This window comes from Pteronotus mesoamericanus, unplaced genomic scaffold (genome assembly GCF_021234165.1).
Source record: "Pteronotus mesoamericanus isolate MK-2021 breed Mesoamerican mustached bat unplaced genomic scaffold, CSHL_Meso_final scaffold_21, whole genome shotgun sequence".
NCBI lineage: Eukaryota > Metazoa > Chordata > Mammalia > Chiroptera > Mormoopidae > Pteronotus > Pteronotus mesoamericanus.
In genome coordinates, this window is record NW_026555310.1 from 14,351,908 (window position 1) to 14,412,053 (window position 60,146).

Here is a 60,146-nt window from a genome sequence, read left to right on the forward strand (position 1 = left end):
ACTTTAGAATGGGTTTTTAGAGCTGACTCCCTGCCAGCCAGCTGCCAAGAACCCTGTCCCTAGTGAGTGGAGCACTGATAGCGCCTGGCAAAATGCAATGGCGATGTGATTGCAAATTTGAATCCACTTATCGTAAAGCTATGTCCCACCTGCTTACCTGTAATTTAAAATATACCATAGGGCTTTCTGATATAGTATAGTGAATTTTTCTCTCGCTATAGCTTGGACAAGACTGCCATCTCCTGGAAAAGCTAATGAACACTGGGGACTGAGGCGCTTTGTTCCGCATGGGGAATCAGTGTAAGGAATTCTTTCCGTCTCAGCGCCGACTCCGTATCTCTCCACGAAATTCAACCAATCCCTAACCCCTCACGGGCTCTGCACACAAGTTTTCGTATGGAAACAAAACTTGAGCATCACAAGTTAGTAACGTGAAAATTTCAACAAAAGCTAACATTTGTAGCGCGCTATGTGCTAAGTATTTTAATTCTTAATCCTCACAACAGCCCTATCAGGTAGGACCTATTTTAACAGACATCTACATACAAATAAAGAATTAAGTTTTAGAGAGTTTAAAGTGACTGCCGAGGAAGGGAAATCACTCCTTGGGTAGCAGAGCTCCAATTACTGCTTAGAACGCCAGTTCCGTAACTAAGGAACCGCCTACCCTACCCGAGCATGCGCACAAAAACACTGTGGCTACTGCATGAATTTGTTGGAGGCGGACGTTGAGCGGCTTGGCGAGAATCCCAGCATTCCTTTCGTGACACCACTAAGATGGCGGCGCCCATGTTGAGGTGCATGTCCCGTGGCCGGCGGTTTTGTACCCCCAGCCCGTTGGAAGTCTTGCCCCTGGGACTACGTGAGGCCCACTCAGGCGGCAAGGGGTTGCTGGCGGTCCAGAAAGCTCGGGGTTTGTTCAAGGAGTTCTTCCCCGAGAAAGGTACCAAGATAGAACTCCCAGAACTCTTCGACCGTGGCAGGGCGGGCAACTTTCCCCAGACCATCTACTGCGGTTTCGACCCCACGGCGGAGTCGCTTCATGTGGGGCACCTGCTGGCGCTGCTGGGCCTGTTTCACTTCCAGCGAGCCGGCCACAACGTGATCGCGCTAGTGGGAGGTGCCACGGCTCGCCTGGGAGACCCCAGCGGCCGCACCAAGGAGCGTGAGGCGCTGGACGCAGACCGCGTGAGAAGAAACGCGCGCGCCCTACGCCAAGGAATCGAGATTCTGGCAGCTAATCACCAGCAACTGTTCACTAATGGGCATACTTGGGGCAGTTTCACGGTGCTGGACAATTCGTCCTGGTACAAGGAGCAGCACCTGGTGGACTTCCTAGCGGCAGTAGGCGGCCACTTCCGCATGGGCACGCTGCTGAGCCGGCTGAGCGTCCAGACACGGCTTAAAAGCCCTGAAGGCATGAGTTTGTGCGAGTTTTTATACCAGGTGCTCCAGGCCTATGATTTCTACTACCTGTTCCAGCGGTATGGATGCCGTGTCCAACTGGGTGGATCTGATCAGCTGGGCAATATCATGTCGGGATACGAGTTCATTAACAAGTAAGCGTCTTTAGACCAAGGAGCAATCCTATGACCAAGTAATTTACACACGAAATAGCTGGTGATGCCCTATTTGAACTGTGCAATGACGTCCTTCTTAAAACTCTTCTTGGTTTTATCCCCATTAACTGTCTGTAATGGTGTTAATACTATCAGTGGTTAATGAGAACTAAAGGGCCGAATTAAAGTATTAGGTATCAGATGTATCCTAGAGCTCTGCAGGAAATTGACCACTAGTCAGGATTTGGATTGTGTGTTTTAATTACCCTAAGTAGCTCTTTTTGTTTCTGGTTTGAGAAACTGTTTTTCTTTGTTTATACCTGAGTGCATATAGGTCTTGAAAGGCCTCTGCTTTAGCTCTGCATCTCACATGAAGCTAGTGTTCTTGGTTGGCATCTCAAAACATTTTTTCAACTCCAAATATTTGGCAAATCACGTAGATTTTAATGGCATTTTCTTGAAGGGGATGAACCACAAGGCTAGCCGGTGTGTGTGTGTGTGTGTGTGTGTGTGTGTGTGTGTGTGTGTGTTTTAATTCCTTTAAGTTACCTCCTTTAGTTGTCTTTACCTGACTCTTCATTTACCCAGGTCTCTCTCTTCCTCCCACCCAGCCTTTAAACATTTAAAGGCCGTAGTTAAACAGCACCTCCCCTTGGCTTGGCCGGAATCACTTGTTTAATTGCAGTTCAGAATGACAAATGCCAAAATAGAGTGAATGCAGTGAAAGCAGCAAGAGAAGCAAGAATCCGGATTTAGGAAGTCACAGAAGTCAATTAGAGCAAGAAACCGCACTGAAATTTGAAGAGTGATTAGAAGCTACCACTAACTGTGCCTGAAGCGTATAATGAAGTTTTTCTTTATTCATAGGTTGACTGGAGAAGACGTATTTGGAATCACTCTTCCTCTAATTACAAGTACAACTGGAGCAAAACTGGGAAAGTCTGCTGGCAATGCTGTTTGGCTAAACAGAGATAAGACATCTCCATTTGAACTGTATCAGTTCTTTGTGAGGCAGCCAGATGATTCAGTAGAAAGGTGAGTTCTTAATAGTGTGCTGGGAAAAATTAAGTTCATAAACTCATATAATTTTAACATTGAATTTCTGTTTATCTGTGTATACTTCATAGTTTTTTGAGTTTTTTTTTTAACTTAGATTCTATTTAGGACATCAACCTAAATCTATTACAAAAGATAAAGCAATAAAGCTTTTAGAAAATAAATAAAAAAAATCTTCATGACTGGGATAGAGAAAGATTCTTGAATATGGCACACAGAAAAAGAGTGATAAATCAGACTAAATTAAAATTAAGATCTGCTGTTCATCAAAAGTTGAGATGAAGTTCATCTTTAAAGATGAGAGAATATATTTTCAGTACATGTAACATTGATAAAGAGTTTATATTCAAATTAATATAAAGAATTTCTATAAGCCAATGAGAAAAAGACTGACAACCCAGTAGAAAAATGAGAAGAGACTTGAACAGGCATTTCACAGAGATTCTATCTGAAAGGCCAAAAACATGTGAAGAGGTTACTCAGCCTTAATACTAAAAAGAAACACGTAAGAAAGGTACAATAAAATGCCATTTGTTTAGAATGGCTAAACATAGAATTGGCAATACCAGGTGTTGTTGAACGTAAACTTATTGTGGCATGGGTCTCCATCACTTGATAGTGATACTATGGTCTAGAAATGAGTGAGTTCATCTGGGCCCACACTGCTTGTGGTGAGCTCTACAGACGTTTCCTCCAGCCAGAGCGAATGTTGTAGCTGGACTGGCTTCTGTGGTTCTTATTATGATTGCAGATGCACCTTAGTAACAACCATCAGATAACTTCGAAAAGCAGACTTTATTGTTCACAGGTCCTGGATGGCCACACAGCAAGGTAGAGAGAGAGAGAGAGAGAGGGAGGGAATGTGGACCTGGAGCTCTGCCTTTGGAGGAGGATGGGATGCCTGCGGTTTTGTGGGTTCGCTCTTCATAGGCAAATTTAAAACAAAGTTTAAATTTAAGGAGCGGGAAGGATGAAGTGGGGTCACTCAAGTGGTCAGTTATCTAGGTTCCCCGGGGCATTCCAAAAGGGGGACTTCATGAGTGGGTACGGCCTGCTTCTTTATCTAGTTTTTTGCTACTCGTCGTGTCTTACCTATCGCAGGGCAGCATGTTTATTCGGGATGGATGTCTCCCACACGGACACCTTGGCCATCAGAAGCTGAATGGCAGACACTTACCCTGCAATCCAGCCTGTGATGCCAGGGCATCAGAATAATGGTGAGAACATTAGCAGGCTTGATGGCGGATTTGTTAAAAGTCAGGGTTAGACTCTCTTGTTTGATCTGTCTAATCAAGGGAATAAACTATCCAATTACGGATATAGTAACAAATCTGTGGTCTGAAATCTAGTCTGTAGTCGTTGTCCCCAGCCTGAAGGGTCCAGCCATGACGATAGGTCAGTGATCTCTAGGAATCTGCTCACATATTTGGGTAATTCATTGTGGAAGATTTTAACATCTTGGGCCATCTGATGTAAGTCTGTTTGAACTTATACTGAGTTGTTGATGTACATGCAGCAACTAGTCCCCTGGAGGGCACAAAACAACCCGTTAAGGAGCAGATGGGGTGGGAAATGTATGAGGCAGCTAACTGAGGGGAAGCCCAGGACAGAGGCATTGCTGTTACGCGGAGATGGCTGAAACTGAATACAGGCAGGCCTCCTTTTATTGCACTTCACTTTATTGTGCTTAATAGATACTGTGTTTTTACAAATTGAAAGCAAGACTCTCTACCAGCAGAAAGATCATGACTCACTTTATTGCAGTGGGCTGGAAGCAAACCCACAATATCTCCAAGGTATGCCTGTGTGTCAGTAGGGTAAGCATTTAAGGTAGGGTTCAAGCAATTTCTGATTCCCAAGGTGTGGGTAGCCCTCCGACTCCCTCGATATAATTGGTGACGGTATTGGCGAAGTGCTTTGCCGGCATTGTGGAAAGTATAGGGGGAAGTGTGGTGGAAGGCGTCATGATAGTGTCAGGGGTGGTGTTGGTGGGGGCAAGTGGTGGTCAGCAGAAGTTGTGGTTGGGCAGCTTTGTGTAAGGTGCAAACGTGGAAGGCCATAGGGAACAGGTGAGGACAAGCAGTCTCAGTGGATGGTATCTCTAGGCCGGGGAGCTGTCTGGTTCTGAATGCACATTTCGGCCTGCCCCAGTGGGGAGATCTGATGCAGTGGTGCCCTGCACTAGGCAGAAGACATTTTGGGAACCACTGCCTGAAAGTGATTCAAGGAGTGTTTCTCTGAAGAGGCTGTTGTGATGCCCAGTGAGGCCAGCCGCCTGGAGGCAGCAGCCTAGATGGCGTTCCAAAGGACGCTGCCTTGGTAGTCCACTGTTGCGTCTCGGGAGAGGTAAACTGGGTACCCTTGTCAGAGTCAGTAATGCCTGACAGTCTAAAGGGAACAAAAATAAATTTAATAAAGAAAAAGATTACGGACACACTTGAAAGATATTGTGGATTCCATTCCAGACCACGACAGTAAAGCAAGTTGTAGTCTTTTTTCTGGTGTTGGGTCTTGCCTTCGATTTCCAACAAAACACATCTGTGAAGCTCAATAAAACAAGGTATGCTTGTACCTGTTTTTAAGATGATTCCTCCAAGGGGAGTGCTGTGTACGAATTTAAAGAATGCGGACGCATGATGGAAGCCCCAGCAGGAGGGGCCTGTGGGCGATGAAATCAGTCTGCTAGCAGGAACGTGGCCGGCCTCCCCGGGGAATGTGTCCCCATCTGGATAGCCTCCTTGTTTGATTTCGGAACAGAGAATGAATGCAGTGATCTATCTCAACTTTGGCTGCCAGCAAGGAGAAAGGGAGTCCCCTCATTTGAGCCCAGGTTGTTACGGCATGAATTCCTCAGTGACCTGAGATTGTGGGCCCCATATCTCAGGCTGGTGGAAAGGGTCACTGCCGTGAGGAGTCTACTATGCACAGTGCGGAGGGCTCAGTGAGGGAGTCTGTGGTATTGTTGAAAATGTCTTCTGGCATAGAACAGCTAGTGTGTGCAAAGACGTGAACAATGATAGGAACTGGGGGCTCCTTCCATAGCTGGGCACTCCAGATGGGCTTGTCTTTATATGAGAAAACTGTCCCTTAGCCATTGGCCAGAGCAGACTGCCAGGGGGTGGGCAATAGCCCCGGAGTCTGAAAATGTGGCTCTGCAAAAGGCCCCTTTTTATGGCTCCCTTAAGGGGCTAGGTGAGATATGCAAATTCACTGGTTGGGCTGAGCCAGATGTCCCTAGTCTTCAGGTAGAGGGTGCCTGGGGCCAGGTCCAGTGCCACAGCCCTGCAGTGAGCTGCATTGTGAGGCTGCCACTGGTGGAGAATACTGACCCCCTGTCCATCTCAGACCGTTGAAACCAAGGGGCTTCCCAAGGAAGCGTCAACACTAACTCGGCAAGACTCCTGGGCAAGGAGCTGAGCATGCGGGAAGTCGCATCCTCTGTAATTTGGAAAGGCCTTGACATCAGATTTACTGCTCCGTAAGGTACCATTTCCATTTTACCAAGGAGACATCATGACTTTGCCAGGCTACGGCTGGGAGTCATATGTAACCCAGAGCATTATAGGAACTTATGCGTGGAGTAGCACTGGCCAGTCAGGGCCTGCCTCAGTTTCTAAAAGAGCCCAGGAAGAGGCGAAAAGGGAGCGCTCAGTAGCTGCTGTTGGGGGTAGGTCCTAAATCCAAAACCCCATAAGTCTGGCAGACTCACATTTGGCCCAGAGACCCTGGGAGACGCAGTCAGGTATGGTCAAGGGCTGACTTGGAAGGTGGAGCCAGGTGGGTTAAACGTAAGGCTTGTTGGACTGCCTGCTGAGCACCTTCCAAGACACGCTGTTGGGCCTCACCCCAATGGGAGGTAGCGGCCTTGCATTTGATTCCATGGGATTGTGTATGTGAGTCAAACAATTAGTGAGAGAGAAAGATGTGCTGCCTTCCGAACATGAAAACGCCTAGTATGTGTCGTACCTGTCTGAGTCTAGTGAGTGGTTTATAGTGAGTAGCTGACGTTTGACTGTTGGGTTCCTCTGCCCTTAGAGGATCAGGAACTTGACGAGGCTTGGCCTTGCATCTTCTGAGGAGCAGTTGCCCAGCCACTTCGCTGTAGGTGGTGTGTGAGGGCAGTAAATCTGCATATACCAATTCCCTAGAGGTTATGCTTCTCTCAGCATAATGTCATCAGTAGGAAGCCAAGAATTCCAGTTTCCCACTGTAAGGTATTTATATTGGGCCATAGTGGTTATGTGTATTTGCAGGGTTGTTTAAATATCCCACTGGGAACCGTGTGAGTAGATATTAAGCCCCTTCAAAAGTTAAAAAAGAGGGGAGGGCAAGTTAGGCCTGGGATTCCTATACGATGGGAACAGAACATATTAACTAGGTCAGTGACTACGAAGGACACTCCTTGAGCCTGTTGAATGTCTTCAATCAGTTCTGTAATGTGGTCAGGGATTTCATAACTCCCAGTGTAAGTTAGTCTGTGTGTTTCCATAAGGGGCAAAATTAGGTTTGGGGTCTGCTGGGGAGGAAGTAGGGAACTCTTTTCAAGGAGGGAAATGTGCTCAAGGGAGAGCCCTAGGGTTAACAGAGGTGTAAGGGCATAAATTTGAAGTATGTGGCCATCAGAGTGGGAATCTGTCTAGCAACCATGTCATCGCCCTCCAGTGCCTTTCAAATGGTTTTGAAGTCCCCCAAAAATGGAGCACTGTTCCATAAGTAGGGGGAGTGCCTTGCAGAAAGAATTCTCTGGACTCAATCAAATGGGCCTTCTTCAGGGATAGAAATGAGGGGAGGGTCATTTGGGTCACTAGGGTCACAGACCATTGGATCGTGCCCGTTTTGCTTAGTAGCAGACAGGCCTCATCTCATGTTCCCCACTCACTGTGAGCCTTAGCAGCGATCGCCGGGGTGGGCGGGTGGGCACGGTGCCAGGCAGCACATACCCAGGTGAGGACGGGGACGGCCCTGCAGTGACTCCAGGGGCCTCTGCCTTTTCTTCCTCTTTGTCCTGACTAGAGGCCTGGATAACCCTGTCAGCTTTTCCCTTGGTGGCAGGGGCACCTAATGAGGCATGTTGCTTTGCTCTGCTCCATGCAGGGGAAAGCCGAGGGAGCCCAGGATATGTGTCGTATCTCGGAGGAAACAGACATACTGCCTGGCTGATCTCTGAGATGTTCATAGATGTGTAGGGTCTAGAGATAGCAGCCACTAGGTGCATTTTGGCAGCCGTGAGGAACAATTAGGTTCCAAATATCTGAAATAGCCAGTCAGCTCCCTTCTTTCTTTCCTGCTGTATAAAATCTTTAATTTCAGTTCAGGTGTAATTTGTGATCTCAGTTTTTACTTCTTGATTTTTTCTCATTACCTTGAATCTTAATGCATTGTTACCAGAAAGCCTGTGGAAAATGCCCCTGTGAGTCTAATTCATAGGGCTACCTCCCTCTCCTGGGTGTTCCAGGCGACCTCCCCAGCATCGAGTCTGCCTCTACTAGTGGGATCGATACCCCAGGGTCTTTGGGAAGGCCGTGGGCCTTTCTGGAGTTGGACACTGGAGTTTGTGTGTTAGTACACAGTGACACTAAGCAAGGTCCAGGAAGCTTCTTTAGGGGCGCTGTATTTATCAGGAGCTGTTGAACCTCCTCAGGCACGTTTCTGCATATTTGTTATGTTTCACAATTAAAAACAAATTTAAAAGTAAAGGAAGTAGGAGATAAAAATTAGGTATGTGATATAAATCTGTTTTTTGCCCTGAAGGTACCTGAAGCTCTTCACATTTCTGCCCCTCCCGGAGATTGACCACATGATGCAGCAGCACAGCAAAGAGCCAGAGAAGCGGGGTCCTCAGAAACGACTGGCTGCCGAAGTCACAAAGCTTGTTCATGGACAAGAAGGGCTAGAGTCTGCTAAAAGGTGGCCTTTTCAAATAATTGACACTTGAAGTTATTTAGTTAATAGGACTTCAGAAAATTTAGAACTACACTGCTTTAGAGTTGCCTTTTACCACTAACAAGGATTGTCAGTGTGTGCCTCAGTTGCTTTAAAATGGCCTCTCTCTTCCGTAAAGAAAGAGGATCCTGAACTGAGGATCCTGTTTATAAATTATACAAGATAAATGTAGCTGTTCCGAAAACTTTTTGTCTAGAACATAATGGACACTTCGTAATTGGTTACTGGGTATTAGAACATATATTTGAATAAGCACTCACATGATGTTTTTCTGTTTCTCAGGTGTACACAAGCCCTTTATCATAGCAGCGTAGATGCATTGGAGGTCATGTCTGACCAAGAGCTAAAGGAGTTGTTTAAAGAAGCTTCATTTTCTGAATTAGTTCTTGACCCTGGAACAAGCGTCCTAGATACGTGCCGCAAAGCAAATGCCATTCCAGATGGTCCCCGAGGGTAAGATTATTTAACTTTCAGGTTCACATTTAATTCAGTATAAAATGTTACAGTTCACAGCATGTGTTTCTGAGAGGGTGGTCTCCTGAGGGTGCTTTAATAGCATCTCAGGCCTTCAAACAGTCAGGTTAGTCTGAGAGTAAGGAGAAAACTGAGATTATGTATTGCTGAAAATAGTCTAAATTTTCTGTGAAGTCTTATTAAATCTAATCCAGTTTTTCCTCCAACATTGGAAAAGGCTTGTATTTAAGGGATCGGTGTATTTAATAAATACGCTGGCGTCAGTCAGCTCAGGGACAGTCAGGATTTGAAGAGATCACAAGAACAGAAGTCCTCCGTGGACAGTCACGTGGGCCCTCTCATACGCAGCCTGTGTGCTCTTCATTTTGTGAAGTTGTAGAGTTGTCCAACCTGTTTAAAATATTAGCTGCATTTCTGAAAATAAGCATACAACTTAAGTTCGTAAGACTCATTACAAACTGCATACAATTATTCCTCTTGCGAATTTTATTTTTTTACTCAGGAAGATGGTAGACTATTTAAATTCCTGTTAAGTGATATTATTGCTTTACATTTGGTGCTTATCCATTTATAATGAAACAGCGCTTTGGCACTAGCCAGCTGGGAGCCCTTTGGGCTCTCATCTGCCGGAGTCCTAGCGTAAGTCGGCGTTATCAGTCCATGCTCGTGACTAGGAAGGGCATGCTACATGGCAGTTGGGTTTCTTTTTTCCAGGTGTTTTTGGATTATTTTCCTGTATCTTAAAGAGCCATAGTTACTCTTTACAAAGAAAATATCCATTGTCTGTCACTTGCCCATCCGCCTTACTGATTTCCTAACATGCCAGTTTCTTAACTGTTCACTGAATTGAGGGTGTATCATGCACCTTCCCACTGTGAGTCAGTGGTTCTAAGAATTTTCCTCACTGAGGGAGCATTTTTTATTTCCTCCTGAATTGTTCTAGTGGTTTATTTACTGATACCAAAGTTTTACTGCTATTTAAGATGACACTGTATCTGATTTAGCCAGAGTTCCCAGTAATACTGACATTTTTTAGATTGTGTAAGCTAAGTAAGGTTGGCTTGTGCATTTAAACAAAATGTAGAACGTGATCTGGATACTATAGCAAACAGCCCAATGTAACACTTCCTAAGAAGAAGGAGCCTGTCCTTAAATATAAATCTTTTACTGTTGAGCTAAAACCATGTCTAGTAGTCATTTCTTAACTTGGTAACATTGTCAGATAAGAGAAAGCCAACATTTGCCTTGTTAGAGGGAAAGGCCTTTTGAGCTCTAGCCCTCCTTTTACTCAAATCTCACTTGTTTCTAGCTACTCCCATGTTTCCTCTTCCTGTTTGTGAAAGTAACTGCTACTTACTTTCCCAGTTTCAGTCACTCTTCTTTCAGGAAAATTTCCAAGTCCCTACTTTCAACCCCTCCCTTACCTCCCCAGTGTGCTCCTAGACCTCTCACAGCTCTTTACAGCATTTAATCAATGTGTCGTAACTGTTCATTTGTCTGGCTCTATTTATATTTAGTGCCTAGCAAGTGCTCTGGAAATGCTTGTGGAATGAATTTGATGATAAATTACTTGAATAAAACTTATTTACATAGGCCATCAAAATATTTTGTTAGTAATCTAGAATTAAATAGGTGACTGATTTTCCATTTCTGAAATTAGCTAAAATTTTACTTTCTTGTATTTTAACAAAGTTTGCCTTTATTTGCATAGACTTAGAATGTAACTTGAAAGGATTTTCCATTTTGTAAGAAAGTTTCCTAAAAATTTCTGTACATAGCAATATAAGAGGAGATCTTCAATGTCATTTCATTGTAATGTTTGAGAGGATAAAAAAAATTTCCAACCAGGGCCACTATGGGGAGTTTGCACATTCCCCCCATGTCTCCGTGGGTTTTCTCTCGTTTCCTCCCTCATCTGAAAGGATGTGCAAAGGAAAGAAATGTGCTAGGAACTCTGGTAAAATTGGTTTTGTTACGTGTTGATTCACTTAAAGTCGCAGTTGCCAAGAACCTATTAGTGACATTAAGTGAGGACTTGTAGTTGTGACTTGTATCTTACGGGCAGCTCATTAAAAGCAGCATTGTCCTGGGATTTTCTCTTCTGTGATTTTGCCCTCCAGAAAATGACCCTTCATTATTCCAATTTACTTCATTTTTAAACCACTATCCACTGAACAGTTCTATCAAGAGCTGAGAGATATCCCAGCTCTTTTCTCCACCAAACAAGAAACTTATTATGCTTTAAACTTGTTCCTTTCTTTAGAAGAGCATTAAAGGGAGGCAGAGCGAGTAAATGTGAAGACAAGTTTAGTGCTAACCGTTTCAACTGGAGAACCTCTGAAATTTAAATAAAATACAATAATGATGTATCTGTATTATGGGAAGAGATCAACAGTGATTGGATTTACCTAGTTACTAAACATTTCTATTTTTAGGTATCGGATGATAACAGAAGGTGGAGTCAGTATAAATCACAGACAAGTAACGAATCCTGAGAGTGTTTTAGTTGTTGGACAACATATTCTTAAGAATGGACTTTCATTACTTAAAATAGGAAAACGAAATATCTACATTATAAAATGGCTTCAACTATGATGAAAAATCCTTCTATTGATTCAAACTGATCCGTCATTCATTCTCAAGACATAGGGAAGGTTGGCACCAGAACTTACACCTTCACTTATGCAAATCAAGAGAATGGAGTATGCTCTAGGCCTCACAGTGTGAGTAATTTATTGACATAGGTTGGTTAGTAAGTTTGTGTAATGATGGCATATTTTATTTCCTGATCCTTTGAACAGTAGGGACTACCATCAAAAATTGTGATTTCCAGGGTTAATCTGTTTTAAGAATTATACTTCATGAAAAAAGTAAATACTCTCTTTCTAATCCTATCCTTCTTGTTCTCCTTTTTTGACATGAAGAGGAGCAATGAACAAAAGGTAGTATAAGGAATTGTGGGTACTTTGATATCAAGTATATATCTGATCTATCTTGCTAGTGTCTACATTGTTCTAAAACCAGCAATGCTTCTAGCGTCCATATTAGAAATGCAAAATCTAACATTGGAAACTGATTTTATTTGCTGTTGTTTAGGAAGCAAATAGAGTTCTCCTTATAAAGGAAAGTAGTTAGATAAAGCCGTAATTTGAATTAGAAATTACAATAGAAGTAGTTTCTTTTTGAAGATTAAAATCAGTAATTGACTTTTCAAAAGTTTCTAATTGTTTGCTTCTCCTTTACCTTTGTTTCATTGTAACTAAATTTATACTTTTTTTTTTTTCAGATTACTAAGGTAATATTTTATACATTTGGAAACTTTTAAATTAGTTTAAAATTTTAACTTTTCTCCCCAGGCAGATTGCAACTTGAGATAAACGAAAAACTTAAATAACCAAAAAGTAAAAAAGGCATTTATGTTATACCAACTCTCTTATTACATAAGAATATCAAAAGATACCCAGGTAAGGGAAGTTTTCAGGTCAAATTTAAAGGATTGGGGGGCGGGGCGGGGGAAAGGTTTTGGTTATCAAGATTTAGATAAGCTCTGTACACATCAGGAAAGTAAAATCTCCAGAACTGTTGCCACATATGAAAAGTCAAGGTGATAGCACTCCATTTCCCTGAGAATCAAGTGAAAGGCTAGTAACTTTCAAAATGGTTCACAGATTTTGTCTAGGCAGCAAGACATGGCTTTAATATTCAAGTTCTAGCCATTTGCTACCTGGATTACTTGGAACAAGTCACTATCTTCATATGCCAAAATGGACAAGTAATAATACCATATTTTGCTGTGTATAACGTGCATCCATCTACATTTTTGTGCACATTATACACAGATTATACCCATTATCATACCTATGAATAAAGTGCATCCTTATTTTTCCCTCAATAAATTGAGCAAAAAGTGCTCATTATACACAGCCAGATACAGTACTTGAGTGAATTGTTAGTCTAATAAGTCATAAAACTTGCATACAATATAAACTTAAATTTGTATGTTAAAAAGCTAGTTTTAACCTTTTTCTGGGACTAAAGTTATGAAGAATTCATTTATTGATCAACTTCAATTTCATACCAGCAGTTTTATTTACACAGCAAAAACATACACATATCATTTATAAATGTCATAGATCATCTCCACATTTCAGAACTTCACTCAGTTAAGGGCCTACAAAGGTTTTCTTTCCATGCCTTTCTTGCCTGTTTTTCTTTGTACAAGGTCTGTAGTACCCAAAAGTGCATTACCATCGCATGTCTTTAAAGGTAACATTTAATTGGAAATCTATTTGATATGCTGGAGAAACGTTCATTAAAGGGTTTTTTTCCCCCCTTACAAATTCAAAAGGCTAAAATGGTAGTCATCTGATCTGTGTGAAATAAGTAAATCATGGATGGCTCTAATTTTAAAGCTGATGTTTAATGATGGCAGTCTGATTTTAAAGTGTGCTACGTACTAACCAATTCAAATTACCATGTCATTATCAGACTGAATCCATTTTTTTTATGTTTGAGATCAGTTGGTGAGCCTCTTGTTCCTTAGTAAATGGGTACCATAAGCTAAAGTTAACAGGTATATTCATATTGCCAGTAGTCCTTTGTAAATGATGTTGTTACATCATTTAATACCTGTAATATATAATTATTTAACATGTTACTGGTTAGTGATGGAGCTAGATGCCTTAAGGATTTTGACCCTTATCTTGAAATTTATAATATATTTTATATCAAGGATCACCTGAGGAATTTTAATAGAATGTATATTTGCTCTAAACCTCACCCCCAAATCCCAGAATGCAATTAGTAGTCTATAAGCCTTAGGAGTGTGTGTGCGCCTGTATGTTTTTATTTAAATAAGGCTCCACCAGTAATTTCACATTTCCATTCTAATGTATTTTACTGGTGTTAAGCAAAAGGAACTATTACCAACTAATACTTTTAGAGAAAAGATACACTTCTATGATCAGTGCAGTATTTAGTTTTAAGACCCACCTCCAAAAGAATCTTGAAGAGTATGGTGTGAGTGCCCCAATTTAAAGATGTATCTGAACTACTACTATATTTAAAAACCAAGGGGAATTTTTTTTTTTTTTTAGAACCTCTAAAAACCAAAGGAACTGGTCATCACCAAGTCTTACTAGATGATCAAGTCTAGATGGTTATTTTTAATACAGGAAAATGTAATTCATGCCTTTAGGTTTAAATAAAAATCAAATATATTTTAATGCATTAGGGCAATGTGGACACAGACGTGGAAGGGCTGTGTAGCTACCCATTATGCACACCGCATCATCGTCATAGCTATAGATCCTCTTGTGCATCCAGCTTTTTTACTAACACATCAAAGTTTGGAGAGAGAAAACTAAATCTGAGGACAGGTGGAATACAGTGATTATGTGAGTAATTCATCAACCCAAATCTTTCAGAGCCAGGTCAGTTTATACAGTGCATGCAGTACAGTTGTATGAAATGTCTTGATGCGTTCTTCTTAAAGGACTATGGCAACAGCTTTAAGACTAACAGATTACACAGGTCATCTTATCCACAGGCAGACTGCTTGTACAACAAGAACACTGACATTTCTTTTTAAGTTCAAATGAAACTGTCATAAGACAGACTGGATATATTTTATATATACTGGAAAACTTTAGAAATGGCCATTTATTATATTTGGAGTAAATGTGTGATTCATTCTGTAATACAGAGTACAATTTTCAGTTTATAGCCAGTCTTCATGTGAGCAGATTCATACCACTGCAATATACAGGAGTTCATAAATAAAAAATCTACTCAAGTAGGCAGTAACTAGCAACTTTCAACTCAACAAAGTCTCAGTATTATGTAGTTCTCTTCACCAAAGATGAGTCTCTCGGATTTCAGCAATAATTTGACCCGCTCCTTGTAATGCCTGCATTAAAGAAGACAAAAATTATAAATTCAAGTTTATGACATCAAAGAATCTGAATTATGTGGGGTAATCTCTCTTCTTTTTTATGTGGTTGAGTTATACTAACCAGTATCTTAAATCTAGTCAAATACCAACAGAAAAAAAGATTAGCCATCCTATGAAGACCTTAGCTGTATCCAAGGATAATGCATTTTAAAAAATAGATGTTTATATCTACAACCCAAGTGTGAAAATTTAAAAAAAATCACAGTACCTTTAGCATATCAGCTGCTTCTTTCCTTCGTTGTGCCATGTCCTCAGATTCAGTCAGAAGGTCGTCCAATAAGGATGATTTGTACAGCTGTCCTACTAACTCACTCTGAAGAGTATCTTTGACATGATTAACCAAAAAATGCATTACTGCCTTTGGCACACTGCAAAACAATAAGATGACCCATTTGATTTAAAATAAAAGCCTAAAATTTTAAAAATGCATCTATTTTCAAAACATATTATGGAATCATCCAGCAATATCATAATCTGATTTATATTATGCACTACTAACCTGTCTTGAATATTCTTTCTGACAATAAGAAAATATGATTTGATGAGTCGTTCAATAACCTCACAATCTCGCTGCTCACGGGCAGATAGTTTTCGTGCAACTGGGACTGGCTAAATAGGGTGAGGAGGAAAAAAAATACTACTTTTTAGTTCCTTTTGTCTTTTGTAGTGTTTACCTAGTATTTTGGTTATCTTATTAGTCCTCAGCCAAATTCTCATGGCTTACCACATCCAGAAGATTCACAGCATGGCCTTTTTGTGGACTGGCTGGCATAATTGGAATTGGTTTTGACTTTTCCTCAGCTAACAGCTCTTCTGCTTTTGAAGTTTTCAGCATTCCTCTCCAGTTGCCTGTTGTTGGTTCTTGAACAGCATCTCCAACCCCACCACCTCCAGATGCAACCTGAAAAAAAAAACAACAAAAAAAAACCCCAGATGTTCCAAAATCTGTATCAACCATATCAAATCTCACTAAACAAAGTTCATTTTCCTTGACAGTAGTCAAGGAGAACATTTAGTACCCAGCTGGAGTTAAAACAGGGGAAGAGATGGGGTGGCATGTAGAGCCGGGAACCTTGAGCTATCTAAAAGATTCTGCTATAAAATGTTTGCAAGGCCTCCACCAATATTATTTGTTTCCTTCCTTCTTTCGCATTTCTAGCTTTTCAAAGTTTTTCCTTTTCTCCAAACCCTCTAACACTAGATTGTAGAAAAAACATAAGATGCCTTTAAAAATGAGACTGCTCATTATAAGCACAAGGAATAACGGAACTACCACTCAGCTTAACTTCTTCAAAGTAACGTTAAACACTGTTGAACTGTAATTTATCCATAAGTTCTATGAACTCGTTACTTTACATTTAGTAAAAAAAAAAAAAAAAACACACCATAGGATAAAAATAGAAACTTTAGTAATAGAAACAAGAATATACTAATGATATTTAGGCTGATAGTGACTTTAAACTGCCTAAAATGTGACATAAACACAAGTTCCCTCAATATCTATACTCTCGAGAAAGGATCTGCTGAAAAGAAATCTAGTGCTACCATTAGTCTTCAAACCCCCCCCCCCCAAAAAACAGTATAATGAAAAAAACAGTAATTCATCAACATTTAAGAGACTGTGTGCTCTTTAAGATCTTATACTCTAAAATGGATAAAGAGCACATCCAAAATGCTTACATAAACTTCACAGAAGAGTTATTGCAGTTGTTTAAAAATGTCAGTTTCTGGCATCATTCTGGCCTCAATTTGTCTGTTAAGATGAGCTTTATCTAAATATAGGCAGTATATTTACACATTAATTTTTAAATTCCTGTTCATTATACATGAATGACATAACAAATGAAATCTTAAGGAAAGTAAGCAAATGCAAGGTGATGCCATGAGTGAAGTAACACTGAAGCAATGATTTAGGTGCTTCTCTTAAAGTCTGAGCACAGTGGGCTGAGAGAAGACAAGACATTTATCGGTTTTATTTGAGGTTCAGAACCTTAAATCTGGTCAGCAAGGAAAGGAGCTAACTTAAATGGCAGAAAAACCAGAATTATTGGTCTGAAAAATTCCAGATTATTTATTTTCCCCTAAAAAGGTTATCAAGAATTAACAATAGTCTCAAACTCTCTCAGCCCCCGTTTGTATTGATGTGCTTAAGCTATTAAGGCTAATATTAAGCTACAGACATACAATGACAGGTACAAACTGAATGGAGGCAGAAGGAAGAAGCTGAGGGGATTATCCATTAATACTGGACAGATATCAGAACCTTGAAAGAGGAAATGTCCAAAAGTACAGTTTCTATTTTTGGAGTCTTAATTCCCTACCAAAGTATTAAATTCAAGACTATTCTTTAAGGTAACAGGAAACAGTGAGAAAGCCTACTGTTATTAGTTAAAACAATGTTAAAACTAGAATTAATGCCTCTTCAAGGGGTTGGTTAGTTAGATAACAGAAACATTAAAAACAACAGAGACAACGAGTTAGATGCCACTGTACAGACAGGTTCTTTAATGGTTTTGAAACAGTGTTTCAGTGAGAACCAAAGGTACCAACATTGCCATTCTGAAACAAAAGACTCACATTTTTAGTTTCTCTTCTGCTGTCCTGAATTAACTGTTAAAAGATATGTTAAAACATGCAGTTTAAAAGGCAAAATTTCAGTATCAATGGTTTGAAATTTTAAAAGTGCAGAATAATTTCCTCTTTAACTTCTTTTTCTGTGTGCATCTTTTATGTTGTAAGCAAAAGCATGTCAAGAATAATTTATAAGTATACATTGTTATATATGGCCCGTATTAATATTCTGTTATTCCCTGTACTGTTTCCAGATGATCATGTAGCACCAAACACCTAGGCATGCAGGCTTAGATTAAGAATGAGAACAGACCTTGCCATCAGCCTCAGCAGAAGCAGCAGGGGAGGGCTCCTGGGAGGCAGGTGCCAAAGCACTTGGAACTTTAGAAGACTAAAGGCAAAAAATGCAGGGGGAAAAAAAATCAAGGATGCCAAAATGCATTCAGAAATATTCTATAAATGTGAAGTTTTCCCTCTGTCTCAAAGTAGTAAAGTAACACGAAAAACAAAAGTAATCATGGGACATAAAGTTAATGTTCCGTCTGCCTTATTTCCTGTACTAACTTAACCTTTGTTAAAGGCTTTCTTTAGATGAATACCTAAGGAAAATCCACACCCAAAGACTTCATTTTTACTTTTGGAATTTCGTAAGATCTTTTCTGGTAAAGAATTCAATGTAATGGATTTTTATACACAAAAACAACACATGCAAATATTATACATATTAATCTGTTATGTACCTATTGTCCTCCCTATCAAAAAAGTCTCTTGTTATAATAAAGTCAGTCATTTACAAAGTTGATAAAGTCACTGTGAATTTTTTTAAAAATAAAGTTGGACACTTAAAATCCACCTCAATGCATTAAAAATGCTACTTTTTACTTTTTCAATTACACTTTACATTCAATACTATCTTGTATTAATTTCAGGTGTACAGCATAGTGCTCAATTATACACTTAACAAAGTGTTACCTACCACTACTGATATTTCCAGTACCCACCTAGCATCATACATAGTTATTACAGTACTACTGGCTATATTCCCTATACTGTACTTTACATCGCTGTGACTATTCTGTAACTGCCAATCTGTGCTGCTAAATCCTGTCACCTTTCTCACCCAGTTCCCCAACCCTCCTCCCCTCTGGCAATCATCAGTCTGTTCTCTGTAAAAATACCAATTATCTTTAAATTATTCAAACCTGTTTTTATACTTGCATACCTGTACTCAAACAATGAAATAGCTCCAACAGAATATTAAAGGAAGAAGAAGAAACTTACTCCTAGGAGTAACATTCTGAGGCTTACCAATCCATCTTTGCATACTGGAAATATGCTTTAAAAACATTGTTTTTTTACCTTGTCTCTTGATACAGCAGAAGGTAATTCTCTTGCTAGCCTGTTTCTCCTTTGTTCCTGTAAAACACAACCAAGTAAAAATAAAAGTGATCATCAGAACATTGAGATACAGGCCTACTAAAAAAATGTTCGGCTTAATTGAAGAGTGTGGAATAACTTACAGTATATGCTCTCACTGTTGGAATGCATGCCCTAATAGATTGTAAAACAAACCACTTAACCCAATGCTTCTCAATCTTTTTTTCGGCCCCCCACACACCTGAGGGATACACTGCAACTGTCAGTAACAGTCGCTCCCCTTTCCAGGGATTCTAGAATGAGGGGCCGTGGAGTGAATCTCATGAAAGACAATGGCCTTTCCCTTTAAGTTAAGAACCACTGACTTAAATTATCACCACACAAATGTGATATGTAAATGTCTTTAACATACTACGCAGAATTTAAAATGCACAGATCACAGAAAACAAGCAAAGCCTTTAAAAAAGACTGCTACTCAGTCACCTCTGTGTTACAGTCAAAATTCCCACCCACACAACTGTTAAGTTTTAGAAATATCTGTGGTGTAGGTTATGCTGTAAGAATGTTCCATTTTCTATACCCTAAACCATCACCAGGATATAAATGTAGTATTGAAAACCCAGAGTCCTTTCTGTGACCGGGCTAATTTAACAGACTGGCCAATCGCCCACTCTTCTAGTTTGCTAGTATTATCAAAGTAACTCTAGTACAGGTAGCCAAAAAACTGTTAAATTCAAATCTACAGGCACTGAATAACCTACAGTATGTCAAGCACCCCAACAGGTGCAAGTGAAAATATATAAGGATGTAGGTATTAATGACTATCTCACAGGCAGCATCAAATACAGTAGAAAAGCATTTCGTTAAAAATTGTTCCTAAGTAGAAGGCATTTCATGAATACTCTCAAACTTCACAAAATTTTAAGTTAATAAAGCTCCAAAAGGATATTTTGTAGTTAAAATTTTCTGACTGAAATTTGGTTCATTTTCATTTTTTTCATGGAAGATGACTCAATGATAAAAAATATAGCAGATGATATGGATTTTAACTATCTTCAGAATAAAAACTTAACATGTTAAAGTGTACATTTTGAAAAGGGACACAAAGCAAAAGATGGGGAAACCCAAAGACCAGAAATTCTCACCATAACCCGTCACCAAGCAGTTAAGACCTCAGCGGGCCCTGGAGCCCACCAGTCCTGGCGGCCTGGCTCTGTTAGCTGCGCAGGCCACTAACTGCTGGGCCTGTCCGGTTATTGTAAAGATCAAATGGGAATATTCACATCAAGTTCTTTGGCACGGGGCCAATAAAACCAGACACGCTCATTTGTAGGAAAATACAGATCTGAAAGAAGTCATATCATAAATGATCTCATTGGTAACTGCAAAAACTTCGAGACAAATTCTCCATGAAGTTGGTCTCAATATTACAAGAACTAAACCAGTATCTTAAGATAGAGTCTACATGCTAATTTTAACGTAACTATTAGCTAGTCTACTCTCCGAGCGTTCAGTGTCTTACTCATGTGCATTTTAGATTTTGTTTTCTGACAATAGGAGTCACTTCAGCTATGTAGCTAACAAACAGTTCCCTGTACCTGTTAGAGAGAAGGTGCTTGTTTCCTCCAACAGTGCCCAGCAAAATAAGCACTAAAGCAACAGCTGTTACCGTCTGTGGGTCTCAGGTTCCTCATCTGTTAGTTTAACCAAAGGGTTGCGGTCGATAACCCAGGGTCCCTTCCAGTTCCCAAATTCCATGTTTACAATATTCTTTCCATCCATATTCACAAGAGGAAATTTGATATAGAAGGGGGCTCTGAGGTCCTACTGTATTGAGTAGCAGAAAAATTTACTGTTCTTGGATAAAAGTGGCAGAGAAAAAATAGCATCAGATAAATTGCTCTATCCACCAGCCTTGGCTCCATCCGAGATCTTATGAAACTTGCAACATTAACCTCAAATGGAAAAAAGAGATCCATGAAATGCAGCCACCCCAGTAAAAAGAGTACTCTACTTTTCCAAATTTACTATATGTAGGTAATTCTTAGAATGTTTCCTTCACAGTTTTCAGAGCTGAATGAAAATTTTAAACACTGACTTGTGTTTTACATACTTCAAATTGAACAAACTGTAACAACGGTTACTGAAATGGAGCCAGGCAGTCCTTCAATACTAAATCAATGAAGCTCAGATTCTCTGAGTTAGAATTTCATAGGTAGAGTCTGAGTTATAGTTTCATGAACAGAAAATGCCTCCAGGTGGTTTTGAGAATCAAATTTAAGAACAGAATGCCTTTGGCATACTTCTTAGCATATAACAGACAATAATATAGTACACACAGGTTTTATAGTCATTCTATGCTCAATATATTTGATATAACTGAGTTGCAACAGATTTTTTTCTCAGAAAAGATAACTCGAATTATATTTACCTCTATATTATTGTTCATTAGCCCACAAGCATCAGCAAAGTCTGGATGTTTTGTGTTGATATAGGCCAATTCAATTGCCACTAAGTTATGGACCTAGGAAAAAAAAGTAAAATTAGGCTATATACAAAAATATGTCAACTTAATTTTACTTTAGGAAACTATATATATAAAGCTTATTAAACAGATAATTCTAAACAAGATAGTATAGGGAAACTGATGCCTAAATAAATATCTGATAATTTTACCCAAATCGGTAAATCCTATGCCAAATATTGTAATAATTTGCTCTATTTCTTTTAACTATTTCAGCATCTGAGGTTGCATTTCTAAGGGGGAAAATTACATTAAGACAAAAGTATTTGTTATGGGGAAAATGTTGTCTACCTTTTGCAAATCTAAGTCCCAAAGCTTATTGCAATTTTGGTATTAAAACCTCTGATCATTCACTATTCCATGTCAATGTTTTAGGTCAGGTTCAACATTAAGAAAACATCTCATAATCAAATACAAAGATGTTAACTTTAGGTGAAGGACACATTTAAAGATCTCAGGTGATGACTGAGTAACCTTAATTATGAACCACCTAGTTTATACAGTATATGTGGCTGAAAATCCTAGTGGGACAATAATCAAAAGGGAAAGCTGAAATTAATTTCACCAACATTGCAGAGATTAAAATAACTTCTTCATTTGCACTATCCTGACAAATCTCAGAACAGCACTAAATGGTCAAGAACCAGATGAAAAGGATCTATTCAAATGAAACTCAATGATTCTGTGACATTAGCAGGTAGAGTCTGAGATCATCTGGGGGTTATGACTGCTTGGGAAATGAGCAGCAGCACTTAACATTCTCTCTTTCCAAGGATGGTTCTGTTCTCTTAGCAAAGCTCCATTGGGGCTCACCATCCTGAACCAAGGACCCAAATGCACTTTTAGCAACCAGAAAGGAAAACAGAAAACCTCAGCCAACTTTTAGAGACAAGAGGGTAAATTACAGCATTTTTAAGGACAGCAGCAACACACAAAATAAAAGCAAGCAACCATGATGTTAAAATATGAGGTCATCAAACTGTAGAAGTGGCCAAATTACCCTGATACACATCAGAGTTAAAATAAGAGCTTGCTATAAAGCTCAGTTTACTGGGGCTAAAGATAAAACTTAACTTCCCATTAGATGAGTGTTCCAACATAACAGCAAAGTTATTCAGAAACTTCAGTAACTCCTTTATGAAAACCTGTGGCTGCAGACTAATGATTAAAATGTGAAGAAAAATACACTTTGTATCAGAATTACTGAAGCTTACTTTGAAATAAAACAAATCCACTTTTTCTTCCCAATACATTGAGAAACATTATGCCTGAACTCTAATCATAACGTTGTACAACAACTACAGTGATGATTTGTGAAATAATAGCTCACCATTTCATTTGTAACTGGCAACCGTTTACGAAGAAGGCAAGTCACTACTTCAACTATAGCATCATGAAGTTTAGGAAACCGCAAAAGCTCCTATTACATGGTGTAAGAAAGAAAAACAAAACAGTCCATTTTGTTTAAAGGGAAATTAAATAATCACTGAAAATACTGCATTAGATTTGGAAGCTACATTTAAGTATATTATTTCAAATCACTTTTAGATAAGGGAACTGCCTGTTTTAACTTTTAGCCCATTGTATTTAATATATTTCCTCCCTCCCCATGAAACTGCTGTCTTGTGTCTTTTACCAGCCAATCTGAAACCTGTTACATTTCTCAGTTACCTGTGTACTGTAATTGCTACAGTGCTGAATGATCCTTTGCATTTCCTCATGAACCAGCTCGACACAACGGAGGCTGGGCTCTTCTAGACGTTTGATCTGCCGCTTGACCAGTAACTCAAATGAAACTTCAGGCACAAACAAAGCTGGACGAGGACCCTAAAAAAGTTCAATTTCAAGTTCTTATGGCTACACATACTTTCCATTCTTCCCGAAGGTTAAAAAAAATCATTTTGGTTTTTTTCAGGAAAATGCTTTCCTAGTTTCATGTTAAGTGCAAAATAATAAGCTGTACAATATGGGTTTTAAAAAAATAAAGGTTTAACCTCGTTTCAAAAAATTCTGGGTTGAACATACTTACAGTAGCATTTCTAATGGCAGTCAATATGTCAATAGTATTAAGGCCGCCTAGTGGGTCAACAGATTCTAAGGTTCTTCCAAAAGTCTCATGGAAAATGTAACAGATTCTAGCACCACCACATCTGAAAGGCAATGACAATGAAGTATATGGTGTCTAGTGTTACCAAAAGGAAAAGAAGCTACAAGTTAGAAATCTTTCTATAGGCTTGACTCATCTTCTGAGAAAGTCGCAGATAATTACATTTAGACCATTCCCATTTCCATGTGTGCTCAACTCCACTGTAAACCCGTTTATATTTTTTTTTGATGGTGAAAGGAGTCATTTCATTAAAGAAATTCTCTCTCTCTCTCTCTCTCTCTCTCACACACACACACACACACGCGCGCGCGCACACAGTAACTGTTCTGCGAGGAAACATCCATTCTAAGAACTACTAAGCATCTTTTCTTTTACTCAGCTAACTACGCCAATGAGCACAGAAGCAGCCATATATCATATGTAAACAAACCTAGTTGTGTAAAACTTACACTAAAATTTGAATTTTCTTCATTTAAATTTATTTAATCATGTAAAAATGCAAAGTATCATTCTTAACCAATGGGCTACAGTTTGCCTACTCCTGCTTTAAACAAATTAAATGGCTACATACTAGGCATCTTGTATTTCTTATTTTAATTATTAGAAACACTGGTGTTATCTTTTATTTTTTTGATTCAAGTGCAGTTGAATTCTACAAATGACTTCATGTCTTCTCAAATAATCCCTTTCTATTTTCACCAACACCATTCACTATTTCCTTACAGTAGTCTAGGCAAAAGGTTCAAGCCTAATATTATGCTAAGTGAAATAAGACAGACACAAAAGGACAGTTATTATATGATTCCCCTTATCTAAAACAGGCGTATTCATAGAGACAGAAAGTAAACTAGAGGTTACCAGCGGTTGGGGGAGGGGAGAACACGGAGGTATTATTTAAATGGATACAATTTTTGTTGGGATGATAAAAAATTTTGGAAATAGATACTATTTAGTGGTTGTACAATATTGTGAATATAATTAAAGCCACTGAAGTATACACTTAAAAATGGTTAAAAATTGAGTTTAGAGAAATTGACATTGTTATATACTGCAAATAGTAAAACAGTAAATCTATTAATAGTATGGTAATAATAAGAAACTTTGAGGATGTTATATGCTTTGATCTAGTAATTCCACTTCTAGGAATTTATCCTAAGGGATAAACTGGGATACATGCCTCAGAGACAGTCAATCACAACATTGTTTATATTTGTGTATAACTAAAGACAAACTATTAATAGTATGGGACAGGTTCAACAAATGATAATATACCTAAAAAATAAAATTCTATGTGTATCTTAAGACTGACAATACAAATGTATAATATTGTTTGTGACATGGTGATTTAAAGAAATGATTCCAAAATAACATATATAGCATCCCGTTTTTAAAGTAACTGGTCTTTCTGCCTCCACCCTTTCCCTTTCCAAATAATTTTCATAATGACCAGAATTATCCTTCTAAATTACCCCTCGGAACAAAAGTTGTTTTTTTTAATAGTAAGAAGTTCTCTAAATTCTGAAGATACCAAACTTCCCACAGTATTGCTCTTAGACACCTTCCAGGCCTCACTGTCCCTGTCGTGCCCCAGCATTCCACACGCTGTCCTCTGAACACATCCTCGCTTGTTCTTTGCTCTTCCAAAGCCTAGGACGCCCTTCTACTTACCACCTTCCCAAATCTATTCAGAGCCCAACCCAAATGCATTTTTAACCAGGGAGCTCTCTCAGTCCCTGAAAGAAATGTAAATGGTCTCTCTTCAGGGTTCTAAAGGCTTGATGAGGTAATCACACAGATATATTCTTTATTATCTACTTATAAAACTCCGTGTATGTTACATGCACTTTTCTGGCTATGTGTTATATTTAATAAGTACATAAATACTTGAAGAAGAAGGGACTAGACAAAGAACATGTATGAATGACCCATGGACGTGGACAACAGAGGGGGAATTGACTGGGGGAGAGCGGGGTGGGGTGCGATGCATAGAGGGGGGCAAAGGGGGAAAATTGAGACAACTGTAACAGAATAAACATGATTTAAAAAAAAATAAAATACTTAATTATTCTCCACTGTGGTCCTCTATGCACCTTGGATGTTGATGGTGGTGGTGATGATGATGATACAGAAGTACCTTATTGCCACCTAACCAAGTCTCATGTTACCTTGACCTACCTTGCTTACTAACTCTTTAAAGGCTCAGCTTAGTAATCTTTTATTTCCCCAATATGCCATACATATAATAGTCATTCAACAATTAGTTTGTTAAGTATTCTATCACTTTATGGAGTTAAATCACAAAAATGGGGCCACTAGGGTCATACAAAAATACATACAACTGCCCTGACTGATGTGGCTCAGTAGGTTGGGAGTCGTTCTGCAAAGTGAAAGGTTGCTGGTTCGATTTCTAGTCAGGGCACATGCCTGGGTTGCAGGTCAGGTCCCCAGTTGGGGGTGTCTGAGAGACAACTGATCGATATTTCTTGCACATCAATGTTTCTCTCCCGCTTTCTCCCTCCCTTACCCTCTCTCTAAAAATGAGTAGAATCAAAAACAAAAACATAAACCACACACACACACACACACACACACACACACACACACACACACGTGTATAATTGGTGAATCTGAGTAAGAGCTATGCCTTGTACCGGTTTGTTTTCTCATTTTGTAATTGTACTACAGTTATGCCAGATGGCAACACTGGGGGAGATAAGGGGAGAAAGGTGAACAGGACTTCTCTGTAGATTCATTTGCAACTTCCCAGAAGTCTAAATTATTTCAAACAAAAAGATTTTTTAAATAGAGTTTAGAGAAATGGATACTGTTATATACTGCAAATAGTAAAACAGTAAGTCTATTAATAGTATGGCAGTAATAAACTTTGAGGATGTTATTATCCTTTGACCTAGTAATTCCACTTCTAGGAATTTATCCTAAGGGTTTATTTGGGTAAGTGCCTCAAAGACAATCATAACATTGTTTATATTTGTGTATAACTGAAAACAAACTATCAATAGCATGGGATTGGTTCAACAAATGATAATATATCTAAAAAATAAAATTCTATGTGAATCTTAAGACTTATAATACAAATGTCTAATACTGTTTGTGACATGTTGATTTAAAGAAAGGATTCCAAAATAACATGTATAGAAAAGATGGGCAATGCAAGCATATTTATATTTTATAGAGGCGTAGAAAAATGTCTAGGTTAATGCCAAAATTAGCAGGTATTATTTCTGGATGATGGAATTAAAAGTAATTTTGTCCTTATGCTTTATTCTTTTTTCTTATCTATATTTTCTTATTTTTTTCAATAAACAGTTATATAGTGCATATTAAAGAAACAAGCATTTTAAAAGTTAAATTATGAGATATTATAAAGTGCTTATCAATTCAAGTTTTAGGGAAAAATATCTGAAATTTTTACTGTACTTCACACAATTTATAAAGAATTTAAACATACACATCATATATCATCCTATCATTTCTAGAAAATAATATTCCTGTTTTACAGGTAACAAATCATAGTCAGATAATCTCAGAGTACCTTTTGTACTGTGACAAAAGATAAAGCAACCTATCAATCCAGTAGCCAAGTTGATACAGAAATTTCTTACTTACAGCTCTGAAGTTTCAATGTATTTTGCAGTTCCTTCAATAGTATTACAATATTCTGTGGCAAATTTGGTAATAAGCTGGAGTAAAGTAGCACTTTTATCATCCACAGGTTCACCATAACTATTTAGAAGAGACTGATACTGAGCAGCTAGAACATTTATTCTTGTCTTCAACTCTGGTAAGCAATCTCTGATATGATGCATCAATAACCTAACAAAGGTTAAAAAGGAAGGATTTTAAAGCAAAATTGTGTATTTTGAAGAACCAAACGGTCAAATATAAAAAAACCAAATAATGGGAAACCTGTCAAATAATATGTCTTGGCAGGAAATGATGCAATCCTACAGGGTAATACTTAAGTCTGGGAAAAAATGATATGAGGGAAGCTGTCTTGGTCAATACTTTTCATATTCCCCTTAAACCCATCAAATTATACCAGTTGCTAGAGAACAAAATATAAGCTGCAGAAAATTATTTTAAATTATTGCAATTACCTCAGAGAAAGTAAGCTACTCAATCCAAGTTTACCTACACAATTTTGGTTCCTGACTTATCTTTACAATGGGTCCTCTCAGCATAGTGAAAATCTTATTAAGATCCAAGTCCATCAGCCTTTAATTTATTTAGGGAGTAAGACAAAAGTATAAACAGCTTTGATTTCAGTCATTTATAAATTATCTAAAAATGTATTCCAGTGCCTCTGCCATTTGTGGGTATTCAGAATTTAAGATAGATAGCTTAAATTATTTTAATGAATAGGAATAAAAGACATGCCATGTTAAGAACAGATTATATGAAAATTATAAATTTTAATTTAATTCCTGAAATCCAAAATGTAACTGAGGCTGTCAGCTACCTAGTACTATCATCAAAAGTAAATTGACTCTCAAGAATATCACACTTCAGATATTTTAAAATTCACTTTGTCATTCCTAGACTACATGATGATTTAATGCTAACCACCTCAATAAAAACTGACATCTACATTATAAGAACCTATTGTATAAGAAACAAAAAATGAAGTTGTACATGCAAGAACATTATGAAAATATAAGGAACTGAAAATGAAAGGTCTCAGACACCTATTGGCAAACAAAAGACACCTCATTTTCCAAGGAGTAAAAAACATTACCTGTTTAGAGTCCTAGCAAGATACTTTGTTCCATTTCGGTTAGCCAAAGATGGGTATTTCTTTTGGAGGAAAGCATATTCATCCCTGATTGAATCAGTCACACTCTTCTTATTGTTAATATCTAGTTGGCTCCTGCAGTTGAAAAATAATAAAGCTGTTCAGTCCACTGTGGTCTCTATGCACCTTGGATGTTGATGTTGATGGTGATGATGATGATGATGATGATGATGATACAGAAGTACCAGGCACTGTTTGTAATGCCTAACACGAATTGTTTTATTTAATTCTTACAATAATTCTATGTGGTGGATATTATCCCATTTTAGAGCAAAGACCTAAAACTCAGGGAGATTACCTAACTTACTGAAGGTCACATATTAAGTAGTTCAGCCAAGATTCAAACCATGTGACTTATAAGTAAAGCCTAAATAGTTCAGGCCTCCTCATTAACTACAGTCGAAAGCGTACTCTTAAAGTAAAAGAGACGGACAGGTGAAAAAATATTTTGTCCATGGGCAGGCAACCAATTTCTAGCAAAAATAATTAAGTTACCTTGAATAGCAGTCATCTACAAATAAGACAAACAGTGGTAGACCACCTGTTTGCCTGAAAAGAGCAATGGTGGGAATTTTAAAAGAAAGTTTGGAGTATGGATAAGGGAGAAAGACATAAAATAGAAGCAGAGAGCTGTAATGGATCTTAGATATCACTTGCAAAAACATTTTAATTTTAAAAGGTCTGAGACCCAAAATATTAGGTGTCATTTAAACCTGCATTATATCCTATGTTGTGGACAGTATGACCAGTTCAGTGCTTCTGACTTTTATAAACGCTTTGGACTAAGAGAGATCTTCACTTGAACCTAGTTCTAATTTGACCAGCCATGTGGCTTTGGTAAATGTATAACTTGAGTTTTCTGTTTATAAAATAGACATCAACTCCTACCTCAGAGATGCTGTAATAAGGGTTCAGAGATACCATTTGAAAATTGATCACAGTAAAGTGTCTAAAACATAAAGACACACTTTCCACAATTTTTAATACCAGCTATTTATAATTAGGATATGTTTAATAAAATTTCTCCAAGTCACATCCTGGCAATTGTATGGAATCACTAATGCAAGGAGTTAAACCAATTTATTAAGATCTACCACTTTCTTGATTGGGTATAAATTATATAATACTTTCCCCCCCTTACCCGGTGCTCTCTTCATACATAACATAATAGGCTGAAATACTTCACGCCTAGCTATTAAGTTTCCTTCCATTTTGTGGCACTGCTTGCTTTTAAGCCTTTTGTCTACAGGAGGCTTTCATGAATCTCCTTTCTCCCTTTTGAGCAACGAATTCATTAGCAATACCAACATTAGAGTAAAAGGGGAAAAAAGTAGGGACACTGTTACATGTCAGATGGATTTTAAAAATTCAGGTTTGCTTTGAAATGAAAATGCTGCAACTCTTATCTCATTCTTAATGCTAACCTGTTAACTACTCCAATGATTCCAAGTTTGACAGGTATAACCCTTCCCATTAACACATCCATGGCATCAGTACCCGCATCCATGAGATCCAGCTTAGTGATTACAGCGAGAGTTCTGCGACCTGGTATATGTGAAAAAGGGAAAAAACATGACCCAGTAAATACAGCTTTTAAGAATTCATAAAGAAAAATTATCATCTATAATCCCACCGAAGATTACCCCTTCTCATGATTTTGATAGCTTTTCTAAACTTTGCTTATCAGTCACAGCACCTTCTCCATATACTACACAAATGTTTGTGTGTTTCAGTTGCGTTTTTTACCTTTCTTGAAACAATAAAGCATAATATGCTGAAAATGTTGCATATTCATCTTCAACATTAAAATGGCTACACAAAAATTTACCAATTTTGATTTTTTTAAATGCACATTGATATGACTGCTGTCACAAGACAACCTAACAAAATTGTTTCGAATAAAGTTAAAGACAACTAAGTGCCACTAGAACCATTTCACAGAAAAAAAGCAAATGGACTTTTTGACCAACCCAATACTATGGTTGCTTATTCATTCCCTATTTGAGACTACCTGAGTTGTTTCCAGTTTTAGGAGATTACAATTAAAGCTGCTACGGACATTTCCATACAGGTTTTTACATGAACATGTGTTTTCTTTTAACATGGGTAATTACCTAGGAGTGGAACTGCTGATTTAACTTTTTAAGAAACTGACAAACTGTTTCCTAAAGTGGCTCTCCCATCGCCGCCAGCAACGTATGAGAGCTCCGGCTGCTGCTCTGCCTAATGTCCAATTTTACGTATGGCATTTTCAATTAAACACATTTTTCTATTTGCTCCAAATCTGCAAAATCATCCTTTTTAATGATTTCATTTTGTATTATCTTCATCCACTTAATCATTCTTATCATGGGTGATATATTAAGGTGATTCTAATTTTTGGTTACAATAAATAATACTAGGTTATATTATTTCCTTGCAATATATTACTATATTAAGATTTCTAAATCAAAAGTATGGCCCTGACTGGTCTGAGTCAGTGGGTTGGACATCATCCCACAAACTGAAAGATCGCTGGTTCTATTCCCAGTCAGGACACATGCCTGGGCTGCAGGCCAGGTCCCCAGTTAGGGGCATGAGGGAGGCAACCGATCCATGTTTTCCTTACACATTGATGTTTCTCTTTCCCTCCCTCCCCCTCTCTCTAAATAAAATCTTTTTTTAAAAAGTCTGAGACCTTTTGTCAGGGTCATATTTATGATCATATTTATGGCTCAAGGGTCTATTTAAATTTTAATTAATGCATATAAAATGCTTAATAGTTTACTACAAAGTAAATTTTAAATAAATCTCTTGGTATAGTTTATCTTATAATCTAAAATGAACATTAATTACTCATATAATAAAAAAGTTTCTTAAAAACTTGAAATAAAAAAATTTTAATATCCCTGTTTATGGGAATTCTAATTAGCAGTCTTAGAGCTAACATTTCTTACCAAATTTTTATTTGAAATTCTTCCTCAAAGAACCATGGCAGAGCCCACTGACCCTCTAAACACTCAAGTAAAAAAATAAAATTGTTTCCTGTGTGGTGCAAAGCATGTATTTCTTAGCAGCAATACAAACTACTCTCTTACAAGCTGGCATTTTATATATGTTAAGAGATGCACACTATAGCATCAAATTATATACTGACCCACAGTCTAACCCTTGGGATTATGAATGCTTCATAAAAGGATTTTACCTTTACTTCTAAAAATCTCCTCTTTCTTGAGCACATCTAAATATTTTGTACCTCTGAAGAATGTAGGTACCATAATTATCTACTAAAATATAATAATCTACAGTTACGTACTATGAGAGTTAATTATTCTCAGACGTCAGTCATTCAAAACCACAAGTCTTTTTATTTATTGGGTTTGCCAAAAAGTTCATTTGGTTTTTTCCATACCATGGGTCTAGTAACATTTAGTTGTCTTTAACTTCATTCGAAACAATTTTGTTAGGTTGTCTTGTGACAGCTGTCATATCAGTGTGCATTTTTAAAAAAACTTATCAAAATTGGTGAGTTTTTGTGTAGCCATTTTAATATTGAAGATGGAAGAAAGTAAGCAACATTTTTGGCATATTATGCTTTATTATTTTAAGAAAGTTAAAAATGCAACTGAAACGCAAAAAAACAGATTTGTGCAGTGTATAGAGAAGGTTCTGTGACTGACTGAACATGTCAAAAGTGGTTTGCAAAATTTAGTGCTGCAGATTTCTGGCTGGACGATGCTTCACAGTCGGGCAGACCAGTTGAAGTTGATAGCAATCAAATCAAGACATTAATTGAGAACAATCAACGTTATACCATGGAGGAGATAACCAACATACTCAAAATATCCAAATCAATGAAGTTATTGGTGAAAATGAAAAATGTGTCATTTTACAGAAAAAAAAATATGCACTTCTTGGCCAACCCAATACACAAGTAAAACTCTTTTTGTAAAGCCATCTTATTTTTAATTCATTAGGTAACCATTTACCAATATGGACATTATGGTGAAGTACTTTTGCCTAGACTGTACAGAATTTTATCTATTAAAACTTTATTTTTTAACCTGAATTTCTATTTGAAACTATAAGCAAAATAGGAAAGCGTTATTTTTAAAATCTGTATTAACAGCTAGAACTATTCCTTTTAAAATTAAAATGTACTTTCTTGAAAGTAAATCGATTCTTTTAATCTTCACCTGAGGATATGTTTATTGATTTTAGCAAGAGAGGAAGGGAGAAAGAGAAAAAAAGAAACATTGATCAGCTGTCTTCCATGCTCACCCCAACCAGGGAGGTTGAATCTGCAATATTTTGGTGTATGGGACAACGCTCCAACCAACAGCCACCCGGCCAGGGTGAAAGGAATTAGATTTATCAATATTAACCAAGCATCTCAATAAATATTAACATCTGTCCTTACCATCTGGATCTACCTCTCTTGAAATTTTAAGTGCCTCTGATGTTGCCATATCTGTATTAGCAGCAGTGACAGCGAGGATAATGGAATTTGGATTACTGATGAACCGAAGAATGAGCTCTCTGATTTGAAGCTCAATATCTTTAGGTTGATCACCTACAGGCACCTGAACCAAACAGAGATGAGAAAGAAAGTAGTAATAAAAATTAACTCAGCTTTTCTCTCATTTAATCCACAGATTAAAGGTATTACTCCATTTACAGATAGTTAAAAAGAAATTATATACTACAGTGGTATATATGAATTTGGTATTACGTAAGTCACAAAATGTACCTCTTGCAAATATCAAGTTTACCATGTTAATGACTGGTTGATGTTAATTACTTTGAGACAAATTCATTCGTTCATTCAGTTAGCAAGTATTTATTCACACCTTATGGTATTTCAGAAACTGTTCTACATGCCAGATTATGTCACAGTTGTGAATTTAAAAAAAGACCGAAATTTCTGTCTTCATAGAGCTTATATTTTAGTGGTTAAAAGCAGATAATAAACAAATATAGTTTCTAGGTACTGGTAGGGCTATGGAAAAAAAAGCAGAACTGAAGGGTACAGAATGATTAGAGAAGGTTATACTTTTAAATTGGATTGTGTATTTAAATAGATTAATCAGGGAAGACCTCATTCAGATAATGACATTTGAAAGAAAGATTTGAAACTGAAGATGACGGAGAGGAACATATTTTAAAAATAAGGAGCCAAGATGATTTGCTGACATGAAAGTAGAGTGTGGGATGGGTGTCAAGGATGACTACAAACTTTCCGGCTAAGCAACTGGCAGAATAGAGTTGTCATTTATTGACCTGGGGAAGATTACAGAGGGACCAAGTCAGTTAAGGAATGGGTCAGGAATTTGGTATTAACCATTAAGAATCTATATATCAAGGAGACAGTTGGATATACAGTTCTGAAGGTGGATATACAAATCTGCAGACACTTAAATACTGTCAGCATACAGTTACGCATGTATTAAAGCTGTACTATTGGATGAAATCATCAAGGGGCTAACTTGATGTTAAGTGTACTAACTTAACAAGAGATCCAAAAGCTGAGCTCTGGTACACTCACTGTTTAGACATTGGAAAGATAAGAAACCAGCAAAAGAGACTTTAAGGAGTGACCAGTGAAGTAAACCTGTGGAGTGTGGTACTGGAAGACAAGAGTGGTCCATGGAGAAGAAAGGACTCAGCTATATCAAATGCTGCTAATAGATCAAGTTGATTGCAAATACATACATACATACATAGCGGATTATTCTCATACAGAGTTAAGGAAAAACCACATTTGTGCAAGTGAAAACAAACCCAACTAAATCCACAATAAGTAACAACTACTTACCTTGGTCATTCCTGGCAAATCCACAAGTGTCAGATTGACAACGTTAGGTGAAAAAATCTTAAGATGAATTGGTTCAGGGCTTACTCCCTAAAAATAAGTTTTAAAATATCATATTAAAATAACAATGAAATTTCAGTGAAATAAAAAATATTAAAGTAAACCTCATTTCAAGTAGATAGACATTAGATGGTTTTAAATAGGAATTAAAACTCTGATCCCTAAAACATTTCAACAATCAAACCCTGGTGAAACACATGGAAAGTAAAGCAGCAAGAGATACAGCACATTAAAATCCCATGAAACCCTACACCAATAATATTAACAATTTATTTCCTCATATTATTTCACACTTTTTTTTGACTCTAAGCAGATACTGTTTTTGCTTAGTCTACTAAATACGTTTAGTGGACTTAGTGCTGAACAAAAGAATAATGTATCGCTATCCAAATTTATGAGGATTTTGAATTTAGAAAGTGAGGCATAGGTGAACAAACTACTCAAATGAATTTGGTTCCTAATCTTTGACTATCACGTAGCAAGAGTATATATTGGAAGAGATTCCTCAGAAAAATTTTCTGGCTCTCCAGTTCACTGAATTTGAATACCAACAATCTGGATAGTGTGAGATACCCATATTTTTTCTCTCCCCTACACTAAGATTATTACACAGTCTCTTCACTACTGGCCCTGTACAAGTTCTAGAGATGAGTTAGCTATACATAAAAAGACACTTAACAAGATGTTCATAATTTGTCTTTTTTACACATCCTTCTTTATCCTTTAAGAGGTACTCTCATCTATTTATCCACCTTATATCTTCCTTCATTAACCCACTGAAAATTCCAGTTTCCCAGAGAGCTTCACTGGAACATCCTTTACTCTGAATTCTCTATATAACTGTATTTGTGATATTAGATTACTCTGAACTGCTTTTCTATTTTCAAATATTCCACTGTTCCAAAGTCATTACAGGCTAATATTTAGCATACCTACCTTGTTTGTATATTTCCCAGGTATTCCCTTATCATACCCAATACAAAGTTCTTCCCAAAAGCCTTTAAAACTCCAATCTCACAGATACTTCAAATCTTTCAAGGCTTTGTTAGGCATATGAAATAATTTAGATATTTTCACATATAAAACTACTTATTTAAGATCTAAGTATCATGTATTTTATTATAAACATGATTTAGGAAAGATTTTCCAAAGACTTGAGGGTAGGGGACTTCTCATCTTTTGGGCACGGCGGATGAGAAAATCTGCTAGGTAAGTCTATCATATCCCCACCATAAATTAAACATCTTGTTTGTGTATGGGCTCGAGCCTTCATGACATTCAGTTTAACTTAACTAAAAGCTTTCCTTTTTGAATCGCCAACCATATTCACTCTGAATTCTAGTACTATGTAAAATTACCACCAATTCCTGAGTTCAGTAAATCTACTGGAATCACAGGAAAGATTAATTCAGACTGCTGTTTTAATTAATAACATCCCAAAAGTCAAAACCATCCCTGATAGAATTACAGGACTGAGGACAAGTTAATCTAGTTTCCTGCCACTTTTCTATTATCCAACACAATTATTAGAAATTCAGGAACATATGGCAGCAGTAGCAGCTACTTAGAGGTTACCAGCCTAGATAGAGTTCAATAATAAACAAAGCTGAGTCAATCACTAAAACAGACAAACTGCCTGCATAGGCATAAAAAATTAACAAGGCTCCAAAAGTGTCTATCAGGAAATAACCTTTCCAGCACAGTATCTAGCAGGTAAACCAACTCAATACATTTTTGATAAATATTAGTACCAGGCTAGAACCCACTTGTAGAATTAAATATGCCTCTAGATAATATAAGAATAGAGGGAAAAATCAAAAGGAAAGGAAGAAAGAGAAAAGTAATAGGAATAAAGGAGAGAGAAAACAATCATTTAAGGAGGGAGTTGGATAGTGCCTAGTATCAAGATTAATGGTATCTTAGATACTTAATTTATCTTAAATTTCTCACAATCTTGGAAAAGAAAAAAATAATTCAGTTGCTACCCTGGCCAAGTGGCTCAGGTGGTTGGAGCGTGGTCCCGTGCACCAAAGGGTAGCGGGTTGGATTCCTGGTCAGGGCACATACCTAGGTTGCAGGTTCAACACCCAGGTCAGGGCACTTACAGGAGACAACCGACTGATGTTTCTCTCTCATACCGATGGTTTTCTCTCTCTCTCTTTTCCCCTCTCCCTCTTGCTGAAATCAATAAACATATCCTCGGATGAGGATAAAATATAATAAATAATTTTTAAAAGTTAAAATTGCTAACAGTATATTTGACTCTTGAACAATACAGGTTTGAACTACCTGGTTCCACTTACCCATGAATTTTTCAACTGATCTGCACAGTTCAAACCTGTGTTTTTCAAGGGTCAACTTCACAACTGGGAATCCAAATATGCAGAGTACCAGGATTTACCACTACCCCACTGTTGTTCAAGGACCAACTGTACTTTTCATATTCACTGAAATAAAAATATTTAATTTCTCTCTTTGCATTCATAAGTCAGTCCAGCCTCACTTAGTATAAGAAAAAATCTCTTTAAGATCAAGAATAAATGTCTACATCAAATACTTTACAGTATGTAAAAGCTCTAAGAAACAAAAGAGATTTTAAGTAGTTTTAATATATTTGTAAAAAATATACTCCATTAGGGTCAAAGACCAAGATTATAAATTTACAATGCTCACCACACATTATATCAAAATACACTGAATAATAAGTTTACTAATGTTTATACTTTCTACTTTTAAAAAGACACTTACCTTATTATTTCCTGAAATTCTTTCTGTTTCATTCTCAATTTCTTGTCGAATTTCATCAAAATCTGTGTAAAGCTGAAAGTTATTGAAACAAAAAAGCATGATATTCAAAATAAGATAAAAACTTCTTAAGTAGAGAGGTTGACAAATTTTAAGGATGTCTATAGATCTGCTTCAGAGAATTAGTAAACAAATTCTAATATATACATATATTTTTATGAGTCAAGGAGTCACAGTTTATATGAACTGTTCAAGGCTGCCTGATCCCACATGAGTTAAGAATCTCCTTAAAAAAACAGTCACAGGGATATAAAGCACAGCATAGGGAATAACTATGTATCGTGCCAGGTGGATGCCTGAAAGTAATAGAATTTGTACATCAACAATAATTTTTAAATAAATTGTTTTAAAAAATCTCCAAATTACAGAGCATAGGGCTCAACTTAGTATTTTCCAAATAAACTACTGTGATTAGATATATTGCTAAGATAAGCTTAGCATCTTCAAGATAATGTGCCACATTGCCAATGATAAGAAACTAAATTATTAACTATTTGTACAAAAAGCTTTTTCAATGCATTATTTCTTCATGATATTCTTGTGTTATTACCTTATTTTTGGTGTGAAGAAATTTACCCCACTCCTCTGCTTCAACCCCTGGAAAAAGAAAAGCTCCATTTATTGGAAACTATGGGAATTACTTTTTATCTTTAGTTAGGAATTAAAAAATGTAATATAATATTTTTGGCTCCTATTTTGCCACTAACTACAAGTTAATGAGTATTTTAAGATCTGCTAAATTATACTGGGTTGACCAAAAAGTTCATTACATTTTTCCATAAGATGGCTCTAGTAACACTTATTTGTCTTTAATTTCATTCAAAACAATTTTGTTAGATTGCACTGTGACAGCTGTCATATCAGCGTGCATTTAAGAAAAAAAAAACTTAGCAAAATTGGTGGACTTCTGGCCACAGTGGAAGCCTAGGTAGATACACTTTGCCTCCTTGTACAACCAAAAGGACAACAATAAATTTAAAACTCAAAAACAACCAGAACTGCCAAAATTCAAACTGTATGGAAGTCTGACAACCAAGGAGTTAAAGAAAAACACTGATTCAGACCAGTAGGAGGGGCAGAGAGGACTGCGCAGGCAAGACAGCAGCTAGCAGACTGGGTGGTCCCACATTTGCGTGCGGATAAACCCGAGGAACAGCTGAAGAGCAAGACAGACCTCACAATCCAGGGTTCCAGCGTGGGAAAAACTCCCAGTCTCAGAGCAGTGTTTGTTGGAGAGACCCACAGGGGCCCTAGAACATACACAAACCTCCCCACCCAGGAATTAGCACCAGAAGGGCCCACTTTGCTTGTGGATAGCGGGAGAAGTGATTGAAAGCCAGTCAAGAGTCAAGCAAGTGGCATTGTTCCCTCTTTGACCCCACTCCCACATAGAGTGCCACAACACAGCAACCTAGGTTGCCCCACCCTGGTGAATACCTAAGGCTCTGCCCCTTACAATGTAATAGGTGCACCAAGACAAAGAAATAGAGCCCAAATGAAAAAACAGATCAAAATCCAACCCCCCCGCCAAAAAAGAACTAAGCAACAAAGAAATAGCAAACGTATCAGATGCAGAGTTCAAAACACTACGTAATCAGGATGCTCACAGAAATGGTTGAGTATGGATGCCAAATAGAGGAAAAAGTGAAGGCTATGCAAAGTGAAACAAAAATATACAAGGTACCAATAGTGAAGGGAAGGAAACCAGGACTCAAATCAACAATTGGGAGCAGAAGGAAGAGATAAATATCGAACCAGAATACAATGAAGAAACAAGAATTCAAAAAAATGAGAAGAGGCTTAGGAACCTCCCAGACAACTTTAAATGTTCCAACATCTGAATCATAGGGATACCCGAAGGAGAAGAGGAAGAGCAAGAAATTGAAAACTTATTTGAAAAAATAATGAAGGAGAACGTCCCCAATCTGGCGAAGGAAAGAGACTTCCAGAAGTCCAGGAAGCTCAGAGAGTCCCAAACAAGTTGGAACCAAAGAGGAATACACCAAAACACATCAAAATTAAATTACCCAAATTAAAGATGAGAGAATCTTAAAAGCAGCAAGAAAAAAAGGAGACAGTTACCTACAAAAGAGTTCCCATAAGACTATCAGCTCATTTTTCAAAAGAAACTTTATAGGCAACAGGGGACTGGAAAGAAGTATTCCAAGTCATGAAAAGCAAGGACCTACATCCAAGATGACTCTATTCAGCAAAGCTATCATTTAGAATGGAAGGGCAGATAAAGTGCTCCCCAGATAAGGTCAAGCTAAAGGAGTTCACCATCACCAAGCCCTTATTATATGAAATGTTAAAGGGACTTATCTAAGAAAAAAAGGAAGATCAAAACTATGAACAGTATGATGACAACAAACTCACAACTATCAACTGAACCTAAAACACAAAACAAAAACAAACTAAGCAAACAACTACAACAGGAACAGAATCACAGAAATGGAAATCACATGGTGAGTTATCAGTGGGAAAGCAGAGAGGGAAAAATGGGGGAAAAGGTACAGGCAATAAGAAGCATTAATGGTTGGTACAAAATAGTCAGGGGGAGGTTAAGAGCAGTATAGGAAATGGAGAAGCCAAAGAATTTATATGTACGACCCATGGACATGAACTAAGGGGGAGGAATGCTGCTGCGGGGGAGCCAGGGAGGAGAGGGGGACAAAGGGGAGGAAAAAGAGACAACTGTAATAGCATAATCCATAAAATATACTTAAAAATAAAAAAATAAAAGCAATGAAAAAATGCCCCAAAATTGGTGAATTTTTATGTAGCTATTTCAATATTGAAGATAGAAGAAAATATGCAAAATTTTTGGGTGTATTATGCTTTTTTATTTCAAGAAAGATAAAAATGCAACTGAAATGCAAAAAAAAAAAAAAAGATTTATGCAGTGTATGAAGAAGGTGCTGTGACTGATCCCACATGTCAAAAGTGGTTTGTGAAGTGTCTTGGTACTATTGACATTTTGGCCAAATAATTCTTTGCTGTGGGACTGTCTTATGCATTGGAAGATGATTAGCAGCACCCCGGCCTCTACTCAGTAGAGGCCAATAACGGAAGATAGCCGACATACTCAAAATATCCAAAGCAATAAAGTTATTGGTGAAAATGGAAAATTTGTCTTTAATTTTATGGAAAAAACCATATAGACTTTTTTGGCCAACCCACTACTTTGACATTTCAAAAACTGTATCATGTATTTCAAAAACATGACTCATTTTAGATAGAGTTGCTCACAGGTCATCTGCCGTTTGAAATCTTGATTTTATGAATAAAATTGTTCACTTCTCTTCATAGTTTGTTATAGTAAAAAGTATATTCTGTATTTTTAAATATTTTACACATACAAGTAGTTTATCTGTTGAAAGTACTCTAATGTCTTAAAAGAAGAAAAATTAAGAATTTTACTGAATACAGAAAGTACATATAATAAATTCACACACATAACTTAGGGTAAAATTTTGTAATATGTGAATGAAACAGTTAACTTCTCAACCCCCTTTTTTTTAAATTTGGTATCCTGTTGGTTATCTATAAAGTCACAGTTTGTTGTTCCTTTAAAGAGCTCTCTCTATAGTGTGCCGCTGTTCTGTAACTTATGTACTTTGGAAGTGAATTTTTCCCTCAGGGCCAAGGCTATGTTTTCTAGGCTTGAAAGGAGGAAAGCAATGAAATAGAGTGTAACAGATGGATACCCTAGCACATGCACTGTATGGAGCTGCTGCGCTCCCTTAGCTTCCAATGATAAGTCTGTTTCTTCTACGCTTGCTAAAAAAAGGAAAATTTATTATTCACGGTAGGCACTGTTCAAGTGATCTAAAACTTAGAGAACAAGTTTTGCTTTATATTTCCCAGAGAAGCTAGAAATGTAAACTACCTCCCCCAAGTACAGCTATTCTGCTTTTGCTAAATTCAGAGCTTTAAATGTCTTACTGGCTGAGTTTATGAACAATGCGTATCAGCCACCTGAAATCAAAATAACAGTGACTATAAGATAGTCAAAGATTTATTGAGAAATGTGGATCAATTCTTTTGTGGAATGAAGGTAAATAAACTGGATCCTTTTTACAAGTAAAATGCTCACCTACTTGAAGCTTAGTACCTTCTTCCCAGAAGACTCATTGGAGCACTGGAGTGATCTAAGTGAACAGAACTCACAGAGGCAGGCACTACATACCAAAGGCGTACTTTGAATTTACCTTATATAAAAAAGGCCTGGCTTCACAAGCATGTTTTCTAAAGTAAAAATAAATTACATTCACCACCAAAAAAAGCCTTCATTCTGATGAAATGCCAAAAGGTAACAAGAACTACTAAAACCTGCAACAATCAATGTGGAGAGGCAAATAAAAAGGGAAGGAAAAAAAAACGCACACAGCCTGTAAGAGTACATAAGCACACATGCAGGCAGAATAGAAAAAGAAGGGCCAAAGACAAATGGATAAAGGAAACCTTTAGAAAGGTGTCTTGAGTTTTTCCATGTAGCAGGGTCTGTAGTTAAAGAGAAACAGCACAGAATGATAAGTTTAGTGCTTATCCCTAATATTTTAAACTTTTTAAAAAAATGTGCAGAAACCTGAATACATTTCAAATGCACGTAGCATTCAATTATCCAAAATTTACAACTATATAATTTCCATTACAATTAATTCTAATTAGAGGGATGTATATAATATTTTAAGTGACATAAATGAAGCATGTTGTGAGCCATAATCTATTTTTATTTTCCATTACATCTAATTATGTCACTTCTGGTTTCAAATTCTAACAGAAATGGATTAAAATGAACTTACTACTCAAAAATTTGCCTTAGATATCTGATAACTGACTATGATAAAGATACACTTCCTGGTCAAAAAGAATCTACAAAACATACCAAACATATCTTTCAAAAACTTAAAAGTAAATATATACAAGTATATATTCACTAAATTGAGCTTCATAAGGGATTGTTCTTTGAAATATATATTGAATTTAACAGAACACCACAGAAACAATTTTGGTCTTTAATCAGCATGCTATTTTTGGATTTTGCCTAAAAGGAAATCTGAGGAAAGCAGGATTTCTTTCTTACAAATATGTGAAAGATACTCATGGAACTCAAAGGTCAAACTAAACTATCAACCCATTCTAAAAGTTTAATATAATTTTTATTAGTGTTTTTTAAAAGATTTTCTTTATTTTTAGAGAGGGGGTAAGGGAGAGAGAAAGAGAGGGAGAGAAACATTAATTGGCTGCCTCTCACATGCCCCTAACTGGGGACCCAGCCACAACCCAGACATGTGCCCTGACCAGGAATTGAACCAACAACCTATCATTTTGCAGGCTGATGCCCAATCCAATGACCCACACCAGCCAGGGCTGTTTTTATTAAGATTTTATCAAAAAATTCTATTACACTGACTGAAGTGGGGGGCAAACTTAAAAATAAAATCTATATAGTGATGCCTCAATTATGGTATATGGTTGGCAGAATGAAAGATCTCATATTAAGTACATTTTCCTGATAATTAAATTACACATACAGTATTACACATTAAAATATCTTGTTTAAGCCAGTTTTGCTGACATCTATCTAAAAAGGGGTTACATTGCTCACCCTGGCTGGTGTGGCTCAGTGGATTGAGTGCCAACCTGTGAACTGAAGGGTCGCCAGATCATTCCCAGTCAGGGCACATGCCTGGGTTGCAGGCCAGGTCCCCAGTTGAGGGGGCGTATCAGAGGCAACTGACTGGTGTTTTTCTCCCCCTTCTCTAAAAATAAATAAATAAAATCTAAAAAATAAAAAGTGAAATGGATTATATTGCTCCGTATCATCTTAGAAGATATTCCTTTTAACCTATTATTGGTAACTTCAGCCTTGGTTACACAACAGAGCCCTCTGAGGCCATAAATTCCTGTACAAAATGGTTAGAGACTGACATTTTTCCGTTTTGGAAGTTCTTCAGATTATGTTTTCCTCCCTTTCTCCTCTCTGTCGGGCTGTCAGGTAGTTCATACTCTTCCAACTAAACGTTTTTCTGCATCGTTCTAATTTCCTTTGGGTTAGAATGGTTTACAACTAGGTAGAATTGTTAACCCCAAGGATAAAGCGGCTCTGAGGAAAAACTAAGGAGCTATTCTAGTTATTAATAAGACACATGAAATCTAGTACTCAAAATTTATGAAATCTATTTTGTGTTCTGGGTAGCTGAGTTGCCATTTTAGGTGAGGTTTTATTATTTTACAGAAAAAAAAATAAGCACTAAGCTTGGGGAAAAATATATATACAAATGTAAGTAAGGATATACAGATTTACTGACCAACCACCAAGAAAGACATCAATAGAACATAGTGGACATACAAGCAAAGAGAAACTAAGAGTTCTATAGCTAAAATGTACACCCTTTTCTAGAAACTGTGCCCACACTTGCAAATAGTTTCTAAGAGAACAGGTTATCATCTGCCCTTTTCAAGGTGACTGAAGCAAATGAAAAGTTAAAAGAAAGACATCTACTGAATGCCATACAGTTTATTAAAGTTTTAGTTTAAGATACTTGGCAAATTTAATTGGATGGTAGTGGGAATAAAATTCTTAAAAGTATTATTCTATATGTTTGAATCTGAACCATAAATTAGTGCAAAATGATTAAATTCAAGGTCCAGAATTTCAGTAATAAAAATATATTGTAGAAATACAAGGTAATAAATAATATACCAAGAAGCTACCTAATATAATTTAAAGCTGCACCACACCCCCTATTCCCCTGCCAATATCCTTGGGCAGTCTGTCCCCCAAAATTACTTGGTAACATCTACAACTTCATTAATTTGGTTCAGTGATTAACTTTTTATAGTCACTGTAAATGCTCATGAAGGTCTCTTTTCCCTGGGGTTCAGGGGGAGGGGATCAAGTTATCACCATCAGTGCTCCTACAGTAAGTGAAAGAAAAAAATCATATACAGAAATTCAAGTACAATAACTTCAGTTCATCAATACTGTCAGGTTAGATATAGAAAGTGGAATGAAATTGCACTGAAAACAGGTCTCTAAACAAACATGGTCCTCTGCTGAAAATGTCACTTGATAATTAGAGCTATGTTACAGACTTTCAAAATTTGACACTGTCTGAACCAAACACTGAACTAAAAAAGGGAAGATTAAATATTACTCTCATTAAACATTTCAAACTTCACTAATATAAATGATTAATATAGGATACATACTTAATAAGCAATTTAAAATCTGTTGATTAACAGACAGCATTGCTTAAAATATTTTCAGTTTAACCAAGGGACTATGATAAAGGACAGTGCATATTTCCTTATCTTAATAATCCACATTTACTATTTGGGGGAGGGGAATCTAAAAATCAAAACAGTGTGCGCATAAAGGTAAGCCTTAGCAAGAGAAGGAGAATAAAAAAGATAAAAAATCAAAACTTCCTAAAAATGACATTCATCTTATTGAAGGGAAAAGATTCAAAGCTTAGCCGGCACACTGGTAAGATCAGAAATGAAAAGGTGAAGTAACATCAGTATGCTGAAAAGCAAAGCCAATTTAATCTTATTTAAAATAAAATCTTTAGATATAAATTATTTATATTCTAGATCAAAGCAAAAACGTTGTTTCAAACACTAAGGAAAAAAACGTTTAAAACACTCTAGACAAAAATTTTAGTAACTTGATTCCTATTTGCTGAGCATCTCACTAAATCCTCCATTAAGCAGCATTAATAACAGCTCACTAAGCTGAATACAAAAAGATATTATTCCAAACAAGTTTACTCATTCTCCTCAAAACGACAAAAATTACTCTTTTTTTAAATGAAAAAAGATGCATACCACTTCTCTTCAGACTTCTGATTCTGCTACAACCACTGACTTACGTCTTTTAAGATTCGACCAAAAATGATAATTCTTATTCCAATTCCAAAACTTACCATTTTCTTCTCCTGTTGTTTTTCGTTTATCTTCAGGTGACACATGGACGAGCTGCAGAATGAGAGGTCTGCGGGTGACAATGCCAGTGCCCCTGGGGAGCAGGTCCCGCCCCACGAGGCTTTCTAGCACCGAGCTCTTTCCGCTGCTCTGAAAAGAGAATACACAGAGCAAAATGAGTTTCTTAACAGATTTTTTTTTTTTTACAACTCAAGACTATATGAACACAGCAGCATACCTGAAATTATATTAGAGAAAAAATGATTGCAGGGACTTCTAAATGAAAATTGTTACATTTTCTATTATGACTGTGTCATTTCTTTAAAATAAAAAAAAAATCCAGAAAAAATAAAGAAGTACCATTCCCCCATAATTCTCCTACCTTTTTGACAGCCTTCCAACCAGATTTTCAAAACCTCTATAACATCAGTGTATGTAATATTATGCTTATAATATGTAGTTATTTTACTTTCAATGGAATAGTACTACATGTATTTTTCTCTAACCTGCTCTTGTTTTAATGTAACAATCAGGGATATCATTGTATATCAATATGTTAACTACTATGTTTAACAGTTAAATAGTATTATACTATGTATAAAACTAAACCCCAAGTAATAGACATTTAAATGATTTTTGCTCCTATTAACAATGTTGCAAAGTGCATGCTTTGTACATGTAACCTTACTCACTTCTCCTATTATTAGATTTATTTCATTTGATGAAATTTCTCTGATTAAAGATCATACAGATTTTCTGCATTCACAGATACCAGCAGGCTGCACACAAGATGGCAGGCACCAAGCTGTTTCCCATTAAGTTCGTTACATCCCCATCAGCACTGGGCATATTACTTTTTTTTTCAGCTGTATTTATTATCAAAATTATATTTGATGTCAACAAGATACCATAACTACAAACAAAAAAACAAAAAACACAAAAAACAACTGCACCCATTGCAATCCCAATGCAGTCAAATGGAACCTCAGTAATTCAAATTACCCCAAAAAGCAACTGAATTTTAAAAACATCTATACATCCAGCCAACAAATTTAAATGGTTCACAAGAACAAATACAAATTCAGAGGTCTAGTTTTTGTTGTTTAAATAAGACAGCTGCTTAAGCATTTCTATCAATTCAAACATCAATCTCTCAGCCACTCAGCTTCATCCCATTCATCATCTGGCAGGCTCTCTCAGCCACCTGACAACTCAAACTTAACCACGCTGGTGGCACCCCTTGGACTTCCCATTCTCCATCTCGGTGTCGGCATACAGCACATGGCCACATTCATTGACTTTGTCCTTTAGCGTCTTCTGTGTAAAAGCAAATGGGAGATTTTTCACAAATATCTGGAAGGCCTTCCTGGTCACCCCAGAAGCATGGCCTCCAGCTCCACTGAAGGAACCTGCAAAGCTTTCTCCAAAGTTAACATGCGCTATCTTGATGGCACTGCCACCGCCACCCATGGCCAAGCCCATGTGCTCAATGCCAGCACCCAGGACTGAGCTCACGGTGGGACCCGTGCACTCCAGGCCCATTTGCTCGAGACCATTGGAGCCCATTCATTCTAGGCCCAGGCCTCCGGGCTGGTGGCCACGCAATCCAGCCCCCACACCTGCTGGCACCATGGGCTCAGTGGCAGGACCCATACGCTCCACACCAAAATCCATGTGCTCAATGGTCTGGCCCACATGATCAATGGGTGCAGCCAGGCACTTATGGCCAAAGCCCATGCTGGCAGCCAAGCCCTCGACGCCAGACCCAATGCACTGTATGTCTGGCCCATGCACTCAGTGCAGGAGGCCATGTAGTTGAGGTCCAGGGAGCCCTTGCGCTAGATGCCAGGGGCCAGTCGGTCAATGACCAGGCCCATGGGCTCAACCTCAGAGCCCACACTATCCATGCCATGGCCCAAGCCTGCACCCATGTGCTGCATGCGGGCACCTCCAATGCTGGGGCCCATCCCGGGGACACTGCCTCCACCCTCCACCATTTATTATGTCCATGCTCATCCCAGATCCAAAGCAACCCATGTTTTCCATACCACAACCACAGGGTCCCTCCGTGCCTCCCAGTTCATTTTTTCCAAATCCTATGCCTTCCATTCCCATTGTTGCGTTACTCACGCCAACGCCTTTATTCAGGTTGTTGGCATTGATAGGCTGCCCTCCTGGTCCTAACACCATGCCAATACCTCCAAGTCCATGGGGAACTGTGAACACTTATTAGAGAAAAAAAAATCTCCCTTTGGTAAGTCCCTCTCATCCATTTTCACATGTATAGGTCTATCAAATAGCAGCTGGCGTTAAACACTGATATAGCTTGTACAGCTTCAATGGACTGTTCTAAAGTAACAGTGCCTAGTCCATGACTTTTCCCATCTTTATCCTCAAGAATATCTGCCTGGACCGCCACACCAGCCATACTAAAAACCCCCTTCAGTTTCTTCCAGCCAACTTGATAATCCAGATTCGCTACAAGTACTGTGCTTCCGCGTCTTCCAGTCTTTTTCCATTGCTCTCCTGGCATGTTCACTATCAGGATCTGCCTTGACTTTCAGTAGTCTTCCACTCAGACTATGCTTGTTTAGAACTTCAGCGGCTTCTTTCACGTTCTCTTCCATCATGAGTTCAAGAACATCACATCCCCCTGACTTTCCTTCAGCATCCAATTATTAGTAATATATTTATTAAACATTTTATTTATTTATTTTTAGAGAGAGGAGAAGGGAGAGAGAGAAACATCAATTTGTCAAATGAGAATTTGCTGCCTTTTGCACACCTCCAATCAGGGACCTGGCCAGCTACCCAAGCATGTGCCCTGACCAGCAACTGAACAGCTGCTGTTTGCGGGACAATGACCAGCCCACTGAGCCATACCAGTCAGGGCCATCAGCATCCATTTAAAAGAGCTCCACATAGGCTACCTCACCAACTTTCTCTTTAACCAGGTATTTAAGTGAGTGCCATTTCCCATCAAAACGTGTATTTGTAGTGAAGGCTCTGTATCTTTTGGTTGGATTGGCATGTGGCTCAAGGTAACTGCCTCCTCTTCCTATTTTTTTCTCCTTCCTTTTCCCATTTTGGGTAGGCAGGTCATCGTCCTTCACCTTTCGAGCTGCAGCCTGTTGCCATTTGGCAGCCCACCTTCCCCCTTTCGGGCTCGGCCACTGCCACCTCAGCCACGGCTTAGGCCCCTACCGCCACTTCTGCTCTGGGCTTTGTGTCGGGCATTATCACTTTTTTGAATCTTTGCTATTTCGACAGATGAACACTGACAGTTTATTTAAATTTGTGTTCCTTTATAATTCAAGTCAAGCTCCCCTTTGTTTAAGGGTTTTCTGTAGTTCTCCTTCAGCGATCTGCATGTTCAAATGCTCACCTATTATTAGTTTTACAAAGTTCTTTACCCATAAGTATTTCATGTTTTGTTGTTTTCAGTATTTCCCCAAACTTCTTATTGTGAAAATTCCAAAGCCACAAAAGACTTGCAAGAATATTAACTGAATACCCATATATCTTAAAATAGATGCACTAACATTTTGACACAATTACAATACTTTGTCTCTTCTTGCGCACACATAGATTTTTCTTTTGCTAGCCCATTTGACAGTTACATATATCATGACACTTCATCCCTAAATGTTGAGGCATATCTCTAAGAACAGGAGCATTTGCCCTGGCCAGGTGGCTCAGTTGACTGGAGTGTCATCCTGTACACCAAAAGGTTGAGGGTTCGATTCCTGGTCAGGGCATATACCTGGGTTGCATGTTTGATCCCCAGCCAGGGTGCGCATGAGAGGCAAGCAATCGATGTTTCTCTCACATCAATGTTTCCCAACCTCCCTCTCCCTTTTTCTCTCTCAAATCTCTCTCTCTCTCTCTTCTGGTGAGGATTAAAAAAAAAAAGAACAAGGGCATTCTACTACACAATCACAATTCAATGATCATACTCGGAAAATTTAACATAGATAAAATACAACAGGTCCTTGAAAAATGTCATTTAAACATCATCTCATTATAACATTGGTGAGGTAACACAAGAACTTACTCTTATTTATATCAATTAGCCAATGGTAAAATTGGTTTCATTACATGTCGTTTTCTTATCGTTGCAGAACCTCTCAACCACACTAAGCAAGGGCTTACTATTCCAATAAATGGTAGAAAATCAAGCACTATATAAATCTTGTCTGTATTACACATTTTAAATGTTTATGAATTTGTTTTTTCTTAACTGTTAATGTTTTTCTGTACTGTATACTTTCTTAGTAGCCAAAAAGTAGTACTTTTTAAAGTTTTTTACAAACGCAAAATCCTAAACTCACCTATTGTATCAGAATGGGTCTACAGAAAGCAAATGGCCTACTTACGTGGATTAATTTAAGAAGGGTTTATTTACAAGTGGACTATTTACAAAGCTGTCCATGAGGCTGAGGAGAATCACAAGGAGCAGTGCATAAGCCAGGCTGGCAACAACGAAGAGACATTAATCACTCGTAGGCCCCCAAGAAAGGACCAGGGCGTGGGACAGCCAGGCTATGGAACCTACCTACAGGGAATGAGCCAAGGGAATCAATACCCAATTTTAAAATTTCCTCCTTTCCCCAATTCTTTCCAGGGCTTCCCATTTCCAACTCTAATCAGAAACTAGAGGACACAGGAAGGGGCCCATTCATGTTGTCTAGAAGTGTCTCACATGAGAGAAAACAGGATATGGAGGGTGATACTGAACATGATGTAGCATATCTGGTATTGCCAGGTTTTGGTATCCAGTTTTATCCCTCTCGTTAAGTAAAATGGATGTTCTCCATCATCTTTTCTGTACTTTGAAATTTGCAAACCATATATCCAATAAGGGTTAATATCCAAAATATACAAGGAATTTATTCAACTCAACAAAAAATTAATAACCCAATTTAAAAATATGCAAAGGACCTAAACAGACATTTTTCTGAAGACTTACTGATAGCCAACAGATACATGAAAAGGTACTCAAAGATGTGCAAATCAAAACCACAGGATACCACCTCATACTTGTTAGAATGGCTATTATCAAAAAGACAGGAAATAAAGTGTTTGTGAGAATACGGAGAAAAGGAAACCCTTGCACACTGTTGATGGGGATGTAAATTGGTGCAGCCACCTGGAAAGTTGTGTGGCATCTCCCCAAAAAATTAGAAAGAGAACTACCAGATAATCCAGCAATTCCATTTCTGGGTACTTATCTGGAGGACACAAAACAACTCAATAACTCAATAAAGATACATGCACCCCTGTGTTTGCTGCAGCATTATTTACAATAGCCAAGATATGGAAACAATACAAGTGTCCACTAATGGATGAATGGATGAAGAAAATGTGATCTATATAATGGAATATTATTTAGCCATAAGAAAGGAAATTTGCAACCACATGGATGGACCTTGAGGGCATTGTGCTAAATGAAATGTCAGGGAAAGACACAAAACATATCATCTTACTTATATGTGGAATCTTATTTTAAAAAAAACACAAACAGACTTACAGATACAGAGAACAGATTGGTGGTTGCCAGAGGCAGACCGTAGGTAAAACGGGTAAAGACAGTCAAAAGGTAAAAACTTCCAGTTATAAAAAATAATTCCTGGAGATATAATGCAGAGCATACATGCAGTAAGATGACTATAGATAATAATACTGTATTGTATATTTGAAAGTTGGTAGGAGAATAAATCTTAAAAGTTCTCTTAAGATTAAAAGAAATTGGAACTACATGGGATAGGTGGTTGCAAGATTTACTGTGGTGATCATTTCGAGATACACACATCATTATGTTGCACACCTGAAACTAATGCATTATAATGTTATATGTCAATTATATCTCAATTTTTTAAAAAGAAAAAAATTATATGTATCAGCACATACAGACCAAACAAAACATGCTGTGGGCTCCCAATGTTTTACCTGAGTATTACAAATAGTGTTGGCTCCCTCCACAATCAGTTATATCAGTGCTTGTTCCCCTGCTGATTTAAACACCCAAGGCATGAGTGTTTTCCAGGAAGGTGAGCAGCTACATGAGCTGCGATGTGGCAGAAGGCACAGCTGGCGTTTTGCTTTTTTCCATTGCCACATGCTCCCAAAATTGATTCAATATCCTGTATATTTAGGGGCTAAAGATCTGTGTGCCTTGTCACAATGTCATCTTTGTTTCTTCCAAATTGTAATGCATTGACATTTATAGTGTTTTGAATTTAATTTATATTCTAAGATGGAGCCTTTCAATGAAGAATCCTTGCCAGATTATTAGCTCTTTCTCTCTGGTCAGTTGGATGTGGGGAGTTGTAAACATCTATCCATTTGACATTAACCAAGGCTTATTCAGGTTTTAATATCTAAGTTCCTATTTTTCGTTGTGTAAGACAGGCCTCTCAATTCTTTATTTTGCCATTAATGTAACAGGTAAAGATGTACTTTACTTAATTTTTTAACTTTTTATTTGGTAATAGTTTTAGATTTACAGAAAAGGTTTCCTTAATACCTGTCTCACCTATTTTAAATAAATGTTTTTGCATGTCCTTAAAAATGTTAATTTTACAGTATTTAAAATAAATAAAATGTTCTTACCATATAGGTGAAATACTCTACCTGTTGGCAAAGTCTAAATCTGAAGTTTAAGCTACTTTATAATTTACAGTATTAAACTGTGGTTCTTATATTGAATAATTACTACACATATAACTCAATAATATTAACACTTCAACTACCCAGGATCCAAACTGGTTAAAGTGCTGTAGACCTAATAGTCCTTACAGAATAAAGTTTTTATTGGTTAACAAACTCCTGGACCAGTGCTGTCTGAAACGTGTAAGAAACGAGTAAGATCCAGATATCTGATAAGGCTATGAACTTGTAATATCTATAAAAATCCCCACTTTTTCCATAAAAGTAGGAAAGAATAGGATAAGTATTGGGTTGGCCAAAAAGTCTATGGTTTTCTTCTGTAAACTAAAACACACATTTTCCATTTTCACCAATAACTTTATTGCTTTGGATATTTTGAGTATGTCGGCTGTCTCCCGCTATTGGCGGGTGAGGCCAGGGGTGCTGCTAATCATCTTCCAACGCGTAAGACAGCCCTACAGCAAAGAATTATTTGGCCAAAATGTCAATAGTGCCAAGACACTTCACAAACCACTTCTGACATGTTGGATCAGTCACAGCACCTTCTCCAGAGACTGCACAAATCATTTGTGCATTTCAGTTGCATCTTTACTTTTCTTGAAATAATAAAGCATAATACACCAAAAATGTTGCGTATTTTCTTCTATCTTCAATAATAAAATGGCTGCACAGAATCCACCAATTTTCATAAGTTTTTAAAAACCATTTTATTTATTTATTTTTTTAGAGGGAGAGGGAAACATCAATCAGCTGCCTCTAACACACCGCAAAAGGAAACCTGGCCCACAACCCAGGCACCTGCCCGAACCCACAATCAAACCAGCAAGCAGCTTGTCCACTAAGGCCTACCAGCCAGGGCTTTGATAAGTTTTTTTTTAATGCATGCTTATATAAGAGCTGTCATAATACAATCTAACAAGAGTGTTTTGAGTGAAGTTAAAGACAACTCTGGATTACTAGAGCCATCGTATGGAAAAAACTAAGCAAAGTTTTTAACCAACCCAATATTTAGCCATAAAAAGTAATTAAGTACTAATATATGCAACAACCCAGAAGACTCTATAAAACATGATGCTGAGCAAAAGCAGCCAGACACGCTGTACACCTGAAACTAATACAAAATAACATTAAATGTAAACCACAATTGAAAAATGTTTTTAAATGAGAAGCCAGACACAAAAACCACGAATTGTATGATTCCATTTATATAAAATGTCCAGAATAAGCAAACCCATAGAAACTGAAAGTAGGTTAGTGGTCACCAGGGCTGAGGGTAGGGCGAAATGCAGAGGGACTCCTAATGGGTACATAGTTTTTTTCTGGGGTAATGAAAATGTTCTGGAATAAGTGGTGGTAGTTGCACAACCCTGTGAATATGCTAAAACCATTGAATTGCAAACTTTATAACAGTGAATTTTATATGAATTGTATTTCAATTTTTAAAATGTTAAATAAAAAATTGGTTTGCAAACTGGTCATTTAAAACCCAAGATTCTTTTTTTTTTTTTTTTTTTTTTTGCATTTGTCTGAATTACTAAAGGTAGAGTACTGAAATCACTGAAATAAACAGTAAAGTGAAAGGTACATTTCTAGCAATACTGAGCCAGAGTCTCAGGTTCATGTTATCTGCATTGGGATTCCTATCCTGGGTGGTGGCTTGGTTTACATGCTAGAGGGCTCCCCCTTCCAATTCTCAATTTAAGAAATAGTGATTAAATTTCTCGAATTGACTCACAAAAGTTATTTAAGTCTTATCTCCTCCTCTGCCTGCAAAGTATACCATAGTCAAAAGTATCAGCCTTCTCTCTCCCCACTTTTTGTTCTTTCTACACAGGTCTCAGCTAGAGAAAGAAGAAAGCAATTTATTTAGCTAATTCATGAACTCTGTGAATGATCAATAGCTGTAAACATGATTTCCTTTTCTCAACTCCAAATCTCTACACCCCAACTAAGTATTGGGCAGTCTAAGAAATCAAAGCTTAAAAACATTTAGGAGGCAACAAAAGGTACCTAGGATTGATACTTTGGAGCAAGAATACCACCAAGATGAACATGCTATGGGATGGAGCCCTTAGACTCAGTTTCCCTTCCATGTTTTCTCCAGTTTTGTGCATTGTAAAATCAAAGACTCACTGATACTTCAAGTTAGGATCTACTTATGAACTACCTACACCAGAATCCGCTGCAGCGCCTGACTGTGCTCCCCTCCTCCCTCCCCCACCCCGATTTGGTTCATCGGAATCTCTGGGCATGGAATCCGGGACACTTAGTTAAGTTTGAGAAACACTGCTCTCAACAGTTTAATAAACTAGGACCTGCAGCCATTCAAGGTATAGGTAATGCCTAAGGTAGAGACTATACCTGTATTATGAAGACATGATCACTGCTATTGAGTTTACCAGTCAGAACTAAGCACAGAACACTTTTTTGGTGTGGAACTCACTCATTGTGCACTATTTCATTAAATATGAATGTGAGGTGTGTGTTGTATATATGGTACACAACATTAAATGACACGTGTAACAAAGTCATAGTGTACTTACATTCAAATCGAGAAGAGGCTTTCCAACATACTGACAAAATTGTGGGGAAAAAAACGTTTTTCTGTTCTTATTTATTCCTTCTGTACCTGAATAATAAAGGACTGAATTTCAGCTAATAAAGACCTATATAGCAATAACCCTCATTAGATCAAGTCTAAAAACTGAGTAATTTTCCTTCTGAGTACTTTCAAACATCAACATGCAAATAGGGCACATAGCTGTCAGGACTAGGATGGGTTTTGCCAGCACATGTTAATGGCTGTCACACAATGTGATCCTCACTTTTCGGCCCCGCCCAATTTTGCCAACAGGGTTACTCACTGAAATGAACCATGCTGTGTAAGAAAAACACTTCTTGATTTTAAACTATTCATGCCGATATACTATAATGCACGCACAATATAGAGTCTTTTTCGGCTTCAAGCGTAAGAAGCATTGAGAATCTCTTAAAATTACATGGAAAGTTTCCAGTCTACCACTAGGAAACACTTCCAAATTAACTACCAAAGATTTAATTTATATCATCTCTAATTCTATGTACAAAACAAAGATTTTGATAAAAGCACCAGTGTTTTAAAAACATTATCTAGTTACAGTGAACCCTATTTATTCAAAATCATTCAAAATATTTATGGAGCACCTACTACATACCCTAGACTGTTCCAGGGGCTCAGAATAGGAATACAGCAGTGAAGAAAATATGTTCAATAAAAATACTGGTTATACAACAATTTATTATATGCTGATGATTCAGAGTTGCCAATCGTTACAGATATTAAGCGTTACAAATACTACAACATGTGTAGGCAGGACTGAGCAGAATCTATACAGATCTTATAGCAGACCGAGGATATTTGTTTCTGAAATAGTTTCTATTGCTTTACCTATTTAAAAGCACTGGCACACAGTACAGGAAGTCTACGGTTTCCAAAGTTTCCAGTGTTTGCATAAACTGTACACATGTAATATTTTGAACATTAAGTTCCCTGTCATAGTACTTACACTTCTCAATAGAAAAGATCATTAGGAAATGAAAGCATTTAAAAATCAATATACTAAGTAATCTCTCAAATGCACTCCTGTGAACTCTAATAAATGTTCCATGATTCCTCTTCAACCAAGAAAAGCAGCAGGCAGAGAAAATGAAAATTATACTTATCTCTAGAAATAACATTATTTCTTCCACATTTCTGCATGTAAAAAAAAAACTATGTTATCTGTAAGAGACCAGAGAAACTTGATGCCTAATTTGGATTGAAGACACAAACCACAGGCCATGCAGAAAATGGGATACTCCTTCCTAACATCCAGGTTTGGGCTTTTTGGTTTATGTTTGTGTTTAACTGCTTCAGCGTTCTCGAAACCTGGGAGGAATAGATTACACTGCAGAAAAATACTCAGGTGCTACACAGTAGCGGCCTTCAACCCGGCCCGCGGCGGTTTCAAAATTGATTCTGCAGCCCCTTAGCAGAACAAGGAGGAAAATAAAACACCCCACCGTCCTGAAACCAACCAAGAGGCTAGGCGGCACCCCAAGAGCCACTGCACCCTAAGCACCGCGCGTCCCCCAAGTGTCCTTGGAAGCAGCAGCCCGCGGGGAAAGCCGCGCCCGGCCCCGGAGGACTCCGGTTCCGCCCGACGGTTCGTCCCTTCCCCACCCCGCCCCTAGCACCCGCGAGGCCCGCCGCGCCGGCTCCGCCCCTCGCCTCCGGGCCAGGCCCCGATTCCCAGACCCGGCGCCAGGCAGCTCGACGAGGGCAGGCGCGGCAGAGTCCAGGAAGCCCCGAGCCCCAAGCAGCGCCGTCGTCCCGCAGGCCCAAAGGCTGGCCGGGAAGCGTGCGCTGCCGCAGCCCAGACCAGGCCCCCGCCCCGGGGTTTGGCCTGAGCGGACGTCGCTGTCGTCTCTCACCTGCGTTCCCACCACGACAATCTGAGGCAACTGGATGATGTCGGCGCCCACTGTGTTGAAGACGTCCTGGAGCTTGTTGATAACAGGAATTAGCGCCTCCATGACTCCGAAAACACGGGACCCCCCGCCCGGCGGTCCACTGCAATGAATGGGGCCAAGGCCCAGATCCCGCCTTCTTCCTCCTCTCCTCCGCCCTCTCCTCGGGAGACGGCACCCATTGGACCCCGCCGGGGCAGCTACCTGCCCCTTCCCGGCAGGCCGTGCGCCAAGAGGGCGGTGGCAAGAAACAAACACTTCGGGGAGTTGTAGTTCTGCCCGGAGGAAAGCGAACGCCTACGAGTTCCAGAAGGCTGCGCGGCACTGGAGGACTCCGAGCCGCCAGAGGGGCTGTTTGTTACTGGGGCGCTTCCCGGCTCTTGTCAAAAGACTGGTCAGCGAGCCGGGAGAGTAGGAGGCAGCAGATATGTTTATGCCTCTGTTCTAGACATGTTGGGTGGGAATATGCCGATAATGTGTTAAGTACATCAGAATCTCTTGGTTATCGAAGATGTCATTTCCTTATGAGGACGCTGTCTCAGTAAGGACGGGTTGGAAAGGCTTCAATAGCTCCTAGCCTCAGATAACCCAGCCAGGTGCAAAAGGTCTGTAGGCTGATAGTAGCTGGCGTGGGGTGCTATTTTGCAAAAATACAAAATCAGCCCAGATTAGAACACGGTTCTTCAGGATTTTTGTAAAAACGTGTTCAGAAAGAAAGGGTGTCAGTGTTTTAAAGGGGAAAGGCTGGGTCCTTGTTCTTTATATGCGGTATATAAAATGTTACTTGCTGTGGCCTGATTCCCAACAAAGTGAAGATCTGATAACTCTCTTACTAGCTTTTAGCAAAGTGTGCCTACTGTTCTATTCCTAAATGTTGTTTTTCTTTTAAGGCAAATACTATCTCTCTTCTACTCCAAATCTCCAAGCTTTTCCTATCTCAACGTAAAAAAAAAAGGTGACATTTGAGCAAAGATCCAAAGTAGGTGAGGAGAAAGCCCCCTTCCCTACTTTTTCTCCATAGCATTTACCTCTACCTAGCATGCTTCGCATTGCGTACGCTCTCACCTTTTGCTAGATTATCAGCTCCTAGAGGCCGGGGATTTTTGACTGTTTAACTCACTGATGCATCCCTAGCGCTGGAAAGGGACAAGATAGTCACAGTCTCAGCACCCTCTGGGTTTACAGTTTAACAGAAGACCATTATAAATAAATGGGTAAAGTCCTATAATCGGGTGTATTATGGAGCACATAATTTTCTAGTCGGAGGGGAGGGAAGTTCAAGCAAGACTTCCTCCCGATTAGGGCAAGGACCACCAGCAGTGTGGAAGCAGTAGGTACCACTCACCAGCACAGCCACCCACAATAGCCCTGGGAAACATGCTTGATTTGTTTAGCAAGACATATGGTGGGCACTCAATACATATTTTTAAAACAAGTGAATGAAGCTAAGCTAAGGCCTGAAGGTACAGTAGTGGTGATTTGGCATATTATCAAGTTTTATAAACATTCCCTTCTCTTTGATCCTTTTAAAAATAAAAATTTCAGAGGCAAAGTGAGAAAAAATTTCAAAACTCCAGAAAACAAAACAAACAAAAGGGGGCGGGGCGGGTAGGCACAGGGTGAAGCTCCACAGGGTAGCCAGTGACTGTTTCAGAGGGGCAAGCTGCCCTGGGACAAACTACAATGTTTTCCCTTATTCATGCCACCAATAGATACAGTCTTTTCCTAATTGCTAATGGAAAAATTAGAAGAGCAAACATACATTTATTCCAGAAAGACAAATGTCATGGATTTTACAAGATATTATATATTTCCATTTACATTATTCCAGTCAAATATCGCTTGTGATGGAACGTCCAGAGCTTTGTATTAACATGCTTCAGGAACAATAGCAACTGCTTTTTAATTCTATTTTTTTCTAGGGGAAGGAAGAATGATCACATGGCCAATGCTGAAAAGTTGTCACTACCACCATCAGTTAGGTTTAAGCAGGTTTGTCCGGTACTGTTTAGACACTAGAGCATTGAGTTTATTGGGCATATTAAAGTGTTTAAGGCTAGAAAAACAGGAAGTGCTGAGGCCCGAAAGAGAGTGGCTCTAATTTGATAAAAAAAAAAAAAAAAAAAAAAAAAACCCACACAACAAAACACCCACACACAAGGCAGTATACTCTATGTGCAATGTGTTTCACTGGAGACAAAGCAAACAGATTTGGCTTTTCACATTTTAAGTTCAGAACGCTCTTGCCTGTGGGAAAGCTACTTAGCCAGTAAGTATCACTTTCCTCATCTAAAGTAAGATAATGTGTTTCTCAGTGGGTTGCTATGAAATCACATTTAGCCATTATCAGGTACTGTCTCCAAAGGCTTTTAAAAAAACTACTCCCTCAGCCATCCCTCTCTCACTCTATGTTTACAATCTAGGCAGAACAGTCTGGTTGCAAGTCACAGAAATTAAACTCAAACAAATGGAAAAAATAAAAAAGAATTACTTGTACAACCAAAGGGCTGGTGTGACCTTGACCTCAAAAATAACTGCAACCATGGGCTCATGCAGCATCAGAATTCTCTACTTCTCCTCCCCTCCCCTCCCCTCCCCTCTCTATCTCTCTCTTTTTCTCTCTGCCTCCATCATCTACCTTCAGTCCCCCACATCAATTTATTCCTGTGAAAGGGGAGCAGGCGGTGGCGGAGGCGCTAGAGCAGAGTGTCCAGCTTTTCCATGTCACTGGGCCCCACTGGAAGAAGACTTGTCTTGGGCCCCACATTAAATACATTGTGACATGTAATCACCCAATGTTTTAAGTAAATTTACGATTTTGTGTTTGGCCGCATTCTTAGCCATCCTGGGCTGCATCTGGCTTGTGGGCAGGACGCTCCTGCTCCAGAGGATCTCGTTGACAAGCTGCCTTTGAGCAGATGAGGTTGAGCAAATTTGGGGAGGAACTGAAACGAGGTTTCCATCCTGTTTCTCTGGTATATGAGTTTCCTATTGCCATCTTAAGAAATGACCACGGACATAGTGGCTGAAAACAAAATATTTATTATCTTACAGTCTTGTAGGTCAGAAGTCCAACACAGCTCTCCCTGAGCTAAAATCAAGGTATCATCAGGGCTGCATTCCTTTCTGGAGTCTCCACGGGAGAGTCTGTCTCCTTGCCTTTTACAGATTTGAGACTGCTCACATCCCTAGCTCTTGACCTTTTCCCAACATCTTCAAAGCTAACAATGTCACATCTCTTTGGCCCTTCCTTGCCACCATGTCTCCCTCTCATCACAGCCAGGAAGGGTTCTCTGTATTTGAGAACCACAATAAGATTGGCGCCCCTGAATAGGCCAGAACAATCTCCCCTCCGCAAGGTGTGTACCTTTCATTATATCTGCAAAGTCCCTTTTGCCCTGTCAAGTCCACAGGTTCCAGGAATCAGGGCATGGGCATGTCAGAGGGGTCCTGTTTCTGCCTGCCACGCCAGGTTAAGGTGAATGGCCTTTCGTGGGTCCGGTCCATCCAGAGGCCTTCCCTGAGAGATTTTTTTCATTTGAGTCAACCAGAGAATTTCCTCTCTCATTATGGAGCTATAATGATGTGAATCACCATCCTCAGAGATCATATTTCCTACCACATGGAATAAATTGGTTTTGGAAAATACACTTCTTATTCATCATAAAAGACTTTCCAAATCCAACAATTGTTTTCCTATTTCTAAATGTACATATACACTACATAAGCTAGGAGTTCTAATCCCCAGGGTTAATCACTCTCTCTTTTCCTTGTTCCTGTTTCACATATTGTTAAACTATTATTGAGTGTCTACTGTACGTGAGGCACTGCACTAAGCATTTTACAATTGCCTTGTGGGATAGGTTTTATAGATGTGGAACCTGATGCTTCAGGGGTTTAAGTAAAGTGACACATATACATGGCAAGTAGTGGCAGAGCTGGGATCAAAAGAGGCTATTTGGCCAACTCTTAACCCCTGTACATACTGCCCCATTTATTCATTCATTCCCTCACTTATTCAACA

The 60,146-nt window shown here is 38.2% G+C and overlaps 2 protein-coding genes across 11 annotated transcripts; one reads left to right on the forward strand and one right to left on the reverse strand.

Annotated features, from left to right (window-relative positions):
- Positions 1 to 771: 771 nt before the first annotated feature.
- YARS2 (tyrosyl-tRNA synthetase 2) lies at positions 772 to 45,242 on the forward strand. 2 transcript variants are annotated; one of them, XR_008530638.1, is made up of 6 exons: positions 772 to 1,559; positions 2,427 to 2,594; positions 8,367 to 8,522; positions 8,841 to 9,011; positions 27,298 to 27,366; positions 45,004 to 45,242. XR_008530638.1 is itself a non-coding variant. In XM_054591269.1 (5 exons), the coding sequence occupies exons 1-5, from the start codon at positions 778 to 780 to the stop codon at positions 11,625 to 11,627; spliced, it is 1,437 nt and encodes a 478-aa protein (XP_054447244.1). In that variant the 5' UTR covers positions 772 to 777; the 3' UTR covers positions 11,628 to 11,890. The 2 variants fall into 2 exon arrangements, 1 of the variants encoding a protein (XP_054447244.1); XM_054591269.1 differs by lacking the exons at positions 27,298 to 27,366; positions 45,004 to 45,242 and adding an exon at positions 11,468 to 11,890.
- On the reverse strand, positions 12,736 to 56,260 carry DNM1L (dynamin 1 like). Of its 9 annotated transcripts, XM_054591267.1 has the most exons (21): positions 56,087 to 56,260; positions 44,968 to 45,115; positions 41,498 to 41,536; positions 37,584 to 37,630; positions 36,977 to 37,048; positions 34,172 to 34,258; positions 32,777 to 32,939; positions 29,802 to 29,922; positions 28,321 to 28,452; positions 27,192 to 27,398; positions 23,487 to 23,607; positions 23,129 to 23,284; positions 22,788 to 22,877; positions 21,365 to 21,457; positions 18,916 to 18,972; positions 17,870 to 17,947; positions 17,563 to 17,595; positions 15,710 to 15,886; positions 15,485 to 15,594; positions 15,194 to 15,353; positions 12,736 to 14,940 (listed from the first exon to the last, which is right to left on the reverse strand). In XM_054591267.1, the coding sequence occupies exons 1-21, from the start codon at positions 56,186 to 56,188 to the stop codon at positions 14,884 to 14,886; spliced, it is 2,250 nt and encodes a 749-aa protein (XP_054447242.1). In that variant the 5' UTR covers positions 56,189 to 56,260; the 3' UTR covers positions 12,736 to 14,883. The 9 variants fall into 9 exon arrangements, with proteins under 9 accessions (XP_054447242.1, XP_054447243.1, XP_054447235.1 ...); XM_054591268.1 differs by lacking the exon at positions 17,563 to 17,595; XM_054591260.1 differs by lacking the exon at positions 41,498 to 41,536 and having other exon boundaries at positions 56,087 to 56,243.
- Positions 56,261 to 60,146: the final 3,886 nt, after the last annotated feature.

Excerpts from the sequence above, each read along its gene's own strand:
- YARS2 (XM_054591269.1), top strand. The coding sequence starts at position 778 with ATGGCGGCGCCCATGTTGAGGTGCATGTCCCGTGGCCGGCGGTTTTGT. Across the intron at positions 1,560-2,426 it reads GGATACGAGTTCATTAACAA|GTTGACTGGAGAAGACGTAT; the intron begins GTAAGCGTCTTT and ends CTTTATTCATAG. Across the intron at positions 2,595-8,366 it reads CCAGATGATTCAGTAGAAAG|GTACCTGAAGCTCTTCACAT; the intron begins GTGAGTTCTTAA and ends TTTGCCCTGAAG.
- DNM1L (XM_054591267.1), bottom strand. The coding sequence starts at position 56,188 with ATGGAGGCGCTAATTCCTGTTATCAACAAGCTCCAGGACGTCTTCAAC. Across the intron at positions 28,453-29,801 it reads ATCATTGGAGTAGTTAACAG|GAGCCAACTAGATATTAACA; the intron begins GTTAGCATTAAG and ends TTTCAACTGCAG. Across the intron at positions 22,878-23,128 it reads GTAGCAATTACAGTACACAG|GAGCTTTTGCGGTTTCCTAA; the intron begins GTAACTGAGAAA and ends ACCATGTAATAG.